The following is a 72,089-nucleotide window of genomic DNA, read 5'->3' as shown; positions in this document are numbered from 1 at the left end:
ACGACACAGTCTGTGCCCGGAATGCAAGACACTAATCTGGGAGTTGTAAGTGGTGAACACTTGAGAACGTATTAACGGCCATCGAATTCGCTTCACACAGTCCGCGAGTCACTCTTCCAGTCGCACTGATCGGATTTAGGTTTCAAGTACTGCGTCCGCTAAGAAATGGGATATAGAACTGTAGCCTGCGCCTTCTCTTTTTTTTTTCTTTATTGTGATTTCATGCCCCTGCCCCATATGGGCAGGGGAGGGCTGTCAGCAGCACAATCCGCCGCTCTTCAGCCGAGTGACATGGTAACTAAAACAAGAATAAGTTAATACATACACAAGGAGATAAAAAAGGGGAACATAAAACAGAGTAAGGGGAGAAAATGGAGGTAAAAATACACTGTCATGTAGAAGTTCATTGGGAACAGTTAAAAAAGTCACCAGAAAGTTAAAAAACACAGTTGGCGATTCTTAAAACACAGAGAAGACACTGGATGCGCATGCACAGGTTAAAAGTTGGCCACAGTATTAAAAACACTCCGAAACAACACACTTAAAACCCACTTGGAGCACACACGACGAGGAATAAAACTACCAGGCGGGACCTGCCGAGGGAAAGGTCAGAGAGGATGGAAAAGGAGGGGAGAGCACGGGGCAGCTGGGGAAGCGGCGGGATGAAGAGAGGAGGGGCAACTGTGGGTTCACGAAGAGGCAGGAGACACATGGGGCGGGAGAGGAAAAGGGAAGACAGGGCAGGAAGGAGCGCAGAGACACTGAAAGAAGGCACAAGAGATGGACAGGGAGTAGGAGGGGAAATCCCCTCAGAAGGAGGGAGGGGGAGGAGAGGGAGCCCTGAGGAGGAGGCAGGAAGAGGGGGTTAGAGTTGGTAGGAAGGGTAGATGTCAGGGCGAAGCTCATTTATTTATTTATTTATTTATTTATTGTTCCGTGGGACCACATTTAGGAGAAGTCTCCATGGTCATGGAACGAGTCAATACATGAAATTATAACACGATTGTAGAAACAGATAAAAATAAATATAAGAAACAAATTCAGGCGACAAGTCGTTAGTTTAAATAAAGAAAATCAAGAATGTAACACTGGAATTTGCTTAATTTTTTAGCTCTTCCAGGAGCTCCCCGACAGAATAGAAGGAGTGAGCCATGAGGAAACTCTTCAGTTTAGACTTAAAAGTGTTTGGGCTACTGCTAAGATTTTTGAGTTCTTGTGGTAGCTTATTGAAAATGGATGCAGCAGAATACTGCACTCCTTTCCGCACAAGAGTCAAGGGAGTGCATTCCACATGCAGATTTGATTTCTGCCTAGTATTAACTGAGTGAAAGCTGCTAACCCTTGGGAATAAACTAATATTGCTAACAACAAACGACATTAAAGAAAATACATACTGTGAGGGCAATGTCAAAATTCCCAGACTATTGAATAGGGGTCGACAAGAGGTTTTCGAACTTACACCATACATAGCTCGAACAGCCCGTTTTTGAGCCAAAAATACCCTTTTTGAATCAGAAGAATTACCCCAGAAAATAATACCATATGACATAAGCGTATGAAAATATGCGAAGTATATTACTTTTCGTGTTGAAATGTCACTTATTTCAGATACTGTTCTAATGGTAAATAAAGCGGCATTTAGTTTCTGAACAAGATCCTGAACATGGGCTTTCCACAACAGCTTACTATCTATCCATACGCCTAGGAACTTGAACTGTTCCGTCTCGCTTATAACATGCCCATTCTGTCTGATTAAAATGTCAGTTCTTGTTGAATTGTGGGTTAGAAACTGCAAAAACTGAGTCTTACTGTGATTTAGCATCAAATTATTTTCCACAAGCCACGAACTTATATCATGAACTACATTATTTGATAATGTTTCAATATTACACACAAGATCCTTCACTACCAAGGTGGTGTCATCAGCAAACAGAAATATTTTTGAATCACCTGTAATACTAGAAGGCATATCATTTACATAAATAAGAAACAGCAGTGGCCCCAGCACCGACCCTTGGGGAACGCCCCATTTAACAGTGCCCCATTGAGACTGAACATCATTACCACTCTCAATATTGCGGAGGATTACCTTCTGCTTTCTGTTCTTAAAGTAGGAGGCGAACCAATTGTAAGCTACTCCCCTTACTCCATAATGTTCCAACTTCTGCAGTAATATTTTGTGGTCAACACAGTCAAAAGCCTTCGTTAAATCAAAGAAAACACCTAACGTTCGCAACCTTTTATTTAATCCGTCCAAAACCTCACAGAGAAAAGAGACTATAGCATTTTCAGTTGTTAAGCCATTTCTAAAACCAAACTGTACATTTGACAGCAAATTATGTGAATTTAAATGCTGCAGTAACCTTGTATATACAACCCTCTCGATAACTTTAGCAAACACCGATGGCATAGAAATAGGTCTGTAACTGTCAACATTATCCCTGTCTCCCTTTTTATAAAGTGGTTTCACTACCGAGTACTTTAATCGGTCAGGAAACCGACCACTCCTAAAGGAAAAGTTACAGATATGGCTAAGTACTGAGCTAACATACGTGGAACAATACTTCAGTATTCTACTAGATACCCCGTCATATCCATGAGAGTTCTTGGTCTTTAGAGATTTAATTATTAACTCAATCTCCCTCTTGTCAGTATCATGGAGGAGCATTTCAGGTAACAGTCTCGGAACACTTTTTTCTAAGAGCGCTATATGATTCCCTGTTGGGACTAGGTTTCTATTTAGTTCACCTGCTATATTCAGAAAGTGATTATTAAGTACTGTACATATATGCGACTTATCAGTAACACGGACATCCCCACTACGCACTGATTCTATATTCTCGACCTGTCTCTGCAGACCAGCCACTTCCTTTACGACTGACCATATGGTTTTAATTTTATCCTGAGACTTAGCTATTCTATCTGCATACCACATACTTTTTGCCTTCCTAATAACTTTTTTAAGCACCTTACAATACTGTTTGTAATGGGCTGCTGCATTTAGATTTTGACTGTTTCTAACGTTTTGATATAATTGCCACTTTGTTCTACAAGATATTCTTATCCCTTTAGTCAGCCACCCAGGCTGCCTGTTTGTGCTAGTACCCTGTTTTGAACGTTCTAACGGAAAGCAACTTTCAAAGAGCACGAGAAAAGTCTTGAGGAAAGCATTATATTTATCGTCTACTGTATCAGCACTATAAACATCTTGCCACTCTTGTTCCTTGATAAGGTTTACAAAAGTCTGTACAGCAACTGGATCAGCTTTCCTAAAAAGTTGGTAACTATATTTAACATGTGTTGCAGCACAAAAATCTTTTAGACTTAAAATTTGTGCATCATGATCTGAAAGGCCATTCACTTTTTTGATAACAGAATGCCCTTCTAATAATGACGAATGAACAAAAATATTGTCTATGGTTGTTCTACTGTTCCCTTGCACTCTCGTTGGAAAGAATACGGTTTGCACAAGATTATATGAATTAAGGAGGTCTACCAGCATCCTTTTCCTTGCACAATCACTTATACAATTAATATTGAAGTCACCACATAGAACTAACTTTTTGTATTTCCTATAAAGTGAACCAAGAACCTCCTCTAGCTTTAGCAAAAATGTTGTGAAATCGGAGTCTGGGGATCTATAAATAACAACAGTAAGAAGTTTAGCTCCACTAAATTTAACCACACCTGCACAACATTCAAACACCTTTTCAGTGCAGTACTTTGAAACATCAATTGACTCAAATGGGATACCGTTTTTCACATACATGGCTACTCCCCCACACCGCAAAGAGCTCCTAGAAAAGCTACCAGCCAACCTGTATCCTGGTAAAGGAAGCCTCTGAATTATCTCCTTATTTAAGAAGTGTTCAGATATACCAATAATTTCAGAGTCAACATCTATAAGCAGTTCACTAACTTTATCTCTAATACCTTGTATATTTTGATGAAATATACTAATTGCCTCATTAATCGGATACCCAAGCTTTGTAGAAAGTGGTTTCTTTGTTAGAGAGACTTCCCTTAAGCAGGAATACCTATCAGCTGACTTCAATCTAAAAAAGGTACAGCTCTAACACCCACAACTACCGGAATTTTCCCATGAGTGGTCCCACCACCCCCACCTATGCTGTCACCTATAAGTTTTGCCAACCTCCCCTTCCCATACCTGTTGAGGTGCAGGCCACCTCATCATCCGGGAGTGGTAGACGGTGGAAGTTGTGTTGGGAAAGGAGATGGAGGGTGTGGAGATGGAGAGAGGGAGTGACACAGCGGTAAAGGCGCAGCAACTGGTTGGGAGTGGAGAGGAAGGGAGACACCAGGGGGTGAGGGGGATCAAGGCGGCGGTCAATATATAGTGTGCGGATGTGTTCAAGGAAAAGGAGAAGGTGGGGGAAGGGGATGAGGTCATAGAGGATGCGCATGGGGGACGGAAGGCGGATGCGGAAGGCGAGGCGGAGTGCATGGCGTTCGAGGATTTGGAGGGCTTTATAGAACCGGGGAGGGGCGGAAATCCAAGCGATGCTGGCATAACGAAGGATGGGGCGGATCATGGATTTGTAGGTGTGAAGGATGGTGGAAGGATGCAGACCCCACGTCCGGCCAGACAGGAGTTTCAGGAGGCAGAGGCGATTGTGAGCGTTGTTTTGGATGGTAAGGAGATGGGGAGTCCAGGTGAGGTGGCGGTCGAGTGTGAGGCCAAGGTATTTGAGGGTAGGAGTGAGGTGGATAGGACGGCCGTAAATGGTGAGGTAGAAATCATGGAGGCAGAAGGAGCGGGTGGTGCGGCCTATGATGATTGCCTGGGTCTTGGAGGGATTAACATGGAGGAACCACTGGTTGCACCAAGCGGTGAAGTGGTCAAGGTGGGTTTGGAGGGTACGTTGGGACCGTTGAAGGGTAGGATAAAGGGCTAGGAAGGCGGTGTCATCAGCGAACTGGAGAAGATGAACAGGAGGGGGAGGTTTGGGCATATCAGCAGTGTACAGGAGATAGAGGAGAGGGGAAAGGACAGAACCTTGGGGCACGCCGGCAGAGGGGTAGAAAGTACGGGAGTTGGAATGGTGGATAGTCACATAGGAGGGACGACGGGAGAGGAAGGAAGCAACGAGACGGACGAAGTTGATGGGGAGAGCATAGGTCTGGAGTTTGAAAAGGAGCCCGGGATGCCAGACACGGTCATAGGCGTTCTGGAGATCAAGGGAAACAAAGATAGCAGAGCGACGGGAGTTAAGTTGGAGGGAAAGAAGATGGGTAAGGTTAAGGAGATGGTCGTCAGCAGAGAAGGAAGGCCGGAAGCCACATTGGGTAAGAGGAAGGAGGCGGTGCTGGTTAAGGTGGCGGTGGATACGGCGAGAGAGGATGGCCTCAAAGACCTTACTGAACACGGAGGTGAGGCAGATGGGACGATAGGAAGAGGTAGCAGAGGGGGGTTTGTTAGGCTTAGGGAACAGCAGGACACGGGAAGTTTTCCACAGGTCAGGGTAAAATCCAGTGGAGAGGAGGACATTGTACAGGGTAGCAAGGACAGACAGGGAGGATGGGGGGGATTCCTTGAGGTGACGGTAGGTGATGCCATCATGACCAGGGGCGGTGTTTCGTTTGGAGCGGAGGACGAGTGTGATGTCTTGCATGGTGATGGGAGTGTTGATGTCGGAGGGGGGTAGCCGATCCAAGTACTGGAAGCTAGGGGCGAGTGGGGGGACAGAGGTGTCAGTGCAGTCAAGGACAGTGGGGAAGAGGGAGTAATCAAAATGGGGATCGTCAGGAATGGAGAAGACCTCAGACAGGTGGGAAGCAAAATGGTTAGCCTTACTGAGGTTGTCAGGAAAGGGTCGATCGTCATGGAGGATGGGGTAATGCGGGGTGGGATGGCTACCAGTAAGGCGGTGGAAGGCTGACCAGTACTTGGAGGAGTTGACAGGGAGGGTGGAGTTGAGGCGTGTGCATGTCTGACGCCAGTCCCAGCGTTTCTTTGCTGTAAGGAGGTTCCGGATATGTCGCTGTAATTGCCGGTGGCGAGTGAGAGTATCCCGGTCACGAGTGCGGAGGAAGGAGCGGTAGAGCCGGCGGGATTCACGCAGAAGAAGGACGGCCTGTGGAGGAAGCGTAGGGCGGTGAGGGTGGATGAGTTTGGTAGGGACATGAGCCTCCACAGCATCAGTGATGGTCTTCTGAAGGAAGGAAGAGGCATGGGTGATGTCATCAGGGTGGTGGAAAGTGAGGGGGTGGCTTTCGACCTGTAAGGCAGTGGATTCCCGGTATGCATCCCAATTGGCACGGTGGTAGTCATGGACAGATTTTGGAGGGGCAGGTGGGCGGGTGGCTGCAGTGGCAGGACAGGTAGAGGAGATGGTGAGAAGGACAGGGAGATGGTCACTACCGACGGCATCGAGGACATCAACGGCAATGCGACCACGAAGGTTGGGGGAAGCGAGGATAACATCGGGGGTGGAGTTACTTTCAGGACGGTTGTGCCGTGGGAGAGGAACAAGGTCACCATGGAGGGTGGTTGCGCCTTCTCAGTCCATTCGGCTTATGTATGTACCGTCACCCTTCGTTGACAACGAGTATGAAGAAGGGATAGTCTGTTGAAGTTGAACGTCGCTCACCTAGCTTACTCAGAATGTCGCCAAGCCACTGGGGTACCTGACGTTCATGTGACATCCACCGGCAAGCATATCCTACGACGACTGGACTACTCCCAACCACCCTTGCGACGAACGTTGATAAACTATGGTCGAGACCACGCAGCTTGGCGCAGACATGCACTTCATTTCTACTACAAGGTATTGTGGGACTGTGGCGCCATCTCCGAAACGACAGACGGCCACTCACCGTGCTAAGGCTCAGATCATCGCTCACACGTGACGCCACCTATAGGCACTGGTAGTCCGATCGAGGACGCAGGACTGGATAGCAAGTGAACGCCTATCTATGTCCTATGTACTTCCGAACATACATGACGGCGAAAAGCGCTGATACACGCAATCGACATGGAGGACGGTCGTCACCTTTCTTCACAGCACGACGTAGGAACATCGTTCCACAATCATAAAGCCCAGTTTTATTCAGTTGAGACTCCTGATCCGACGGAGATGGCCGATGTTTCTCACCATTATCCCTGGTAATGCAGGCGGCTTTGGTGGAAGAAAGTTCGGACGACGAAGTGATTGGCGCCATTGGTAAAGTGGCGGCAAATAAATCTTCAGGCTCTGATGGCCTACCTTTAGAACTGTACCGGGCTTTTCAATATTTATTAACCACCCAATGGAAGGACATCTGTCGCGAACTACAATCTACAGACGCGGCGCTCCCCGCGACCTTTGTGGAATGGATTATTATATAATTCACACACCAGCAGCGAGCCAGCGGGTGTGTTGGACCTTCCATCGAACTACAGACGCCGGCCGCGGTGGTCTAGCGGTTCTGGGCGAGCAGTCCGGAACCGCGCGACTGCTACGGTCGCAGGTTCGAATCCTGCCTCGGGCATGGATGTGTGTGATGTCCTTAGGTTAGTTAGGTTTAAGTAGTTCTAAGTTCTAGGGGACTGATGACCACAGATGTTAAGTCCCATAGTGCTCAGAGCCATTTGAACCATTTTTGAACTACAGACCCCCTTGAGATGTCTCCCGCAGACGGAGACGAAGCGTTGGGAATTGAGACAAAATTCATCAACCGACCACGGCATAACAGCCCGGATAAACATAATGGGCATTTCATTAGTGTACATATCGGTTCCAATTCCTTGAATTAATATTGTGAGAGACAGAATCCTTTACTTAACCTGCGAGGAACTGGAGTTGACATATCGCTGTTGCAATATTTGTGTCTACCTTTTCTCTTGCTTTTTTTTGTTGCATATTATGTGTGTTTTAGAAGCTGCTAATCAGACTCTCTCGGACGGGCTATTGTGAGGCGTCCTGCTTCGCTGTGACGTCAGAGCCTATGTTGTTTCGACACGTCCACTTCCTGAATTGCTCTGGGAACTTAATGCCCGATTTTACGACATTTACTGTTCTCAGAATTAAATACCTCATTCACTGTATTCATTCCTACTTGACGTGTTTCTCTTCTTCCCGAGACTGACGAAGTTATTCATTCAGCCTTTGCTGCTCTTGACATCTACTGTTGACTTTAAATGTAGCTGGCTGTTTCTATAATCTTATTGAGTCTTAATCAAGGTAGTTCTCTTCAGCCAAAAAAAAAAAAAAAATTAAATCATTATCTTGAATCCTATATGTTTCTGTGCTCTAAGTGAATCTGTATTTTGAAATAAATGCCATTTAATATTGTGAAACTTCCCCTTAGTACAATTTATACATATGAAACGTCCACTTAGAACAATTGTACAAGACTGTGCTTAACCTGACACACAATATTTTGTTAGCGCAACGCAATCTGACTTTCAAAATTCCCTACAAAAGAATGGCCCTGACAAACATTAAACTATACCTTTCGCAAATCACTTACCTCACAAAAATCTCCGCTGCTCAAGCTACTGCAATACAGCGAGCGCCACTACTGCCAGCTAAATAAAAGATTCAAACTATGGAAGGCACTAACTACTGATAGGGATAGTTAGCAAATGAAAGATATTAATAGAGAACAAACAATGTATTTACCTTGATATCATCACAAGTCATAATATATATATCAGTTCATGACAAATTACAAATCTCCGCCATCTCTCTCCCCACATCCACCACTGCTGGCGGCTCACCTCCAACTGCGCAACGCTACGCGCTGTTCACAGCCAGCTGCCGCTGCCCAACACTACAATGGCGAGTATTACAACAATGCAAAGCAGACACAGACTGCCCACAGCACAGCCAGTGATTTTCATACAGAGGTGGCGTTACCAATAAAAAAACCTAAACAGCCTACTTACAATTGTTCTTGTAAAGAGTGATGGTCGATCCCCACTCGCCCAGTGCTTCCTCGTCCGAACTCAATAAGCGTGTACTGATAATCAACAAATATTTCTTCAATTATTAATGGAGTGCGCTTCACAACCCTCCATGCAGCTGGATCATCACGGGTAGAAAGAACTAGAATTAAAAGACAATGTTAGAACAATGAACAATTGAACGTAGGATATGCCTTAATCAGTACGAGAAGTCATACCTGGATGATCAAGCTATTTGAGAGTTTCGTCATGACCCTTTGCACTGTGCTGCGATATGTGCTCTCCTTTTTATTTTTCGTCGTAACTGAGGATCGTTCGTCGGATGTTTTTGTTTCGAATCCAGCGCACAATGCAGTACCGGTTGCTGGTGGTATGGATTTCACCATTCGATATTCTTTCATTGTCTCCTTGCCCACACACATCACTCTTTTTTTTACCTTTTGCTGTAACTGTAGCTACATTTTCTATTCTGCCAGTCCCCTCCATAAACTGGGCCTCCAGAGTGACGCAACAAGTGTACTACTCAGTTTCAGTGCTTTTTGATACAAAACGTAAAAGTCAGGAGAACTGCAGGAGAAGAGGTACATTTTTAATAAGGAAAAAGAAAAGAAAGAAAGAAATAGGGGCACCGTTAGCACGTCGCTTCCGGGATTCGGGAAGGCGTGCCGACTCCGGATCGAACAACGGCCGATGCGTCCACCACCTTGGATGTGCTTTTTAGGCGGCTTCACACACGTGACTAGCTAAATAACCGGCTGTTAACCACGTCCCGCCGCAGTTACGAAATTCGTCAAAAAAAAACGGTTTCTCATTTCCACATAACACTAGACACAGGCAGATGGGGTACACAAGTTAGATCTCAAGAGAATTAGAGAGCCGCGTAAGGTAGCCGCGTGGTCTCAGGTGCCTTACCACGGTTCGCGCGTCTCTCCCCGCCGGAGGTTCGAGTCCTCCCTCTGGCATGTCTGTGTGTGTGTTGTCTTAGCGTAAGTTAGTTTAAGTTAGATTAAGTAGTGTGTAAGATTAGGGTCCGATGAGCTCAGCAGTTTGGTCCCGTAGGAACTTACCACAAATTTCCAAATCAGGATGAGAGAGAGGGGGATGATGGTGTAAGGGGGGTGGCGGTAGGGAGGGCATTTGGCCTCCCTATGCTACAGAAGTTGCCAAGTGCAATAAATAACATTCCAAGCCCTTGAAGACAAGGGGTAAGATCACGAAGAAGATGAACAATAAGAAGCAGAAAGAAGAATCTAGTAACTGACCAACCGCAAATTCAGTTCATCTTGTTACTGCAGTTCACTAATATCTTTGTATTTCACTACAACATGTCCATTTCTATTTTCAAGTTCGTTAACCTATCTACCTAAGCGATAAATTTGCCATTCCACACTCAGAACCGCGGATCGCCACACTTTTATTTTCATTTCTTTCTTTATTTCTAATGGGAGCAGTCTGCTGAGTACTGCTACCTAAGATCCAAATAGGGGACTGTTTTTACTCCGGAGCATTTCATCCAGAAGGATGCCGTGGTCATTAAACCACTGTTCTACAGGAGCATCTCCTCAGAAAACGTACCCAGAGGTGACAAAAGTCATGAGATACCGATATGCATATATAAAGATGGCGGCAGTATCGCGTACGCGAGGTAAAGAAAGGCAGTGCATTGACGGAGTTGTCATTTATACTCAGCTGATTAGAGTGAAAAGGTTTCTAACGTCATTATGGCCACACGATTGGAATTAACAGACTTTGAACGTGAAATGGTAGTTGGAGCTAGACGCGTGGGACGTTATATTTCGGAAATCGGTAGGGAATTCAATATTCCGCGATCCACAGAGTCAAGAGTGTACCGAGAATATGAAATTTCAAGCATTATCTGTCACCACATACAACGCAGTGGCCAACGGCGACCTTCACTTAAGGACCGAGTTGAATGACAATGCGTAGAGTTGTCAATGTTAACAGACCAGCAATACTGCGTGAAATAGCCGCAGAATTAAATGTGGGACGTACGACGAACGTATCGGTTGCAACAGTGCGGCGAAATTTGTCGATAATGGGCTATGGCAGCAGACGACCGACGCAAAAGACTTTACTGACAGCATAACATCGCCTGCAGCACCTTTCCTGCGCTCGTGACCATATCGGTTGGATGCTAGACGAATGTAAAAACCTTATTTGATAAGAGCTGATGGTACGGTTAGTCTCTCGCAGACCCTACGAATCCAGGGGCCATGTTGTCAAAAAGGTGCTGTGCAAGTTTATGGTGGCTCCATAATGGTGTGGGCTGTCTTTCCAAGAAATGGACTGGGTTGTGTTGGCCAGCTGAACCGATCATTGATTGAAAATGATTATGTTCGGCGACTTGGAGACCATCCACGGACTTCGTGTTTCAAGCAAAGATGAATTTTCTTATGGATGGCCATGTCACTGCGCCACAGTTGCTCATGGTTGGTTTCAACACCTTTCTGGACGATTCGAGCGAATGATTTAGCCATCCAGATCGCTCGACATGAATCCCATCGAACATTTATGGGACAGGGGAGTCAGTTCGCGAACAAAATCTTACACCTGCAACACTTTCGCAATTATGGAAAGAACTTCCAACGACCTGTTGAGTCCATGTCACTTTGAGTTGCTGCACTGCACCGGGCAAAAGGAGGTCCGACTCTACAGTAGGAGGTATCCCATGACTTTCGTCACCTCAACGTAATGACCGCAGTGTCCCCTTGCTTTCGATCACTTGTAATAGCAACGAAACTAACTGCAACAATTGGAAAGGCTGCAGCCCCTCTTCAGAGATGATATGCTAGTCTTGCTTTTGCACAGATATCCCTCCGATGTGATGCACGTACCAGCTATGGTTGTCTGCGTTTTTGAGGCCGTGAGACACCGTACAGCAACAAGGCCGTCCAGTGGCACGTGGAGGGGTCTTACTGTTGTGTTCTTCAGTGTTAAGATTGGTTTGATGCAGCTCCCCACGCTTTTATATCCCGTGTAAGCCTGCCCTGCATAACTGCTTTCAAAGACATCCATTTGAACCTATTTAAAGTATTAAGCTTTAATCTCCCTCTACAATTTTAGCCCCCCCCCCCCCTCCTTCATCCTTCCATTCCCAAATTGATGTCTCAGATTGTGTCCTATCAACCGGTCCCTACATTTAGTCAAGTTGTATCACAAATTTCTTTTCTTTCCAGTTCGAATCAGGACCTCCTCATTAACGATTTTATCAACCTATTTAATCTTCCAACTTCTCCTGTAGCACCATGTTTCAGAATCTTGTATTCACGCCTTCTGTCAACTGTTTTTCGTCCATGATACACTTTCGTATAAGGCTAATATTCCCGAAAATACTCCTCACCAATGAAATTTATACTCCAGATTAGCAAGTTTCACCTTTTAGAAATGCTTCTTTTGTTTTTGTCAGTCTATATTTTATTTCTCCCTTAATTCGGATATGGTTTGTAGTTTTACTGTCTAAACAGCAAAACAAAAACTTCATCCATAGCTGTTAGTGTCTCACTTCCCGCTCTAACGACATCTGTACTGTCTGAAGCAATTAGACTACTTTGCGTTACCGTTGCTTTACTTTTCAAAACTTGCATTCAGGTGCTATTTCTAGTCCTTTGCCGTCGATTACCTATTACAATATTATCCACAAACATCAAGATCTTTATTTGTTCCTCCACAACATTAATACATTTTCCAAGTTTTTTCTTGGTTTACTTACCGTTTGCTCAGTGTACAGATTGAATAATGCAATGGATACATCAAAATATAGTTGCATTACCAACTATTGCTACCCTTTCATGTCCTTCGATTCTTGTAAGTGTAGTCTGGTTTCTGTACTGATTATAGATGACATTTCGCTCCCTGTATTTTATTCCTGTATTCTATCACAATCAATATTGTCAGAGGCTTTCTCTAAATGTAACAAATACTATACATGTAGGTTTGCTGTCTTTAGCCTATCTCCAAATATTACTTGTAGAGTCATAACTGCTTCACATGTTCCATATATGTTTTGAACCCAGTTTTTTCATTATTTTGCAAATAATTCATGTTAGCATTTAGAATTCACACATTATTAAAACGATAATATTCACACCTCTCAGCACTTGCTTTCTTTGGAATTGAAATTATTACACTCTTCTTGATGTCTGAGGTTATTTCAGCTGTATCGTGTATTGTGCACGGCAAGTGGAATAGTTTTATAATGGCTGGCTCTCTCAAGTTTATTATGGGACATTGATTCCGATACCCCACGCAGCTGAAGGTCTGATATGTAGGAAAGGACAAAGATAAACGAGCTTGTAAAGTGGGCACGCCCATTGATGTGAGAGTGCTCCTAAATATCGCGGTCTGCACTTGTATGACATTCCTCGCTGTTTTAGATTTGGATCACACCCTGAACTGTTTGTGCACACATACGATGGCTTCAGCTACACTCTAGGCATTGCTTCTGACAAGATGTTCTCTTCGGGAACTGCACTGTCATGAACCACGGAAACCACCTGTTTGTTCTACAGGTCTCTATGTAACCGCCATTGCAAGTTAAACTGGTTCCAAGTACGCCGGGAAGGATAGAAAGCCAAGGCTCTCAATAATTCTGAGGTATTGTCATGTACTTCAGTGACCTTCTTTCCACTCAGGTGTTCCAGTGCTCTCTCAAGTTCTTCTCTTAGTGTTATATCTCCCGCCTCAATTTCATCCACTTCCCCTTCCCATTCTGTTTAATGTATTCAGGTTCATTTCTCCCTTGTATACACCTTCTACATATTCCGTTCAACTTTCAGTTTTCCGTTCTTCCATTGACTGTATTTTAATTCTCTTTATCCTGCTACAAGAAAATGCATGTTTTTGCCACTAAACTTGTTTGTTTCATTGAAATAAAAGGTCATCAGTGGTCTGTAACGAAAGATATTCACAATTTGACAAGATTTCTAGAGCGAAAAACAATTCGTTACAAAATATGTTGATTTTTACTCACAGTATGTCATGCCTCGTGTTTCGCTCACGTTAGGAAACAGTATCTGCTTGCAACTTTTTGGATTATTTCTTCGTTTGCCACTGTTGATTCTGGTCTAATCCGACGCGACACATTTCTTATGTTAAGCATAACACAATGTAGCACCTCTATTGTTTATATCCTTGTTGCTAAAAATGTATAACATGTTCTGAGGTGTTAACAACTTTACCACAAGTATCTCTTTTATCTGAAAACTGTACTTTTTATATGCAAATCGTCATATGCATCTTATTTCGTTTCATTATATTACTATGTGTTTATTTAATGCGTAAGAGAAATGAAGGATTAATGATGGAGATGAACATCTAATTGCTGAGTAGGTGGAGAGAGGCAAAGGTGAGTGAACTGTGTGAGCAAAGTAGTGGCACGCAGATTGAGTTGGAGGAAGAGGGTGAAGAGCCAGAGGTGGAATGAAATGAGAGGGAGGGGTGGAGTGAGTACTGAGGGAAAGTGAAGGAGGATTCCCGATATTTATTTGGTCATTGAGTAACTATTTGTAGCGTGTTAAAGCTTTCTGCACATGAAAGTTTTCTTGCAAAAGGAGGAGCTATTTATGTGCTTATGATGTATGTATCTTTCTCTATAGTCTTGATCTATGATATTCCTGTTTAATCCCTTCAGACCCTCTATCTAAAATTGTGAACATTAAATTTTACTGTGTCTTAGATGCAACAGAAGTATTCTTTCTCAATAGAAACCATAGGAAAAAGTTTATGAATGTTCCAACTTTTCAGCATGCGCAAGTACTGCCAACTGTTGGGCATCACTATGAAAATACCAGCAAGACCATGTAGCAGCGTGCAGCAATGCACAGCAGTGCACAGCAGCTCTTGACCACCAGAATACACGGATTTAGATCTCAAAGGATTAAGATGTTTCGCAAATGTTGAGTGCTTTGTACTATATTTACATACCCATATGTGCTCCTTGTATCTTGCATCAGATGTCCTACCAGTCATCCCAATGAAGATTTTTTCACAGACTCTGTAACTGCACTGGTAGGCACCACATTGTTGGTTCTATCTGGTTTTGACTTACGTGTTTTTGTATTGAGTTATTTGTTTTGTAGGAAATGTTATGCTATTTTATTGTGACAGAGCTTCTTAAATATCCTGATGTGGATTGGTTTGTTTGTCTTATCAATTGTGTATTTACTTTCTCGTTAAGTTTTACTACTAGTGTTCCTTTGTATTCATTTTAATGCTATCTGTTGTATACTGGCTAGCTCTCTTTGGTAACCAGAAGTGTTTAGTAGAACCTTATTCAGTCTCTTTAACATGTATCTGACTCCAGCTTGTTTGTACATCTGTGGGTAGTTTCTGGGCAACAATTTTTATTGACTCTGTTATTGTGAGTTTTCTGTATATGTCAAAGATGTGGTTGTAAATCTCTTCCTACGGTAATAGCTAGACAGTTGAGTGCCTTTTTTGGTTCATCTTCTGTTGTAAACTCTATGTCCTTGTGTATAGCTTTTATGAATTTGTATAAGTGTGGTATTCTGTTTTTTCGGCAACCTGCCATGCATGTCATTTCATCTATGTACCTATACCAGTAGATGGTGTTACAGCTTTTCTCTATAGTTACATCTTCAAATATTGGTTTTTCTACATGATTCATGAAGATGTTGGTTAGTGTTCCTGAAATAGATGAATCCATGGGTAAACTTTCCTGTTGTACATAGTTTTCCTGATAGACATCAATACATCAATATTGTGTTATTAAATATAACGACTTTATTGCTCCTTCTATTTGTTTGAGATAGTTGGTTGTGTGTTTTCAGGTTTTCTTCATTTAGTTTGGTGGTTTCATTAACAGGGAGGCAATTGCGTATGTTTTATAGATGAAAGGACTGCAGTCTTGTTGTGCACAGGGCTTTTAGATTAGATTAGATTAGATTTTTTCGTTCCATAGATCCGTGCTGAGGAGATCCTCGTCGATGTGGAACATTTATTATATCTTCTGTTACCTAACTGGTATTTCTTATTGCCCTATCACATTTAAGTTTGTAGTATTGGGGTGAGCTGCGAATGCATTTGTTTTGTTAGCAGACACCCATGAGACAAATGTTCTCAGTAGTGAATTTCAGAGCAGCTCCACGTACCTTCTAGCCACTTAATGCCCAAATAAATACTGGAAGTAGGATACTATATAAAATAATGAAAAAATTAAATAGAAAAAAATACATACTCTTTAGCATCCTTCACTCTCTCGCGCTCCCACTTCATATCATTTTACCTGTTGCTATTCTCCATTTTCCACCAACTCACTTTCTATCCTAAGACTTTTTTCTCACTATTCAGTCATCTCATGTCCTTCATCTACCCACTCCGCCTCTCCCTCACCTTCCCAGAAGTTATATTTTCATCTCTGTCACTACTCCTTCACTTGTCTTACAAATTAAATAAATAATTGGGAATGAATAAATGAAAAACAACGCAAATAACATTCTTCAGAAAGAAAAGAACAGTTTTAGTCGCAGAGAAACTGGTGTTAAAGTTGGTAACACTATGCACATCACACAATACATATTTAGCTACAAGGATACAAATAAACAGTCGTAATGCTACACAGTAGTGTGTTTAACATCAGAAATGCATAGTTCTACAAAGCAGTATGAGATTAGACCAGAATCAACAGTCAGAAAAAGGTATAACGTGAAAACTTGCAAGGAGATTGGATTTCCTAACGTGAGCGAAAAGCCAAACATGAAATGTCACGAGTAAAAGTCAGCATCTTCTGCAAACAACTGTTTTTCGATCTAGAAATCAAATTGTAAATATCTTTCACTATAGGTCACTGATGATGTTTTGTTTCAGTGTCATGTAATGTGTTTGGTGGCAAAAACATGTATCCCCTAATAGTTACAAAATTTGAATTAAATCACCTTCAATAACTGTAAAGCAACTATGGACAATGTGGACACACAAATGAAGAATTGAATGATGTCTTGTCAGGCATTCACTATCGGCCTAAATTATCAGTTGGCAAAGATTCAGCTTAATCTGTTTAAAATCATTGAATCCATCAGATTTAACAACCATTGCAATCGTAATGGTCTTATGCCAAAGTAGATAAATATAAAGATCAAAACAGCTTGAAAGAAAATAACAGCAGATCACAGAGAAAGGTTTAAAGCACAATGTTGATCCACCAACAAATGAACAACAAATAGAAGATCACATTATAAAATCTGATTATGTTCTCATCACAGTATAAGAAAATGACCACAGTAATGCAAATATAGGACTGACCAGAGAATTAATAAAAAGTAAATTAAAAACGCAGCAGCAAAGTTGAAAAGGATAGCAAATAATTCCAAAACTATTGTGATGGATCAAAAATCTAAAGAAAACCCTGCAATCAGAAAACATTATAATAACAAAATCTAACAAATATGTTACTGCTGTGCTCATGGAAACAAAAGCATACATTGAAAAAAAGAAGAGTTAATCACCAAAAATAATATTAAAAACTCGAAATCAAACCCAATAAACAGACATAAACACATGTAAAAATGCAGTCAGAAACATAGAGCACACTTTTTGAAACAAAAGGAAACAGAGACTTCTTCAAGAAACTCTTCAGGTACATGACATGAGATGTCAGCCCAACAGTAAATTTCAGAACATGCCCCACATACCTGATAGCAAAACAAATGTAATCACAGCTCACCCAATACTACAAACTTGAAAATGGTATAATAATAAGAAGTAACAATTAGCTAACAAAACACATAAGAAATATTAAAACGCCGTGCACAGCAAAAATGCTGTCCTTTTATGTAAAAATCATTTACAGTTGCATGACTATTAACGAAACCATCATACTAATTGATGAAACCCAGGAAGCATGCTACCAGATACCTAATAAGCAAAAAGATGAAACAAAAGTGTTACAGTTAACAATAAAGAAATAATGTTGTAGTTTATCATGAGGACTAAATACAAGATGGAGGTTTACCCACGGGTTCACCTGTTTCAAGAGCACTAGCCAACATCTTCATGAATCATATCGAAAACTGATATCAGAAGATGGAACAATAAAGAAAATCTACAACATCATGTACTGGTACAGATACATGGATCATATAATATGCATGTCTGATAAACCCTAAAACAAAATATAACACTTACATAAAGATATAGTTAGTATATATAAGTACATAAAGTTTACAACAGAAGTTGATCCTGAAAACAAACAAATATTCCAAAATATAATGGTTCAAATGGCTCTGAGCACTATGCGATAACTTCTGAGGTCATCAGTCGTCTAGAACTTAGAACTAAATTAAACCTAACTAACCTAAGGACATCACACACATCCATGCCGAAGGCAGGATTCGAACCTGCGACCGGAGCGCTCGCTCGGCTCCAGACTGAAGCGCCTAGAACCAAAATATAAGTGTAAGAAAATAGAATCACACCATATCTTTGACAAATACAAAGAACCTACACCAGACATAAAAATAAATGCAGGCTTAAACCACCCACAGTATCACAATCAAGCTGCAATCAGATTCTTGTCAAACAGACCCAATAAGATTCCACTAAACACTTGTAATTACCAAAACATGATGTACATGTAAAAGGGTTACACATATCAAAAAGACACCGCCCAAAAACGGATACAGAGAAACTTTAGTGGGTAAACTTAACAGAATAATAAAGACAGAAATGTAACTCATACAAAACTACATTGCATCAGCACATACAAGCAGTACTATCACAATAAAATTGCATACAATAATCTACCACTACAAATTCACAAACAAGACAGACAACATACTAAGACCAGGGCCTAAGAATTCCACACAAACAATTAATTCAGAACAAAAACACATCACTAAACTAAAATCAAAACTAGACAGATACTAAGTATGTGGTATATGCCACTTTAGTTGCAGAATCTGTGGAAAAATTTACATCAGTATAACTGGTAGGTCATTTCACACAAGATATGAAGAGCAAATTAGTGCATATAGAACAAATCGTTCAATATTTGTGGACTCCTCAACTAGGAACACCATAGACAAAGCGCTATAGAAAAAGACATAAATATCACAAATACCTGCAAGGACAGCCAGCTCTTCAAAGAAAACTTCCATATGCACGAAAGGCTAACACACAATAAGAAGTGAGTCAATGACCAAATAAATATTCGAAAATGGACACTGTATTAAGTAACTGGAAAATGAAATAAAAAAAAATACTTTCCCCTTCTCATCCTTCACACTCTCCAAACCTCCTTCACCCCCTCCTCATTTCATTTCACTTCCTCCTCCTCACCCTATTTCTCCAACTCACTCTTCATCCCATTATACCTCTACTTAGCACTTTCTCTTCGCTCATCTTTGCCTCCTCACTCCAACCCTCCCTCTCCCCCCCCCCCGTTCCCCCGCCCCAGGAACATAACACTAGCTAGCATCTAAATTTTCAACACCATCACCACCTTATTACTGTTACACGTTAAATAAATAAATAATAACATAACTTAATGGGACAACAAATAAGTGACAAAAATGAATACTTTAAAGCACAGAGAAACTAGTAGTAAAGTTGGTGACCCTGCACAAAACACACGATACATATTTGGCCAGAAGGATGCAAATAAATATTTATCGCGCTACACTGTGTTCTGTTTAACACAAAAATGCATAGTTTGTTGTACAAAGCCGTGTGGAATTTGAACAGAATCAACAGTGACAAACTAAGGTATAACTCAAGATCTTACAAGCAGACTGCGTTTCCCGATGTGAGCGAAAAACCAGGCATTAAATTCCATAACTAAAAGTCAGCATTTTCTGCAATCAACTGTTTTTCGATCAAGAAAGCAATTCAAACTACAAATGTGTCTCGTTACAGGCCGTTGATGACATTATATTTCAATATGACGTAACACCTGTGGTAACGGAAACACATATCGTCTTGAAGTCGCAAAGACTGAATTAAAATACCCACAATAATTATGAAGCAACTACAGACAATGCGGGCACGCAAATGAAGGATTTAATGACAACTTGATAAGCGTTCCCTGCGGGCCTAAACTATCAGTCGATGAAGATTCATCTTAATCTCTTTAAAACTGTTCAAACCATCAGATTTAATAACCATTGTAAAAGTAAAGATCAAAAACTGATAGAAAGCAAAGAACAGCATATCTTAGAAAAAAGTTTAAAACACAACGTTGATTCACCAGTAAATGAAAAACAAATAGATGATCTGCATACATCCTCACCACAGTAATGCGAACATGGGACTAAATAGTAACATGAATAAAAAACAAAGCAAATGACATTCTGTAGAAAGCAAAGAATGGTTTTAGAACACAAAGAAACTAATGGTAAAGTTGGTAACACTACAAAAATCACACCATACATGTTTAGCAACAAGGATGCAAATGAACATTAGCAGTGCTTCACAGTATTGTGCTTAACATCAGCACTGCCTATTTCTGTAAAGCAGTGTGGGATCAGACAACGCAGAACAGTTAGAAACGAAGGTATAGCCCAAAAACTAGGATGTTGCTTGCGTTTCGTGATGTGAGCGAAGATAGGGGCATGAAATACTGTAAGTATTTGTAACGAACTATTTCTCTATTGCAAATATCTTTCGTTACAGACCACGGATGAAGTTTTATTTAAATAAAACGAATCGCGTTTGTTGACAAAAACAAGCATGTTCTTGTGGTTGCAATGGCCGTGTTAAAATACCCTCAATAACCGTAAAGCAACAAAGACAAATTGAGTTCTGCAATAAATTGCAGATGATAATAGAGAATACTCTGTTCAAAGATCAGAAGAGGAGGTATGCTTGGAAAGAACCGAGACACACAGGAAGGTTCCAGTTGAATTACATCATACTCAGACAGAGATTCCGAAATGAGTTGTTAGTTTGGAAAGCATTCTCAGGTCCAGATATAGACTCAGACCACAATTTAGTAATGATTAAGAGTAGACTGCAGTTTAAGAGAATCGTCCGAAAAAACTAGTGTGGTAGGTAGCGGGATAGTGAGGTACTGAGGAATGACAAGATAGTCTGAAATTCGCCAAGGATGTGAATAATGGGAAAGGGAGCAACAGAGTAGACATCTGATTTGAAGAGGAGTGGTCATCTATAAAAAGGGCAACTGCAGATGTTGGACAGACGAACTTAGGTACAGAGAAGGTACAGCGAGGAAACCTTGGGTGACAGATGAAATACTTCAATTGACTGACGAAAGAAGGAAGTACAGACATGTTCAGGGAAATATAAGAATGACTTGGGGATACAGGAATCGCTTAGGAATGAAATAAATAGCAAATGCTTCACACCCAAGGCGAAATGGCTGCAGGAAAGATGTGCAGAAATCGAAAAAGAAATTATTATCACGAGGACTGATTCAGCATTTAGAGAAAAGTCAAAACAACCTTCAGTGAAATTAAAAGCAAGGGTGATAACATGGAGAGTGGAATGGGAATTCCGCTAAGTACGAGAGTGCGCAGTGGAAGAGCGCATTGAAGGCCTCTATGAATATGTGGTCTTGTCTGAGGTCGTGTTAGAGGAAGAAATTGTAGTCAATATGGATGAGTAGCACATACAGCATGAGGACCAGATTTTAAAAGAGCTCTGGAGAATATGTGGTCAAATTAGGCAGAAGGGATAAGTGACATTCCATCGAAATTTCTAAAATCAGCCGCGAGGATTACGCGGCCCCTCCCGTCGGAGGTCGAGTCCTCCCACGGGCATGTGTGTGTGTTGTTCTTAGCACAACTTAGTTTAAGTACTGCTTAAGCTCTATGGACCGATGACCTCAGCAGTTTGGTCCCTTAGGAATTCACGTACATTTGAACGCATTTTTTTTAAATCAGTAGAGGAAGTGGCAACCAGACAACTATTCAAGTCGTTATGTAAAATCTATGAGACTGGCTATTATGACGGTACAAGCCCCTGTTAGTAGATGGATGTTTCTAGTATGCAAGGATTGCTTTGTGGAGAGCGAACGCGCTACACGGCGCGCGATTTGCAGAAGCGCGTGTTGCGCCCGCGCGAGATTTGCAACAGTCGGTGTCCGAGGCCGGGCGACTACGTGGCCTGCAGCTTAGAGCATTGTTTGGTTTCTGGGGCATTACGCGAAAACTACGTAACTTACGGCGAAGAGCGATGCGGCAGTGGATTGTGGTCAGCAATATGCACGTTAAGAAAGATCGATCTTTATTTCAAGTCACGAGATGCAAAAGTTACAGTAACCTCAAAATCGGTTAACATCACGAATACTGAAAGATTAATAAAAAATAGTAAATACCGACTTACAGGGATGAGCGAGCACTCATTAAAAACATTTCGTCATAGCGGATCGAGTGGCGTAGTCATATGTTAAGATTCATAAACAATTAAGCCCGTGAAGAGCAATAAACAAAGTTTGAGGGAAAATTGTTTATAAAATTCAATAGAAAATTCATGACGTAAAGAACGGCACTATATAATAGTTTGGGTGGCATCGCACGTAATTTAAACTAGTTAAGTTATACTATACACTTGACTTGCAATAGTTTTCATTGTTTGCAAATTATTATTAACATTTATCGACAATAATTAATTAATTATTATAGATATGAATATTTTGAGCAGCGCAATGTGTAGATCGCTATATATTACGTCTAAAAATGGCGCTATATGCAGTTCTGTGTTAAAATTTTGCAGCACAGATGTCAACAAACAAATTTGCGCTAAGTGGCGAAATTTTGCAAAAACTAAAACTTGATTTGCAGGCGATAGAATAACCCTAGAAATTAATGTAATATAGTAAATAAGATTTACTCTTTAGAGCGGTTCCGAGGGTGTGCTTATTTCTTCGAGAGATGTATGTATCAAAATTTGTAACCTTAACTGCTGAGACTGGTACTTGCATAACAAGGGGTTGATGTCCAAGCCTATATAAGCGAGTGGCCATCTTGGCCAGGCGTCAGTCGTTGGTCAGTCGTTTTGGAGGGTGGGTGGCGAGCAAGCCTCACTTGAGGGTGGCCCATGTGATCGTTTGAGAATTCTTTTTCGCGCCGATTTATTTCGACAAAGAGTATTGTTTAATGGTGGAAGTATGCAAGCATATATTTGGTGAACTGGAAGTGCTACGATTATTTGTGCGAGTGCGATTTACGAGATATACATCGTTGTAAGTGAACATGTGGCGAACTGTGATTTCGCGCCAAAACTGTTAGAACAAAGAGGACAGTGGGACTTGTGGTTCTGTTCGAATTCATTGAATAACTTTAGATTATAGCAGCCTACATTACTGCTATTGGGGGCTCGGAGTCAAATTATTATTAAAGTAAAACAGTAAACCGTCTCACCAGTGATAATTTCATTGTGTGAAAGAAAAGACCAACGCCAATAAATAGTGATTGAACTGTGTCGTGAAAAACTGATTTTAATATAATAATCGCCTAATTCTCGTTCCCTAGCATAAACTGTACTTATGACTAAGTGAATAATTAATTCAAAACTATAACAAATGCGCGGGTGTGGAAGTGTACTAATGCACCAAGTGTGGAAATCATCGCCTGAGACTCATGTGAGAGCCAAAATTTGCAATAACATTTTTATTACCAACATTTGTATATGCACATTCGTGTGAAAACGGTGCAAACACGTCTTCTTTATTTTTACCTCCCTGTCGCACTATGTACAATCAGACGTTCGGAAAAATATCATCCACACAATTCCGAAATTAACAAGGTGGGATAAGTGCGAAAACTATCGCACAATCGGCCTAACAGCTGCTGACAAGAATAATATACAGAAGAATGGAAAAAATTAGGAATAGTTAAATGACGATCGGTTTGGATTTAGGATAACGGCACCAGAGAGGCAGTCATGTTGCGTGTAATAATGGAAGCAATATTGAAGAAAAATCAAGACACACTCCTAGCATTCGTCGACCTAGAAAAAGTATTCAGCAGTAAAAAATGGAGTGAGACATAGCGAAAGGCGGGTAATATACAGACAAAGAAAGAAGTGGTCGAATTAAAAAGGCTGTACAACAGAGTTGCTGTCTTTCGAACATATTTTTCAGTCTGCACATTGAAGAAGCAATGACGGAAATGAAAGAAAGGTTCAAGAGTGGAATTAAAATTCAAGGTGAAATGTACATCAGTGATAGGATCCGGTGATGAAACTGCTATCCTCAGTGAGTGTGAAGAAGAATTACAGGATCTGTGGGATTTAATTAACAGTCTGATGAGTACAGAATATGGAATAAACCGGAAGAAAACAAAAGTAATAACGTGTAGCACAAATGAGGCTAGCGAGAAACTCAACTGCAGAACTGGAAATTATGAAGTAGACGATGTTAGGGATTCTGCTTCCTCGAAAGCAAAGTTACATATTACGTTCGTAGCAAGACTGTCATAAAAAGGTGTTCCTTGCCAAGAGAAGTCTATTGGTATCAAACTTTCACTTTAATTTGAGGAAGAAATTTCTGAGAATGAACGTTCGAAGTACAATATCGTATGGTAGTGAATCATGGACTGTGGTAAAACTGTAACAGAAGAGTACCGAAGCGATCAAGATGTGGTGCTACAGAAGAATGGTGAAGATCAGGTGGACTAATAACATAAGGAATTAGGAGGTTCTACGCAAAATTGGTGAAGATAGGGACTTACGGAAAACACTGAGAAGTAGAAGGGATAGGACGACAGTGTATGTGCTAAACCATCAGGGAAAATAACCTCCATGGTCAGAGAGTGAACTGCAGAGAGTAAAAGCTGTATGGGAAGTAAGAGAAGGTAATACATATAACAACCAATGAGGAAGCAGGGTGATTGAGGACGCAGGGTGCTCCTCTCAGATGAAGAGGTTACTGAAGAACAGGAATTCGTGGTGGGCCGTATCTAAAAAGTCACAAGATTGATGATTCAAAAATATCATTTGTGGCTTGACATCCTACGTCGGAGCCTGGGCTCACGATTGGATTTGAAACCAAATCTTTGGCTCGAAAATAATTACTTGTGGACCAACCACGAACTGGGCAAAATAGATCCTTCTTTCAATTAAAGTTTATAAAATTTATTTGGAGTGCAGCATAATATGAATGTAAGTAGGTGGAGTCAACATAATTGATTTACCTAGACGGCACTGTACCTCAGATCCGGCCTCCGTCTGCCAACATGCACGCGCGGGCGATGTGCGGGTTGCGTGCGGGCCGTTACTCGACTTTCCTCGCTCAGTCTCGGAAGTACTCGGTACAGCGCGTCATTTCACGAAGTAATGCGATGCGGCACTGTTTCTTTCGGAGCACGGTGCAGTATTTTTCGCAATGCCAGGACTGTGTATTCCTCGCTATATGATTGTGGTATAAAGGAAGTATGAAGGAAAAGTGGTTGCTGCAATGACACGTACACTCAAAAAGAGGCAGTCTAGCAACGTGTTGTTGCGAGCATTTAAATATGATTGAGAATTACAGTACTTTTTCGAACAGAAGGATGAAAATTCTCAGTGTCTATTATACAGTCACATAATCGCCAGGCACCGCAAATAAGCTAGATAATGACAGTACACCATAATGCACAAGGCATTTAAAGATTTGTGTATCGTGTATTTAAATCAGGGACCTAGAAACGATGGAGAGGCTTCGTCCTACCGTAGCCCTCATTGGTTCACAACCCCACAACAGGCCACAACAGTTCACCCACCCCACCGCCGCCCCACACCGAACCCAGTGTTATTGTGCTGTTCGGTCCCAAGTGCCCCCCTCCCTCCCCCCCCCCCCCCCCCCCCCCCCGCCCACCGCTCAGGAACGTCTCATACCAGGCGAATGTAACCCAAATGTTTGCATGGTAGAGTAATTATGGTGTACGCATACGTGGAGACAGTGTTTGCGCAGCAATTGCCGACATAGTGTAACTGAGGTGGAATAAGGGGAACCAGCCTGCATTCGCCGAGATAGATGGAAAACCGCTGTAAAAACCGTCCACAAACTGGCCAGCATCGAAGCTCATACGCCAGGCAGATTCGTGCCGAGGACTGACACGCCTTCCCGCTCAGGAAGGGCTTTAAAGATTTAGTTGGCCACGAAACAGGAAACAGGTTGGCGCACCTTCAAAGGTGCAGGGCTGCACAGCAAGCCGATCTCAACATAACACACGAAAATCATTGTTTGTGCTGCTTGTATTTGTACCTACTTGCTCGTAGAAATCCAATGTGTTTACAGTCAATTCTAAAGTTTCTTGTTTTTAGCCTGCAACTACCTGTAGCAGCCCATCATTAAAAGCAAGCTATAAGATAGCACTCGAAACTGTCAGATCTAATAAACCTTTTACTCGTGACGAGTTCATTACAGAGTGCACTGTTGAAGCAGTGGAATTCGTGACGCCATTGGAGGACAGAAATTTTCCGAAATTATCCTTTCGTGACAAACAACAACTAGCCATATAGCTGTCGTGGTATCTGATGTCTACAGGCAGTAGATGGTGTCGGAAGTTCCATGCGGCTTTTTGCGGATGATGCTGTAGTATACAGAGAAGTTTCAGCATTAGGAAATTGCAGCGAATTGCAGGAAGATCTGCAGCAGATAGGCACTTGGTGCAGGGAGTGGAAACTGACCCTTAACATAGACAAACGTAATGTATTGCGAATACATAGAAAGAAGGATCCTTTATTGTATGATTATATAATAGCGGAACAAACACTGGTAGTAGTTACTTCTGTAAAATATTTGGGAGTATGCGTGCGGAACGATTTGAAGTTGAATGATCATATAAAATTAACTGTTGGTAAGGCGGGTACCAGGTTGAGATTCATTGGGAGAGTCCTTAGAAAATGTAGTCCAACAGCAAAGGAGGTGGCTTACAAAATACTTGTTCGATCTATACATGAGTATTGCTCATCAGTGTGGGATCCGTACCAGGTCGGTTTGACAGAGGAGATAGAGAAGATCCTAAGACTAGCGGGGCGTTTCGTCACAGGGTTATTTGGTAAGCGTGATAGCGTTACGGAGATGTTTAGCAAACTCAAGTGGCAGACTCTGCAAGTGAGGCGCTCTGCATCTCTATGTAGCTTGCCGTCCAGGTTTCGAGATTGTGAGTTCCTGGACGAGGTATCGAATATATTGCTTCCCCCTACTTATACCTCCCGAGGAGATCACGAATGTAAAATTAGAGAGATTCGAGCGCGCACGGAGGCTTTCCGGCAGTCGTTCTTCCCGCGAACCATACGCGACTGGAACAGGAAAGGGAGGTAATGACAGTGGCACGTAAAGTGCCCTCCGCCATACCTCGTTGGGTGGCTTGAGGAGTATAAATGTAGATGTAGATGAATTGAGAATGCCAACATGTTCATTGCATTCTCTATTGCTCTGGACGAATCGGTCGACAATGCGAACACGAATCAACTCGTGATTTACACTGAGGAGCCAAAACATTATGACCACCTGCCTAATAGCTTGTCAGTACAACACCTATTCCACGCATCACGGATCCGTCAGTTTGTTGGTATGTTTGTAGAGGTTTTGGTACCAGATTTCTACGAATAAGTAACGTAATTTTCGTAAGCAACGGGTTGCTGATTTGTGGGCGCGGCGTTGGCGCCTGATGGCGACCCAGATGGGTTACACTGGATTCACGTCAGGCGAATTTGGTGGCCAAGATATCAACGTGAGTTCACTATCATGTTCGTCAAAACACTGTAGCACTGTTCTGGCTTTGAGACACGGACAATTATCTTGCTCAAAGATGACGTCACCGTCGGGGAAGACATTAAGCGTGAAGTGACGCAGATGGCCAGCAGCTGTCAACTTGTCTTCTTTTATTACCATAGGTCCCATGTGAGCGCAGCAGAATGTGTCCCACAGCATAAAATTGCTCCCACCAACCTGCGTCTTATGGTGGGGTGCACGTTTCAAACGGCAGTTCCCATGGGGGACGGCATTTGTGGAGACGACCATCGACCTGGTGTGTCAAAAACGCGATTCAGCCGATGAGGCGACAGTTTTCCATTGATCCAGGATCCTCCCGACATTCCTGAGGCCACTCCAGTCTTAATTGACGATGTCGTCGAGCCAACACATGAACAAATAGGGCCCCATATTCAACAATGTACGGTGAACGGTGTGCTCTGAAACCATTATGCGTGCACCCGCATTGTGCTCTTTCGGCAGGGATGCCACAAGATCGCCACCTATCCTGCTTTACAGAGCAGGCTAGCTAGCTTCCGAATCCCACGGAAGAGTCGTGGACGTCCATCCATTTATCGCCAGGTGGTAGCTTCACTATCATTCTACCACTTTTTATGGATACTCACTACAGTAACACGTGAACATTCGACCAGCTACGCCGTTTTCGAGATACTCTTTCACGGACTCGGGGTAATAATAATATCATCTTTGTCAAAGTCGCGTATGTCAGTACATTTCCCTATTTGCGGCCCGTATCGTCGCTAAAATGATTTCACATCCATCTTTTATCCACTTACCTACTTTCCATATCGTGTCACATTCCAACAACGCAACCAGGCGACATCCCACCTCAAGTTGTGGGCAGTAGTCATAATGTTTTGGGTTAACAGTGCATGTCCGTGAAGTCACAACAGTTTACACGTGACAGAAGAACTGTTAGATCTGGTGCCAATGAAAGACAAAACGAGAAGTATCGATTAGCTGAAAACGACTGAAGAGGCAGTTGAACTCGTTGGCCTGAATTGGTCTCAAGTCAGTTACCACCGGTGGAATACCTACGATGGGATGGGCACAAAATGGGATTGTAGCATTGCTGCAAAACACAGTATAAAGACCAACAAACGATTCGTACAGAATTCATTGATTCGTACATCAAGGAGAACTTTGTGCTAAATTTTCTGGTATGGAGCACGTCATGAAACTGGTGGCCCGAACAGAAAATTATCTTCAGTCACATAGGTCTTTATATCGGCAGTTGTAACGGTTTTTAAAGGAACTGCGGTAACAAACTGGAGACATTATTTACTACTGCGAAGTACGTTGATTAGGTCGAGGGGCATGCCTGGAACGAGTTTGTTCAATTTATGAAGGGAAAAGAAAGGCAGAAAACAACGTTAGAACATTCGGAGTAGATTGGAGACCTCGCATGTTTAGTTAACTTGATTGCACACTTCAACGACCTCAGTATTGTGAACTCTTTTAAGTTTTCGCTAGAAGCAATTAATATCTGATTTAAAATGACAAATGTGGATGCATTTAAAACCAAAATCACATTGTGGCAGGAACAACTTCTGATAAAGGTGCAAACTCCGACATATTTTAATTTATTATTTTTATTGATGTATGCTCTTTTAACAGCAGAGAGTAACAGTACAATGCCGCTCTTTATGATAGACAGCTTAAGTTTTTCGAATTTCATGATAGTAGCATAACATGAAACCAAGACGCACGACAGCCAGCCACTTATCCGGGCGTAACTGTTCTGCCTTCTAAGCGACGCGCATGCATTTCCGCCACTGTTGCCACTCGGACAACAAAGCAGGATGGTGTGGGTAGCGAGTAGTCAACAAGAGAGAGAGAAACCAACGTGTCAAAGCACCGCCCACGTGCCGAATTCCTGGCCACACCTGAATGTCGCTTAAAATTTCGAATGAAATTATTTTCTTTGACTATTAACTGTGAAACAGCATTGCAAGCTGGCAGGCAATGCACACAGGACTTCACTAATACCCCACTAAATAATGGAAAAGTTCGTTTCCTACTATTATAACTTATCTTAGCACAGACACCTAGCGAAAACGTAAGAGTTCACAATACAAAATTTTCACAAAAACGTCAATGACGTCAATGTCCCACACTGACTTCTCTCGCAAAGTTATCTCGACTATGCGGCTGTATATCGCTCACAAACTACAAATAGTAACAACAACTATTCTGTACTGTCCTTACACAAAGTCTTTGCTAACCCTCCCCTCTCTCCTGGACGGAGTGTCCTCTCTCATCCCCAAACAACAGTCATCTAACCCTTCCAACTAACATGTACTCCTCCTACACAGCTGTCTAGCCTGTTGTTGGCTGCTGCTTTTTATTACTTCCCTTCCAGTCATGTACACAATATAATATACAATTTTCTAGACTATTCTTTGATTTGCATTAATGAAGTCTTTTATGAAGTATGCTAAAATACATGATACTTTGATGTTGTACAACTTATAAATATTCAGTTACTTCTTATATAATGTTAAAACTGTACAACATCACTGGTTAGTCTTTTCATATCCAGTAAATTAAATGACTGTAAAACTATAGACATAACTTACTACTAATATATAATGCATGGTGCAACTGTACTTACTTTTGGTTCATTGAAGACACAACAAAATTGCTATCTTGTACAAACTGTTGGCTCTCTAATAGGCTACAAATTTACGCAATAATTTTGCTCAGGGACGACTACTACGTAGTGGATATGGGATAGAGGTAATGAGATTCCCAAATTTGCGTGCCGTGGAATAAAACCGTATGTTATTCACTGCAGCTGAGCAGAATTTCGATCTTGCTGTGGGTAATTTGGAATCTTAAGCCTTCACTACACACCACCAATATGTCCTTGTGTGCGTTTCCCTTCACACGTTGTCCGCACTCGAGGTCGGTAGAAATAAAAGACCGTGGCAGCATATCTTCACTGTTTGCCGCTAAAGCACTCCTCATTCCAGCTTAGCACCTCAGACAGTACCCGCCCAGCTAGCCTTGCAGTCTAACACGCTGCTTCCTGAAAGGCAAGGCGTGCCGGTCCCCGGCACGAATCTGCCCGGCGGATGTGTCGAGGTCCGGTGTGCCGGCCAGCCTGTGGATGGTTTTTAAGGCGGTTTTCCATGTGCCTCGGCGAAGGCGGGCTGGTTCTCTTTACTCCACATCAGTTACACTGTGTCGGGGATTGCTGCGCAAACACTGTCTTCACGTACATGTACATCATAACTACTCTACCATGCAAACATAAAAGTGGTGAGGTGGGTGGACTGCTGTGGCCTGTTGTGGGGTTGTGAACCACTGAGGGCTACAGCGGGATGAAGCCTCTCCGTCGTTTCTAGGTCCCCAGTTCAATTCGCAATACACCTGAGACAGCACCAAGCCATTCCTGTTTCCATTCATATACTTGCAGAAAAGTTAACATAAGTGCCTTCTAGTTGGACTGAGCTCTCAGAGCTAAGTGAGCCTGAGATAACGTCTGTGCACAACTCCCTTTGCTGGAATTTTACAGAGCACACACAGCAGGTGTCCAAACTGGTAAATCCTCTCAAAGGTCGAACTTTCAGACAGGGGCTCCAACGTTGCCCAGCACTCGTATATTTCAAACTTGGGGAAACTTCTCCCTTGCTTAAAACAATTCCAGGTGCAAGGGTTTCATCTTACACAGACCAGGTTTCATGCCAAAGACTGTACGTAATTAATCTTTGAGTGCTATTTCATAAGTTTTACTGATAATTTACAATATTTTAGGAAGCCTTTGTACTTGTTCTTTCAGTTTAGAATGTTTACACTTTGAAGTTGTGAACAAGAATACTGTATCATACGTTGTGCCTAAATGACCACATAATCTGTACTGGCAAGCTATATCCGCCACTGACAAGAAAATATAACAATCGGTTAAAGATATGAACGCTACACTGCTGTTTGTGATGATTGCCCCACAGCGTCACACTAGTAACTGGATAATTATGTGTTCACAGTTTAGTGTTGCATTCAGTGAGAAGACGCTGAAAATAACTACATAAGTAACTAAGGCGCTTATAAGCAGCAAAAACCAGAAGTTTTCAGCTGCAAATTAAGATCAATTTTTAAAAGCCTTTCATATATAGAACAGAAAAGCACTTAAATCGCAATTAATTAAATATGTATCAATATCAAATGTTACCACTAAGACAAATCAACGTTTTCTCTTATCAGAGGGTGACTGTAGTGTGCTGAGATTGGTCTTTCAACTGTTTTGTTCACTGCGGATCTGATGATTCAGAAGTAAATATTCATAATGTAGAGTCATAAATCACCATTTTCGTTCGAGTTACAAAAATTATATGAAAAGCGATTTGCATTCCCATACCTGCTAATAAGCAACAAAACCGTTTTTTTAAAGAGGTTCCTGTTCGTAACGATGCTTCTGATGTCCATGCGTGGAGTCCTCTGCTCAGACAGGTAAGCAAGCCTCATCCACGTGTCACAAGGCAGGGGCTTTCCATTTGTTGCTGCTACACTCTCCAGAACCTTGAGAGCTTCCTCTGGTCGCCCTTTACCGAGCAGCCATCTGGGAGATTCTGGCAAATACCTACGGAACATAAAAAGATATCAGGCTGCACAGCCCACCTCTTCCATAAAATTGCAACAACGCTTATGCATACCCTTACGATGTCAGTAATCTCCAACCCTATTTCATGAGTGAGAAATAAGTGAGGAATCTAGCTTGAATAAAGCTCCTAAGACAAACATGCACTTTAATAACTTGAATGAATCATTCAGTTTTTATCTCAGCACTTCTCACTAGCCTAATGGAAGAAAATGATTATACTGGTACCATTATTCTTACTAATATTATGTAGGAGTACAGCAGAGGAATTAATAGAAATTTTGTCATGAGTATCAAAAGGAAGGAAGGAAGATTAGCGTTAAAAGTCCCCTCGACAGCGAAGTTGTCAGAGCTGGAGAACGACTCGGGTCACGAAAGGACGGTGAAGGGAAACAGCTGTGCCGTTTTTAATGCAACGAGCCCGACATTTGCCTGGAGCGATTTAGGGAAATCACGAGAAACCTAAATCTGGATGGCCGGGTGCGAATTCGAACCGACGTCCTGCCGAGTTTTGTGTGCGAAACACAGCGCCACCTCGCTCAGTACGAGTATTAAAACCCAAGAATCAGAACTAGAAAAATAATGAGCTAATTAGCATAACCTATGAAAAGACAACGGAAGTGACTGACAACAGCGAGTCGTTCAAGATGTAAGCTCAAGGTTACACTCGAGTGGGGGGAGGGGGGGGGGGCGGCTAGAATGAAAGAAAAATAACAGCAGAAGAGCAAAAGTAAAGTAGAGGTGGGGAAGAAACAACATTAGCAATAAAAACACGAAGGAAAAGTAAAATGTGATGTAATAAAGGGAGGAGCTATATTAAATAATTACAGATGACTGCATGAGACATGTAGTGAGAAAACAAAAAGCGTGGGATACATCCCAATATCGTGACGGACCTCCTTTTGCCTTGCGTATTACGGCGGCTCGACGTCGCATGGACTCAAGAAGTCGTTAGAAGTCCCCTGCAGAAATATTGACCCATGCGCCCTCTATATCCATCCATAACTGCAAAAGTGATGATGATGTTTGGTTTGTGGGGCGCTCGACTGCGCGCTTATCGGCGCCCGTACAAATTCCCAACCTTTCTCAGGCCAACCTCGCCACTTTTCAAGAATGACGATAAAATGATGAGGGCAACACGAACACCCAGTCATCTCGAGCCGGGTGAAAATCTCTGACCCCGCCGGGAATCGAACCCGGGACCCCGTGCTCGGGAAGCGAGAACGCCACCCGAGACCACGAGCTGCGGACAACTGCGAAAGTGTTGCCGATGGACGATTTTGTGCACGAACTGATCTCTCGATTACGTCCCCCAGATATTCGATGGAACTCATGTCGACCCATCTGAATGGCCAAATCGTTCGCTCAAATTTTCCAGAATAGTCTTCCAATCAATCACAAATGGTTCTGGCCCGTTGACATGGTGCATTGTCATCCATAAAAATGCCATCATTGTTTGGGAATATGAGGTTAATGAGTAGCTGAAAATGGTCTCCAAGTAGCCAGACATAATCAGCCCACATCATTGTGGAGCCACCACCAGCTTTCACAGTGCCTTGTTGAGAAATAGGTCCATGGCTTCGTGGGGTCTCCGCCACACTCAACCCATACCACCACATCTTACCAATTGAAATCAGGACTCATCTGACCAGGCCATGGTTTTCCAGTCATCTGTGGTCCAACCAACGCCATTAACGCCAAATGCCGCCACACTGTCCTAGCGGATACGTTCGTCGTATGTCCCACATTGATTTATACCATTATTTCATGACGTGTTTGTCTGTTAGCACTCACAGCTCAACGTAAACACCGCTGATCTCGGTTATTAAGTGAAGACCGTCAGCCATAGCGTTGTCCATAGTAAGAGGTGCTGCCTGAAATTTGGTATTCTCGTCACACTCTTGATACTGTGGATCTTGGAATATTGCTTTCTCTAAAGATTTTCGAAATGGAATGGCTCTTGCGTCTAGCTCCAATTGATATTCCGCGTTCAAAGCCTGTTGATTCCCGTAGTGCGGCTATAGGCACGTCGGAAACCTTTTCACGTGAAACGCCTAAGTGCAAATGGTTCAAATGGCTCTGAGCACTATGGGACTTAACATCTGAGGTCATCAGTCCCCTAGAACTTAGAACTGCTGAAACCTAACTAACCTAAGGACATCACACACATCCATGCCCGAGGCAGGATTCTAACCCGCGACCGTAGCAGCGATGCGGTTCCGGACTGGAGCGCGTAGAACCGCTAGGCTACAACGGCCGGCTGAGTGCAAATGACAGGTCCTCCAATGCACTGCTCGTTTATATCTTGTGCACGCGATACTACCGCAATCTGTATACGTGTATATCGCTGTATAATTAATTTTGTCACCTACGTCTCTGCACTAACGAGAATGAAAGAAATATTTTCAAAAGTTTCTGAACCTCTTAGACGATCCATTTCAACATTTACGAATTCTGAAAGCAGACCCATGGCTGTGTAATGCAGTAGTATCGAAGACAAGTAAATAATAAAAATAAAACGTAATACATTACAAATTCGCCAATCTTTGTCTCTATTTGCCTTGCTGTTTTTTTTTTCTGCAGCAACGTAGTGTTGTCTTGACTGTGTCATCTTTTGCTTCCCTTCAATACCTGTTTACCTTTTGTGTTACGTTACATTTTCCAACGGCAAATATATTTACCTTTGATTAATTGTCAGCAGTATCCTATTCTACCTAACGATCGAGTGGTTTGTACTCCACAGATTTCAAGGCAATATGGCTGCTTCAAAATTATTGTTTATTGTTTTATTGCTGCCAAATACTCAGTACAAATGCAGCCGCTTGCACGCTGTCAGATTAAGACCTATGAAACATTTCACGTGAATGGTAGCATCAAATGCACACACAATTCAGAAACATGAAATGCATCTGTCTCTGTTTGTGTGTGTCTGTTGAGTGTAAAATAGGGTGCTCAGACAAGGACGAGATTGAAAGAAAAAGTTTAGGTGTTAATATAAAGGAAAAACATTTGTTACATAATAGTATGAATATGATTTGCCTGTAATTGTAAAACAGACTCGTTAGATATATATAGAAAATCGCTGATTGTCTCCTATGATATTCGTGAATTCTGTTTGCAAAAATAAATTGTTTCATCATAATTAATAATGAATTACTAATAATAATTACATTTACATCTACAGCTGGATGCAGTTAAGTGTTTTAAAGCACTTCCCACAGCCATACCATCAGATGAAAAGTTTGAATCAAAGACGTAAATGGTACATGATTGACTACGTGAAACGAATGGTTCCCGTCAACATTATCACGTTGATGAGTGGTAGTTATCACTAAAATGTGTCCGAGAAAATTAATGAAGGATAATGGCACTTCCAAATTGGATTTAATAATTTGATGTGGAACATCTTAATTGTGCCAGAAACGTAGTGTATTTATGATTTCATTTGTGAAAGACTAATCCGTACAGTATACTGAATGATATTCAAATAAGCAAGGTTAATGAACATTATTGTCAGTTTTTTGTTTTGCTTATGCTAAATGAATAAAAAGTATAGTTTTTAAAAGTCTGTGGTGTTTCTAGAATTAGTATTGTAGTGATTTTCATTTAACCTACGTCCTTTCTATAATATTTCAATGACTTTTTCGTAGGAATTTCCTCTTTCTTTCATGTCTGTGGCGGTGCTGTGCAGATCAAAATTTTTAATGAATGAAATCAAATACTGCAAACCGTCATGCTGCTGAAACAGTGAAGAATTATTCTTGCTGGACCAAAGATGCATTTGACACCTCGCAAGCTAAACTGAATCGCCAATAAAACTGTTACAGACATGCGTATTCAAATACAGAGACATGTAAACAGGCAGAATATGGCGCCGCGGTCGGCACCGCCTGTATAAGACAACAGAAGTCTGGCGCTGATGTTACATCGGTTACTGCTGCTACAATGGCAGTTTATCAAGATTTAAGTGAGTCTGAACGTGATGTTGTAGACTTCGCACGAACGATGGGACACAACATCTACGACGTAGCGATAAAGCGGAATTTTCCCGTAAGACCATTTCACGAGTGCACATCGCTGCGACCGGAGAAAGATCCTGCAAGAACGGGACCAACGACGACTAAAGAAAATCGTTCAACGTGATGGAAGGTGCAACCCTTCCGCAGATTGCTACAGATTTCAATGCTGGGCCTACAAGTGTCAGCGTGCGAACCATTCAACGAAACGTCATCGATATGGGCTTTCGGAGCCGAAGGCCCACTCGTGTACCCTTGATGACTGCACGACACAAAGCTTTACACCTCGCCTGGGCCCGTGAACTCCGACAATGGGCTGTTGAAGACTGGAAACATGTTGCCTGGTCCGACGAGTCTCGTTTCCAATTGAATCGAGCGGATGGACGTGTACGGGTATGGAGACAACCTCATGAACCCATGAACGCTGCATACCAGCAGGGGACTGGTGGAGGCTCTGTAATGGTGTGAGAAGTGTGCTTTGAGTGATATGGCACATCTGATTCGTCTAGATAAGACACTGATAGGTTGCACGTACATATGTATCCCATCTGATCACTTGCATCCACCCATGTCCACTGTACAGTCCGACGGACTTGGGAAATTCCAGCAGGACAGTGCGACGCCTCACACGTCCATAATTGCTATAGAGTCTCCAGGAACACTTTTCTGAGTTTAAACACTTCCGCTAGCCGCCAAACTCGCCAGACATGCACATTATTGAGCATATGTGGGATGCCTTGCAACGTGCTGCTCAGAAGAGATCTCCACCCCCCGTACTCTTACGAATTTATGGACAGCCCTGCAGGGTTCGTAGTGTGAGTTCCCTCCAGCGCAACTTCAGACCTTAGTCGAGTCCATGCCACGTCGTACTACGGCATTTCTGCGTGCTCGCGAGGACCATATACAATATTAGACAGGTGTACAAATTTCTTTGGCTCTTCAGGCTATTCACGTTTGCAGAGGCAGGTGAGGCTACGATTATTTTTTCCTAAGTCGTCTGAGCCAATAAATACCAATAGCACAATGAACACATCGAGCAAGTCATCGACTCTGTTGTGCAAGCTAATAAATGATTACATTTACATTCACACGTCTTCATCATCATCATCTTCTTCTTCTTCATCTGTATTACGAAAGTTTTCAAGTGGAAGCTCCCAAACGTGTCCTGTTCTAAACATCTTCCTTCATCTGTTTGCATGCTCATGGTGTAATTTCCTCCACGTCATCCATTATCTTCCTTATCCTTTCCATCATTCCTTCTGGTTTTCCCTCTATAATTCTTTCTTGCCGACAATTGCTATGCGGTATACCTCCCAGCGACAATTTTTTCCTCTTTCTGATCACTTCCAATAATCTTCCATCGTCAGCTATTTCCATCATTATGTCAACTCACTTCATCTTAAACATTCTTCCCCTTAGCTTTCTAATGATCATTCTTCGTTCTTTTTGACTAGGCTTACATATTTTTTATCTGAGACGTGAGAAATAGTTCTCATGTCTTTGTTCTGACGGAGGGTGTAACGCAAATGATGGAAGTGGAAATCCCCTAGCCGGCCGCGGTGGTCTAGCGGTTCTAGGTGCGCAGTCCGGAACCGCGCGACTGCTACGGTCGCAGGTTCGAATCCTGCCTCGGGCATGGATGTGTGTGATGTCCTTAGGTTAGTTAGGTTTAAGTAGTTCTAAGTTCTAGGGGACTGATGACCACAGTAGTTAAGTCCCATAGTGCTCAGAGCCATTTGAACCATTTTTTTGAAATCCCCTACCAAATATTTCCAGCTGGAACTTTCTATAACCTATGATAGTTCCTTTTATTATATGAAGACTTGAGTGTCGTTGAAAGCACTTCAACCTTCAGTGCCCGAGCTTATCGTAAAAATGTAAACGAGTCTATTTCGGATGACCCAGCTATATCAGCACGACGACCGTACTCTCTCGTTTGCCCTCTACCCATCTTTCTCAGCTTTACAACATCGCTTCATCTCTACATTCATAATTGTATGTCTTCTTTAAGTGCCTACAACCCGTTAATATAGTCGTAGGCTAACCAACCATTGATTTTTCTTCCTCAACATCCACCTCAGTCTCCACTATCATCGCGCAAGTCTTACCAAGTCTTACTAAAGCGATAAAACAGCTGAGCTGATTTTCTTCTGCGGATTTATATGAAAGCCTGCCTTAGAAACTGTCTAAAAGGAAGTTCGAAATGGCTTAAACCATACTAATACATGAATTACATCCAGTCACCATCTTCCGGAAATTCTGCCCCCTATTTTAATCAGACTGTATTAACCCTTGACGAAGATCTCTAAATCTCGCTTTTTGCATCCATCATCCACTGGCGTCCTTCTAATTAAGCTCACAGCATTCCGCAAACTTGCAAACGTGAGCTACCAAATCCCGTTATGTCTTCTCTACTCGTTGCTACTGGCACACTGTCGCACCTCACATTGTACTACATGACGAAAAAATGCCGCACTGCGAGGTCGCCATGCGATTCCTCATACAGATTCAAGGCAAGTTTATCTAGCAAAATCAAAGCGGGGGAATTTTGAAAACACATGTATGAAACCGACAGTAAGAAATAATTACACAGGGAAACGTATAAGGAATGAGAAGAAGTGGTAGGAAAACAATGGATACTATTAGACGACGAGCGTGTAAACAGACGAAGGAGGAAGATGCTAGATTAGAACACGATGGAGAGCCTCCACATCAAACTTGTCGTAAGACAGACAAAGATGAAGAAGAAGAAGAAGAAGAAGAAGAAGAATACGATGACGATGATGATGATGATGTAAATGTAATTAAAAACTGCAGTGTCACATCGTGCAGCGCATCGCAGTGTACAGAGAAACGTGTATCACTCCGCACCACCATACCGGCTGTTTTAGCTCTCTGTGTGGACTGATAGGGCATCAAACCCATATCCATTATGGAGCTATGGTTCCTACAAAAAAAGAAAAAGTGCTGTTCAGATTCCTTTTTTACATTTTAGATGTCCTTCCCCATTTCTCGTCGTTTATAAGCAGGACATTACTTTGTCACATGACAACAGCCCATCACACGAGAGTGGGATACATTAAACTGGATATGTGTGTCTAATAACTGCACATTGCGCAACCATAATTGGTCCCCTCAAGTTCATGTAGGGCGGCTTCCCGATGCAGTACACAAACGATGAATATGTCGATATGCTTTTGGTGCTGGGTGCATCTGCCAATCAAGCTGCTGCTGCTGCTGCTCGTATGTGTGCTTCGTGGTACCCTCAAAGCCACCATCCCAATAAGAATGTTTTTCATCGCTTCGGTAAACCAGTCATCTTCGTCCACAAGTAACGGACAGAGGTCGTCCAAGTGTAAGCGCATTGTTATATCGCTGGCTTGGTTGCGTGGTATCTTTGCGAGCGGCTGTTTCGCAGAGTCGAGCACGGAACACGGAGCTGCTGTGTTGTGTTGTGGGTAGCTCTGCATGGGAAAGGCATTATTATGGAAGTTCAAGTGTGGATGCAAGTACTATCATCGTGAAGTAATGAGATATGGAAATGGATTAAGTGAAAAGTGCGTAAGCCAGCAACTGTGGCCGAGCAGTACTAGGAGCTTCACAGCTTTAGTCTGGAACCACGCTGCTGCTACGGTCGCAGGTTCGAATCCTGCCTAGGGCATGGATATGTGTGATGTCCTTAGGTTAGTTAGGTTTAAGTAGTTCTACGTCTTGGGGAGGTATGACCTCAGAAGTTAAGTCCCATAGTGCTTAGAGCCATCTGAACCAATTTTTGAGAAGTGCGTAAACAAGTAATTAAGTATGAGCAGAGTCACCGATAACGTATTAGAGTAGCTGCCCGTTTGCGTGTCGTACCGTACATCACTCATCCGCGTCGTGTTCGGCCTCCCAGAATGAAACTAATGCAAATAAGTAAAATAGTTTACCACAAAGGAGAGCAATCAAGTGCCAGTGTCTTGAAGCGAGCGTGAGAACAAGTGCTCGGTCATCACGTTTCCCCATCATCAATAATCAGCCACGTCGCGACGGTTACGCGTACGCTCGTCCAAGTGCTAATTGTGGACAGATAATCATCATCATTTCCTGTGTATCTATCACCGTCGGTTCGACCAGAGTAAGACTGTGAAATACGTGTGACGGCGCGAAGTACAACAGTCACAGACATTAACGTCGTCAAGAATACTGTACAATAATAAGGGAATAATTGTGACTTCTCATCAAATTAGCAAGAATGTTTATTGGCATCAACACTTACGACTTAGTATGTAAACAGTTCAACCTGCGATTTTCTTATCGTCTCAGAATATAACTCTTCATACCAGACGTAGGACAGTGTTGTGTTTAGTTCAAATGGTTCAAATGACACTAAGCACTATGGGACTTAACATTTGAGGTCATCAGTCTCCTAGAACATAAAACTACTTAAACCTAATAAACCTAAGGACATCAAACACATCCATGCCCGAGGCAGGATTCGAACCTCCGACGGTAGCGGTCGCGTGGTTCCAGACTGAAGCGCCTAGAACCGCTCCGCAACAGCGGCCGGCTTGTATTTAGTGTTGAGTGGTTCCCCTAAACACGCATGCATTTTTACATACATAATTTCAGGCAAGCCAGCAGCAGTGTGGAGCAGAAATAATACGACTGCACGGGACTACGAGGTACGTGGGGTAAACAGGGGGCGTGGTCAAAGGGAGAACAGTTTAAGGGTCCCCCACCAGTTGTTCCCCGGCCGTGTTACACAAGGACTAAGACATATTCTACTAACAGAGGAAACGTTCCTTGAAACTTTTCACCTTGGTGAAGTACACGTGATATCGCAAGGCAGTCTCAGATGTCTCAAAGACTGCTTATTGAATTGTTTGCACGATGAAGAACTGCATCCATATCATTCCATGTTAACTCAGCACCAGTGACCAGAAGACCAAAGTCGACGACTACAATTTTGTGAATTGCTTTGGCACCAAGTGGAAGATAACGAATATTTCACAAATAATGTGATACAGGCTGATGAATCTACCTTACCCGTGAACGTATGTTCAACTCCCCACCCCCACCCGAACAGCCATTTATTTTTGGTCGGAACATCACCGACATATCGCCCATGAAGTTGGCATTCAGGCACGCTTGGCATAAGCCTATTTGATAGAATCGAGGGGCCGCGCGTTCTAAGGCGCCACAGTCGTGGACTATATGGCTGGTCTCGGAGGAGGTTCGAGTCCTCCCTCGGGCGTGGGTGTGTGTGTTTGTCCCTAGGATAATTTAGGTTAAGTAGCGTGTAAGCTTAGGGACTGATGACTTTAAGATTTCAAAAAAATTTGAACATTTTTTTATTTTTTTTTAATCAATGGAGGAGTTCTTTTTGGCCCTTACCTATTGTCAGACAAGTTGAATGTGCCTCTGTATCATAAGTTTCTTTGCAATACTTTGCATGACCCATAAGAAAACGTTCCACTTCCTGTTCGGCGACAGCTATGGTTTCAGCATTATAGTTCACCACCGCACTTTGGGATTAATGTGTGTAACTATTTAAATGAAGCATTTCCAAGGAAATATATCGGTCGTGGAGGTCCAGTGTTCTAGCCTCCACGTTGCCGGGACCTTAATTCACTAGATTTTTATTTCTAGGGACCTTTAGGAACCAGTTACTCCACCCGTTGATATATGAGATCTAATAGCTCTCCTGCATGCCACTTCAGCAGTGGTGACTGCAGGTGTGTTGCGTTGGGTCCAGCAAAGTGTGATCCAGCGACTAGCGAAGTGATTGCAAATGCAAGGCGGTCGGTCGGCTTGGGCACCTTCTCCAAAGTGAACGTTGCTCGTAACTGTACGTTCCACCTCTGTGAACATAAGCCTGGACGTCAAACGTATGGAATGGCAGTATTGTGCATAGCATAATGTGCAGTCTAGTGCAGCTTACCTATTGTGTTTCTATGCCTCGTTGGATGTAGATGATGTTACTGTCTCTACTATTACAATCTATTGGCTATATTTGTGTCATGGACAAAACAAACGGTCGTTTAGATCTGTAAGAAGTTCATGTTATGTCTCAGTGTTTAAAAACAGGCAACAGTAACAGAAAGAAATTCACAAGACACTGCATTGTGGAGATGTAAACTCGATGTAGTTTGACGACTCAAATATCAGCAAGTTTACATATCCATTCTTCACGGCACTGCTTCGTCTCACTCAGGTAATGGGACTGGAGCAGCGTCAGGGCGCTGAGTTCATGATACATGTTTTTGGCTACACTTCACGCAGTTACAGCGTTGCCGCAGCCCCGTTTCTTAAATCACATTTCTCTGAAACCTATAGGCGGGACTCCGTTTGTTAGAAACACTTTTGTCTTGCATTTGAAACGTACCCTTTGAACAATTTATACACGAGACTTCCCCTTAGAACAATTATACACGACTGTGCTTAACCTGACACACAATACTTTGTTAGCGCAACGCAATCTGACTTTCAAAATTCCCTACAAAAGAATGGCCCTGACTAACATTAACCTATACCTTTCACAAATCACTTACCTCACAAAAATCTTCGCTACTCAAGCTACTGCAATACAGCGAGCGCCACTACTGCCAGCTAAATAAAAGATTCAAACTACTGAAGGCACTAACTACTGATAGGGATAGTTAGCAAATGAAAGATATTAATAGAGAAGAAACAATGTATTTACCTTGATATCATCATATACAAATATAGCAGTTCATGACAAATTTCTAAACTCCGCTATCTCTCTCCCCACATCCACCACTGCTGGCGGCTCACCTCCAACTGCGCAACGCTACGCGCTGTTCACAGCCAGCTGCCGCTGCCCAACACTACAATGGCAGACAACAATGCAAACTAGCCACGGACTGCACACAGCACAGCCAGTGATTTTCATACAGAGGTGGCGTTACCAATGAAAAAACCTAAACAGCCTACTTACATAGAGAAAACATAAACAGCCTACTTACATTTTTACTAATATGTTATTTTCTTTGTAAAGTTGTTTACAATTCTGTTCTGTTTCAATGTTCATGTGTGAAATTAATGTTTCGAAAACTATTCTCATTATTTTATGTATGTACTTATGTCACTATTTTTGTAACACTGATGTATATGTTTATTTCTATTCTTTTGTAACGCCTGTTTTACTACAAATGTTATCTGTATTGTTATGTTTTTAATGATGTATTTTGTACCTTTGTAATTGTATTCTTATGTTATAAAATTGTAATTGTCACCAGTTCATGACATTATTAACTTGTTAGTTACATTTCACTGCACACGTTTCTGTTGGTCATAGTATGTGGACAATATGTGAGAAGTAGGGACTGTTAGTGTTTGCACGTGTGTTAATAACTCAGCAAGGGACTGGATAACAGCATTGCTGGTTCTAAGGACAATTTCAAAAACTTTGTGAGTGCACAAGTGGTGGTTTATGGACTTGCTATATTATCCGCAAGACTCTTCAATGGTGATTGTGCACCTGCACAGTCACAACAGATGGCTGCTGGCCATCTCTTCAAGGACTACAGTGGGTCTACATCTTTGATGATCCACCAATACCATACTCTCTACCAGGACTACAGTGGGTCCGCTCTGTGATGACTTACCTACCAATACTCTTCAAAACTTCGAATGACTCTGCTGTGGGTTTGCTCCATGGTGGCCCATTACCTGTCAGCATGTCAAGAGCCAGCACTGTCTTTCCGTTGGAAGGACAACACTACTTCTTCAAGACTGCATGGAAATCCACTACTTCTGTGTGCATTTTCTTTTACTGCTCAGACTTTGAGAAAAACACTGCAATTTTACTGTGATGAATCAGGACTGTCTTTATGGACTGTGAGAAATTTTTAGCTTTTGACCAACATTGTATCAATAAGTGTGTGCATTTGATTTCTTTGTTATTGTAATTATGAAAAAAAATTTTTCAAATCTGTATTGGCCACTGCCCAATCCCATTTGTAAAAATTTTTTGTGGGGAGCATGGGGGCTATGTAAGTAGGCTGTTTATGTTTTCTCTATGTAAGTAGGCTGTTTAGGTTTTTTCATTGGTAACGCCACCTCTGTATGAAAATCACTGGCTGTGCTGTGTGCAGTCCGTGGCTAGTTTGCATTGTTGTCTGCCATTGTAGTGTTGGGCAGCGGCAGCTGGCTGTGAACAGCGCGTAGCGTTGCGCAGTTGGAGGTGAGCCGCCAGCAGTGGTGGATGTGGGGAGAGAGATAGCGGAGTTTAGAAATTTGTCATGAACTGCTATATTTGTATATGATGATATCAAGGTAAATACATTGTTTCTTCTCTATTAATATCTTTCATTTGCTAACTATCCCTATCAGTAGTTAGTGCCTTCAGTAGTTTGAATCTTTTATTTAGCTGGCAGTAGTGGCGCTCGCTGTATTGCAGTAGCTTGAGTAGCGAAGATTTTTGTGAGGTAAGTGATTTGTGAAAGGTATAGGTTAATGTTAGTCAGGGCCATTCTTTTGTAGGGAATTTTGAAAGTCAGATTGCGTTGCGCTAACAAAGTATTGTGTGTCAGGTTAAGCACAGTCGTGTATAATTGTTCTAAGGGGAAGTCTCGTGTATAAATTGTTCAAAGGGTACGTTTCACATTGGGATGAGAAATCGCATGCTCACCGCTAAGTACATCTCCTTCTCCTCAGTGTCATGCATTGTAAATTTTACCATAGGCAACTGCCTCTTCTTCGTCCATAAATTCTTGCTGAAATTTATCCTTAGTTCCATGTACAGCGTATTCCTTCTCTAACTGTTCTACAAAGTAAGACTCGGTTAGAAATTCCATCACCAAACTTTCACAATGCTCAAATCAAGTTCTTGATACCTCCACAACCATATAACATTCCAACCAACACATTCATCGACCTAACTAACGACTTCCGTCACGAAACATTCACCTTTCAGCAGATTTACTTCTTTAAGTCAGTGTAAACTACACACATATCTATTTCTTCTCAGTTCTTATATTTTAATCTTTTATACAAAGATAACTTTTAAGATTTCTTATATGATAAAAATATAAACTGGAGACGTCGATACGGCTTACGACAGTGTGTCCACATTGAAAGAGAACCAATAGACCAATAACGAGCAGAATGCTAATTCATTACTGAAGTACTTACCTATGTAGCAACAATGGAATGAAGCAGGGGACAGATGAAACCAACAGAAACTGAATCCAATTTCGTAACAACCATGCTGCTAGCGCTATAGAAATTGTTCCCAAACAGTAAAAGGCAAATGCCAAAAAGTTGACGAGCGAGCGATGTTTGATGCCAGTCAGTTCGATTCCTGAAACAGATGTATCGATAATGGATTACAATTCCTGTCATAAAATACTCTGGTGCTGCAGCCGAAACCACATACCTCAAAATTGAACAAAAAATAATGCTAATATCCATTTCGACAGCACATATGGAATAACTAATTTTTATTATTTCTGTCCAAGACTTATGGGGACGTTGTATGTCCCATGCTGCCAACGTTAAATTATCGAATGTTGTGACACATTATCTTGGAAACTTTTAAAGACACCAACTTACAATTTTCCATAATTATTGAATGCACCTTTCTAGATGCACTGAACTATAATTATTAGTGATATTGTACTGTGGGGCATGTTATGTTTTCTTTCAAACACCTAATTTTTTGACAGAATTTTATAAATAAATGAACATAAAAACAAAACAACTCAGGATATCTTAATTATTCTAGTTCCATGTGTTGAATCTCACACTTGGCAAGCTGTGAAAATTTCATGTCTCTACCATCAGTACTTTTTTTAGAAAACGGGTCATTTGTTGCAAAAAATGTAGTTCAGAGATATTGAGGTTTAGAACATTTTTATTACAAATTCTTATACAGACTTACATTTCTGCGTCTTTCATGCACTAGAATTGCCCTGGCTCATAGCCTGTGTCTTCTTCAGTGTCACAACAGCCCAGTGCTTGCCTCCTTCTTTTCTTTCTTGCTTCTTTTGTCATTTGCTGAGCAGCTAGCTCTGCTTCACGTACAAGAAGCTCATCCAGTTCCCGCAGTCCTTTACCTGTGTTCCGTCCAAATCTTACCCCTAACCTCTCCAGAACATTAAGTCTTTCATAATTACTAATTACCATCATTAAAAGTTATTCCCCCCTCCATGAACCATGGACCTTGCCGGGGATGGGGAGGCTTGTGTGCCTCAGGGATACAGATAGCCGTACCGTAGGTGCAACCACAAAGGAGGGGTATCTGTTGAGAGGCCAGACAAACGTGTGGTTCCTGAAGAGGGGCAGCAGCCTTTTCAGTAGTTGCAGGGGCAACAGTCTGGATGATTGACTGATCTGGCCTCGTAACACTAACCAAAACGGCCTTGCTGTGCCGGTACTGCGAACGGCTGAAAGCAAGGGGAAACTATAGCCTAATTTTTCCCGAGGGCATGCAGCTTTACTGTATGATTAAATGATTTTGGCGTCCTCTTGGGTAAAACATTCCGGAGGTAAAATAGTCCCCCATTCGTATCTCCGGGTGGGGCTACTCAAGGGGACGTCGTTGCCAGAAGAAAGAAAACTGGCTTCTACAGATCGGAGGGGGGAATGTCAGATCCCTTAATCGGGCAGTCAGGTTAGAAAATTTAAAAAGGGAAATGGATAGGTTAAAGTTAGATATAGTGAAAATTAGTGAAGTTCGGTGGAAGGAGGGACAAAACTTCTGGTCAGGTGAATACAGGGTTATAAATACAAAATCAAATAGGGGTAATGCAGGAGTAGGTTTAATAATGACCAAAAAATAGGAGTGCAGGTAAGCTACTACTAAGAGCATAGTGAACGCATTATTGTGGCCAAGATAGATACGAATCCCACGTCTACTACAGTAGTACAAGTTTATCTGCCAACTAGCTCTGCAGATGACGAAGAAATTGATGAAATGCATGATGAGATAAAAGAAATTATTCAGATGGTGAAAGGAGACGAAAATTTAATAGCCATGGGTGACTAGAACTCGATAGTAGGAAAAGGGAGAGAAGGAAACGTAGTAGGTGAATATGGATTGGGGGTAAGAAATGACAGAGGACGCCGCCTGGTAGAATTTAGCACAGAGCATAACTTAATCACAGCTAAGACCTGGTTCAAGAATCATGAAAGAAGGTTGTAAACTTGGAAGAAGCCTGGAGATATTAGAAGGTATCAGATAGATTATATAGTGGTAAGACAGAGATTTAGAGAGCAGGTTTTAAATTGTAAGATATTTCCAGAGGCAGATGTGGACTCTGAACACAATCTATTGGTTATGAACTGCAGATTAAAACTGAAGAAACTGCAAAAAAGTGGAAATTTAAGTAGATGGGACCTGGATAAACCGAATGAAACAGAGGTTGTACAGAGTTTCAGGGAGAGCACAAGGGAACAATTGACAGGAATGGGGAAAAGAAATACAGTAGAATGGGTAGCTTTGAGGGATGAAGTAGTGAAGGCAGCAGAGGATCAAGTAGATAAAAAGACGAGGGCTAGTAGAAATCATTGGGTAACAGAAGAAATATTGAATTTAATTGATGAAAGGAGAAAATATAAAAATGCAGTAAATGAAGCAGGCAAAAAGGAATACAAGCGTCTCAAAAATAAGGTCGACAGGAAGTGCAAAATATCTAAGCAGGGATGGCTAGAGGACAAATGTAAGTATGTAGAGGCATATATCACTAGGGGTAAGATAGATACTACCTGCAGGAAAATTAAAGAGATCTTTGGAGAAAAGAGAACCACTTGTATGAATATGAAGAGCTCAGATGGAAACCCAATTCTAAGCAAAGAAGGGAAAGCAGAAAGTTGGAAGTAGTATACAGAGGGTCTGTACAAGGGCGATGTTCTAGAGGACAATATTATGGAAATGGAAGAGGCTGTAGATGAAGATGAAATGGGAGATATGATAGGCCCTACTGCGTGAAGAGTTTGACAGAGCACTGAAAGACCTGAGTCGAAACAATAATTCCAATCCCAAAGAAATCAGGTGTTGACAGATGTGAAAATTACCGAACTATCAGTTTAATAAGACACAGCTGCAAAATACTAACGCGAATTCTTTACAGACGAGTGGAAAAACTGGTAGAAGCCGACCTCGGGGAAGATCAGTTTGGATTCCGTAGAAATATTGGAACACGTGACGCAATACTGACCCTACGACTTATCTTAGAAGAAAGATTAAGGAAAGGCAAACCTACGTTCCTAGCATTTGTAGACTTAGAGAAGGCTTTTGACAATGTTGACTGGAATAATCTCTTTCAAATTCTAAAGGTGGCAGGGGTAAAATACAGGAAGCGAAAGGCTGTTTACAATTTGTACAGAAACCAGATGGCAGTTATAAGAGTCGAGGGACAGGAAAGGAAATTAGTGGTTGGGAATGGAGTGAGACTGGGTTGTAGCCTCTCCCCGATGTTATTCAGTTTATGTATTAATCAAGCAGTAAAGGAAACAAAAGAAAAATTTGGGGCAGGTATTAAAATCCATGAAAAAGAAATAAAAAATTTGATGTTCGCCGATGACATTGTAATTCTGTCAGAGGCAGCAAAGGACTTGGAAGAGCAGTTGAACGGAATGGACAGTGTCTTGAAAGGAGGATATAAGATGAGCATCAACGAAAGCAAAACGTTTCTGAAGAAGAGAAATTTGTTAACATCGAGTATAGATTTTAATGTCAGGAAGTCGTTTCTGAAAGTATTTGTATGGGATGTAGCCACGTATGGAAGTGAAACATGGACGATAAATAGTTCGGACAAGAAGAGAATAGAAGCTTTCGAAATGTGGTGCTACAGAAGAATGCTAAAGATTAGATGGGTAGGTCACATAACGAATGAGGAGGTATTGAATAGAATTGGGGACAAGAGAAATTTGTGGCACATCTTGACTAAAAGAAGGGATCGGTTGGTAGGACATGTTCTGAGGCATCAAGGGATCACCAATTTAGTATTGGAGGGCAGCGTGGAGGGTAAAAATCGTAGATTTGGCAGAGATGACGACACTAAGCAGATTCAGAATGATGTAGGTTGCCGTAGGTACTGGGAGATGATGAAGCTTGCACAGGATAGAGTAGCATGGAGAGCTGCATCAAACCATTCTCACGACTGAAGATCACAACAACAACAAAAGTTATTACAGCATCAGACACCGCTAACTTTAGAGTCATAAAGCCAACAAATATATTTTTAGGCACACGGCACCACACAGCATGATTGAAGTACTCATTCACGTTTTGGGTCTCCCATGTAAACACTTCTTTAGTGGCTCACGTGCAATGTCCTCTTAAAGCATGTATCATATTTGTTAGAAGGTCACTTCACGCATTTTAAGAATCTAACTTGTAACCAGATTTATAAAATACGTTCACATCAAAAATACGAGACAAAATGATTATATTGCAACACAACGTAATACAAAATAAACATATTAGTATCAATACACAGTGTAAGATAAAGTAGACATGGTTGCATACATGTTTCAGAAAGGGAAAAAAGTTGTAATTCTACAGAAACTCCTGAATCAGCAGTCCACTTCTATGAAACTAATGAGAAGAAATTAACGTGTTCTTAAATGTTTCAGTAAATATAAACGAAACTACAAATCTTTTGAAGATGTATGTCCCACACTTTTTAGTTTTAATTCTTTTGATCTAATCCCTACTTTCGAGTGAATAGTAGTATGCAACTACGTTTTCATTTCATTGTTTCGAAGTCAGAGAAGCTTACCGATGGCTATAGCTGATTCTGAGCTAGGCATGCCTGGACTCTCTGCCACCGCTGAGAGAGCGATGTACAGTGGGAAGAATGACGCTGAAACAGTTAGCAGTGATCGGGATACTGCCATCATGCCCATGCTCATAAAAAACTGTATCCTCCGGCCAAATCTGAAACGTATAAACAGTTTAACGTTTTTACTTCGAATGGATTATGCGTCGGCACAGTGTCAAGTGAAACAGAAGAGCTCAATGGATAGAATTAGGGAAACATAAGAGACATTGTTCGAAAGAAGACTAATTTTTCTGTTGAAATAGAAGCTCTACAGTTTCAAAATTATTCTGCTTCCATCTCTAGCAGATTGTCACTATTGTCTTTAAGTAACTAGTAAAAGTCAATGCACAGACATGTGATGGAAATTACTTAGTTACATATAAACCTGCATCAGTGAGAGAGGAGGGGGTAGCTTTTGGGACAAAGGTTACATTCTTCTTCTGTAAGCAAAATGGCCACTTGCACCAGCTCTCCTTATGTAAACAAATTACTGCCTTGGGCTCTTACCCTTGTTTATATAGATTCTAATTAATGTCTCATAAGTGTCGTTTTAATTACGATAGTTTACGATCCACGATTGAAACCATATGGTGAACCTATGATCTTGTTTAGACACGTCTCTAAATGCTTTTAGCTTAATCTTAATTATCAAATTTATGAGCCAAATTGTTTAATATTAATTACCAAAATTTATTATCCAAAACTTTTAGTCCCCCCTCCCTCATTTGCGCAGTGCACTCCTATTGGTACCCCACGACCAGCATCATGAGATGGACCTATCATTGGTGCTATGTATCTAGTCGATCAAAAGCATCAGATTCAGGTGATTTATACTGTTACAATACCCATGTAAATACTGAACGACCATTGCCACTGTGCAACAAACAGTGTAAAATTACTACATTGTAACAAATACATGGTTACCACTTGGTCTGCTAAAATACTACTGGCTACCCTAACAGTATATCTTATACGACATTACAACAGCATGCAGATATACACCGAAGTGCCAAAGAAACTGGTACATGCGTGCGTATTCATACACAGAGATATGTAAACAAGCAGAATACGGCGCTGCGGTCGGCAACGCCTACATAAGACAACAAGTGTCTGGAGCAGCTGTTGGATCGGTTACTGTTGCTAGAATGGCAGGTTATCACGATTTAAGTGAGTCTGACGTCGTGTTATAGATGGCAAACGAGCGATAGGACACAGCATCTCCGAGGTAGCGATGAAGAGAGGTATTTCCCGTACGACCATTTCGCAAGTGTACCGTGAATGTAAGAAATTCGGTAAAACAATTAATCTCTGACATCGCTGCTGCCGGAAAAAGATCCTGCAAAAATGGGACCAACGACGACTGAAGTGAGAGAAGTGGAACCCTTCCTCTGGTTGCTGTACATTTCAATACTGGGCCATCAACAAGTGTCAGCGTGCGAACCATTCAACGAAACATCATCGATATGGGCTTTCGGTGTCGAAGATCCAGTCGTCTACCCTTGGTAACTGCACTATAATGTTTTACGCCTCACCTGGGCCCGTCAACACCGGCATTCGACTGTTGATGACTGGAAACATATTGCCTGGTTGGACGAGTCTCGTTTCAAATTGTATCGAGCGGATGAATGTGTACGGGTGTGGAGACAACCTCATGAATCAATGGGCCCTGAATGTTAGCAGGGGACTGTTCAAGCTGGTGGAGGCTCTATAATGGTGTTAGGCGTGTGCGGTTGGAGTGATATGGGATCCCTGATACGTCTAGATACGACTCTGACAGTTGACACGTACGTAAGCATCCTGTCTGGTCACCTGCATCCATTCATGTCCATTGTGCATTCCGACGGACTTGGGCAAGAGTAATAGGAAGCAGATTTCAGTCTACCTAACAGATCAAAACGAAAATTTCTTTTCCGACACTGACAATGTTGAGTGTTTATCGAAAAAGTTCAAGGCAATCGTAAAATGCGTATTAGACAGGTACGTGCCGAGTAAAACTGTGAGGGACGGGAAAAACTCACAGTGGTTCAACAACAAAGTTAGGAAACTACTGCGAAATCAAAAAGAGCTTCACTGCAAGTTTAAACGCAGCCAAAACCTCTCAGACAAACAGAAGCTAAACGATGTCAAAGTTAGCGTAAGGAGGGCTTTGCGTGGAGCGTTCAGTGAATTCGAAAGTAAAATTCTATGTACCGACTTGACAGAAAATTCTAGGAAGTTCTGGTCTTACGTAAGTGGATCGAAACAGCATATACAGACACTCTGGGATGATGATGGCATTGAAACAGAGGATGACACGCGTAAAGCTGAAATATTAAACACCTTTTTCCAAAGCTGTTTCACAGAGGATGACCGCACTGCAGTTCCTTCTCTAAATCCTCGCACAAACGAAAAAATGGCTGACATCGAAATAAGTGTCCAAGGAACACTCGTTCGACCTATACTTGAGTATTGCTCATCAGTCTGGGATCCGTACCAGGTCGGGTTGACAGAGGAGATAGAGAAGAACCAAAGAAGAGTGGCGCGTTTCGTCACAGGGTTATTTGGTAAGCGTGATAGCGTTACGGAAATGTTTAGCAAACTCAAGTAGCAGACTCTACAAGAGAGGCGCACTGCATCGCGGTGTAGCTTGCTGTCCAGGTTTCGAGAGGGTGCGTTTCTGGATGAGGTATCGAATATATTGCTTCCCCCTTCTTATACCTCCCGAGGAGATCACGAATGTAAAATTAGAGAGATTCGAGCGCGCACGGAGGCTTTCCGGCAGTCGTTCTTCCCGCGAACCATACGCGACTGTAACAGGAAATGTAGGTAATGACAGTGTCACCTAAAGTGCCCTCCGCCACACACCGTTTGGGCGGCTTGCTGAGTGTAAATGTAGATGTAGAAGGGTCATCCAAACTTCGGACAAGTGACTTAGTTCTCCCGTAACATTATCTATACAGTTTGCAACAACATACTGAGTGTACCAGTAATGTGTATTTAAACTTATGGCATCTAATGACACCTGAGTTTGGGAAAGCCCAGGGCGCTTTTTGAATTTCTCTCCTTTTTCAGCTTTTTACAAGAGGGCTCAAGCGTTCCAAACTTGAGTCTTGGTGCGCGTGGTCTGTGGAATCGATAGAAGTGTGTTGGGGCAGGGGGAATGTCTGTATGGAGGAGGCTCGCACAAGAAGGCTATCTCACCTTTTTAAACTGGAATTATCCACCCAGGCAGGATTATAAACTTATCCTCCATCTTGGCTTTTATTATTCTTTTAATTCGGGTTTAGTTCCACCATCTTGGATTTTTTTTTTAATTTATCACCGATGGGACAATTGCTCATCGTGGAATTTTTGAATTTCCCACCATTTAATACTTAGGACATTTGGACTCTCAGCACAAATGACCTATGATGTCAGAGGGGTTTAGGAAATCCCGTTTTGAGCTTACGACAGTTGTACTTAATGAATATCGCATATTTTTTTTAATTTCCTGGAAGTTTAAACAGTACTACTCTGCTACGTCCACCACCTTGGAATATGACACCACCGGTGTGGGGGAGGACTGGTAGAATGAAATCCGGCACTGTCGCTTGACGTCATTCGGTTTTGTCACTGCCTATAGCATGCTCTATCAAGAGGAGACCTACAATTCTCCACACCGTAACCCAGGTAGTAATCAATGAGAACTTCAGTCGCAAACTATCAGTCAGCAGAACAGACTCAGAACTATGGGTGCAGTTACATTTGTTATTGTAATAAACATCTACAATTCCAGTAACAAAAATATGAATGTAAAAATGATGTTATCTTTGCTTGCTATTTTTGCATTGAAGAGATGATTAATATACTGAAGTCGATGAAGTTTTTAAAAACTAATCAGTCACACTTTGCACGAAACTCATCAAACATCATCGACTTTTAAATACAAAACTAAGTATTCTTAATACTGCACGGAATTCATTGACTCATCTGATAGCAATTTACCCTGCTCCTGTGGTTTCGCGATGGACAGGAACTTCGGTTGAGGTAAATCCACCGCCACAGTATTGACACGTAGTCCCGATTTTAGGAACTCAGAGTGTGCTAGATTGTTGTTGTTGTTGTGGTCTTCAGTCCTGAGACTGGTTTGATGCAGCTCTCCATGCTACTCTATCCTGTGCAAGCTTCTTCGTCTCCCAGTACCTACTGCAACCTACATCCTTCTGAATCTGCTTAGTGTATTCATCTCTTGGTCTCCCTCTACGATTTTTACCCTCCACGCTGCCCTCCAATGCTAAATTTGTGATCCCTTGATGCCTCAGAACATGTCCTACCAACCGATCCCTTCTTCTAGTCAAGTTGTGCCACAAACTTCTCCCCAATACTATTCAATACCTCCTCATTAGTTACGTGATCTACCCACTTTATCTTCAGCATTCTTCTGTAGCACCACATTTCGAAAGCTTCTATTCTCTTCTTGTCCAAACTAGTTATCGTCCATGTTTCACTTCCACACATGGCTACACTCCATACAAATACTTTCAGAAACGACTTCCTGACACTTAAATCTATACTCGATGTTAACAAATTTCTCTTCTTCAGAAACGATTTCCTTGCCATTGCCAGTCTACATTTTATATCCTCTCTACTTCGACCGTCATCAGTTATCTTACTCCCTAAATAGCAAAACTCCTTTACTACTTTAAGTGTCTCATTTCCTAATCTAATTCCCTCAGCATCACCCGATTTAATTTGACTACATTCCATTATCCTCGTTTTGCTTTTGTTGATGTTCATCTTATATCCTCCTTTCAAGACACTGTCCATTCCGTTCAACTGCTCTTCCAAGTCCTTTGCTGTCTCTGACAGAATTACAATGTCATCGGCGAACCTCAAAGTTTTTATTTCTTCTCCATGAATTTTAATATACAGATTGAATAACATCGGGGAGAGGCTACAACCCTGTCTCACTCCCTTCCCAACCACTGCTTCCCTTTCATGCCCCTCGACTCTTATAACTGCCATCTGGTTTCTGTACAAATTGTAAATAGCCTTTCGCTTCCTGTATTTTACCCCTGCCACCTTTAGAATGTGAAAGAGAGTATTCCAGTCAACATTGTCAAAAGCTTTCTCTAAGTCTACAAATGCTAGAAACGTAGGTTTGCCTTTTCTTAATCTTTCTTCTAAGATAAGTCGTGAGGTTAGTATTGCCTCACGTGTTCCAACATTTCTACGGAATCCAAACTGATCTTCCCCGAGGTCCGCTTCTGCCAGTTTTTCCATTCGTCAGTAGAGAATTCGCGTTAGTATTTTGCAGCTGTGACTTCTTAAACTGATAGTTCGGTAATTTTCACATCTGTCAACACCTGCTTTCTTTGGGATTGGAATTATTATATTCTTCTTGAAGTCTGAGAGTATTTCACCTGTCTCATACATCTTGCTCACCAGATGGTAGAGTTTTGTCAGGACTGGCTCTCCCAAGGCCGTTAGTAGTTCTAATGGAATTTTGTCTACTCCCGGGGTTTTGTTTCGACTCAGGTCTTTCAGCGCTCTGTCAAACTCTTCACGCAGTATCGTATCTCCCATTTCGTCTTCATCTACATCCTCTTCCATTTTCATAATATTGACCTCAAGTACATCGCCCTTGTATAAACCCTTTACATACTCCTTCCACCTTTCTGCCTTCCCTTCTTTGCTTAGAACTGGGTTGTCATCTAAACTCTTGATGTTCATACAAGTGGTTCTCTTCTCTCCAAAGGTCTCTTTAGTTTTCCTGTAGGTAGTATCTATCTTACCCTTAGTGAGACAAGCCTCTACATCCTTACATTTGTCCTCTAGCCATCCCTGCTTAGCCATTTTGCACTTCCTGTCGATCTCATTTTTGAGACGTTTGTATTCCTTTTTGCCTGCTTCATTTACTGCATTTTTATATTTTCTCCTTTCATCAATTAAATTCAATATTTCTTCTGTTACCCAAGGATTTCTATTAGCCCTCGTCTTTTTACCCACTTGATCGTCTGCTGCTTTCACTACTTCATCCCTCAGAGCTACCCATTCTTCTTCTACTGTATTTCTTTCCCTCATTCCTGTCAATTGTTCCCTTATGCTCTCCCTAAAACTCTCTACAACCTCTCGTTCTTTCGGTTTATCCAGGTGCCATCTCCTTAAATTCCCACCTTTTTGCAGTTTCTTCAGTTTCAATCTGCAGTTCATAACCAAGAGATTGTGGTCAGAATCCATATCTGCCCCTGGAAATGTCTTACAATTTAAAACCTGGTTCCTAAATCTCTGTCTTACCATTATATAATCTATCTGATACCTTTTAGTATCTCCAGGATTCTTCCAGGTATACAACCTTCTTTTATGATTCTTGAACCAAGTGTTAGCTATGATTAAGTTATGCTCTGTGCAAAATTCTACCAGGCGGCTTCCTCTTTCATTTCTTCCCCCCCAATCCATATTCACCTACTATGTTTCCTTCTCTCCCTTTTCCTACTGACTAATTCCAGTCACCCATGACTATTAAATTTTCGTCTCCCTTCACTACCTGAATAATTTCTTTTATCTCGTCATACATTTCATCAATTTCTTCATCATCTGCAGAGCTAGTTGGCATATAAACTTGTACTACTGTAGTAGGCATGGGCTTTGTGTCTATCTTGGCTACAATAATGCGTTTACTGTGCTGTTTGTAGTAGCTAACCCGCACTCCTATTTTTTTATTCATTATTAAACCTACTCCTGCATTACCTCTATTTGATTTTGTATTTATAACCCTGTAATCACCTGACCAAAAGTCTTGTTCCTCCTTCCACCGAACTTCACTAATTCCTACTATATCTAACTTTAACCTATCCATTTCCCTTTTTAAATTTTCTATCCTACCTGCCCGATTAAGGGATCTGACATTCCACGCTCCGATCCGTAGAACGCCAGTTTTCTTTCTCCTGATAACGACGTCCTCTTGAGTAGTCCCCGCCCGGAGATCCGAATGGGGGACTATTTTACCTCCGGAATATTTTACCCAAGAGGACGCCATCATCTTTTAATCATACAGTAAAGCTGCATGTCCTCGGGAAAAATTACGGCTGTAGTTTCCCCTTGCTTACAGCCGTTCGCCGTACCAGCACAGCAAGGCCGTTTTGGTTAATGTTACAAGGCCAGATCAGTCAATCATCCATACTGTTGCCCCTGCAACTACTGAAAAGGCTGCTGCCCCTCTTCAGGAACCACATGTTTGTCTGGCCTCTCAACAGATACCCCTCCGTTGTGGTTGCACCTAAGGTACGGCAATCTGTATCGCTGAGGCACGCAAGCCTCCCCACCAACGGCAAGGTCCATGGTTCATGGGGGTGTGTTAGATTAGCATTGCTTAATATGACGGCAGAATAGTGTTCTGTGTGCTCTCAGTGGGCAAGCATTCTACATATAGTGCAAATGAACAGAACGGGTGAATTACGAAGAGTTTTAGAGCCGTTATGAAAATACTGTGCTATTACTTGCATAGAAGTCATAGAGGAGGAGAAAACTAATTTCAACATACTAAGTTTGTGTTTGATATATTGTCTCAAATAGACTTTTTTTTTTGAAAATTATACATTAAGTGCAGTTCATTCTTTCTCATCGAACCCATGTCTTTTTTAATGGCTGAGATAAATTTCTATAGTGTCCTTAAGAGAAAAGTACCCACTATTACATATGAGTATTACCTGTCACCAACGTAGAAAAGCAGAACAGCAAAACCGATGGAGATAAAGTGACTGACAGAATATATGGTGTTAGGATACATTTCTCTTTCGCATATCCAGTCTTCCTGGGAAGCAGCAGTTGCAGAAAACCAAGTGTCGTCATATTCCCATCCGCACATACACGGTGCTGTTTCATTCGTTCGGTTTGGTACCTTTACCTCGCAACTGCTGTACACTTCTTCTTCCCTAAAATACAAAAATTACTGCAATAATTGATTTTAAACCTAAATAGGTGCTGCAAAGTAATGTACTGAATTTATATTGCAGGAATCCCGTTTTTTACCTCACTACGCGAAAGCATAGAATAACAGAAGCCATTGTATGGTAAATTTAGAGGTATTTTGCTAGGATGCTGGAGTATCGACAGTTTTTGTTCGATAAATACTGTTAAATGAAATAATACAGGGTAATAGCAGTCTTTGTACAATTACAAAAACAGAACATGGCACTAAACGGAATTTAACGTCTCTAGAAATAAGATGATGACTTCCCTCTAGCTCAGCATGGACTCAGCAAGGAAATCGCCGAAGCCAGGAATAGTAAAACAAACGTTTGGAATGGCGTAACTACGCATAAATTTTAGCCAATAACACTAGGTCTTGTGGTAAGTGGTATAAGCGAGAGATGGACATCCAGTTGAATTCAGTTTCTCATAGAGCTCGTCTCTAAATGATTACTGGGTGCGTACTGTTGGAGAAGCTCTGTTCAACGATTGCAGTTAAGCCACTTTCCTTAAACCACGTAAAAAGAGGAGGCTTAGTTTGAAACAAAAATTAAAACAAAAATCATTGTGGGATATGCTTACACTTCATGGTCGTTCTCTAAGCAATTGACCATAAAACTCACTCAACTTTAATATTTATTAATTTTGTAAACCAAGTAAGTAAACAGCTTGCTGAAGCAGTAGTCTATTTATCTGTGTTCACAACAGTGAAAGCAATCTCATTAGGGGACACTGTCTTAATTTTTAGGACCTGGTGTTTTACTTAAAGGTAAAGCTATATAGACACGTCCTCCATTACATTGGACACTCTTATTTTGGTAGAACCATATATCTGCACTATTCTCTTCGATGAAAGAAAGAAAGTCTAGTGCTCCTCATTTTATGGAGTTTCAGTATTGTCGTAGAACGTTAATACAGCCACAAGTCTAATTTATCTTCGAAAAATCTTTATTGAGGTACTAAAGTAAGAAAACTGAGATTAAATTCATGTCATGTTACTTACCTTGGTATTGTCACTTTCTTCCCCATTTCTATGGTTGAATTGGTACCTTCTCTTCCTGGAACGTGGCACCAGTGTTCAGGTACTGCAAGGGCAATGAGCGTGCCGTAGAAAGACATTGAGGAAAAAAATTGTGTCAGGCAACAGAAGACAATGCTCAAGAGTATTTGGAACTTCCCGTAGCTGCCGATTTGCTCTAATATCTCCTCAAATGAAGTATTCTCAATGTGGGATTTCTCAAACTCTACCTCTTCGACGACTTTATCCTGAAAACATATCAATTCGTTAAGGGGAGTTGGAACGCCATAATCCGACAATGTTAAATTTAGTGAATTGGCTTCCCTGTATTTCAGGAACCACTGTAGCCATTGACATGAAACTCTTACAGGACATTAAACTGTATGTTCTGAGTCTACTGAACTACACTAATTGCATTTCAGCCACTGCTTTCGGAAATACAAATTTTTAGTTATACTTTTAAAATTTTGTGTACTTTTTTGTACGTTATCCTAAATAATTTTAATTATACATAACATTATGTTCTTCTTTTAGATCAGTGGACTCAGAATATGTATGTTATTACTCCCTGAAAATTTGAATACTCTACTCGAAATGGTTTCTGAGTTTTATGGAATAATGCAGCAGAAAATGTAAATTTCCCAGGAACGGTTTCTATAGTTTCAAAAGACTGTTACTAACTTAATATATGTTTAATTTTTTATTTTTAGTCACTCAAAAGCACCCTGCACCATACTGTATATCATCCTCTTGATCTTTTTCCAAGATTTTTCCTTTTCTTCTTTCTGGACTCTTTAGTGGCCAACTGGTCTACATACACTGCTTTATCAAAGCGAACCTTGTCCATCCGTTCAATTTTTCTGATGCAGTTTGCTCCAGCATTAATTCCCATACGCTGTAGCACTTTCACCCTACCAATGTTGCTATCATTAAAAACAATAACAGCATCACTGCCCCCCCCCCCTCTGCTTTAGTGACTTCATTCCAACAAAAACATTTTTTGTTAAGCGAGTCCATACAAGACTATTGGATGACTCATTGGGATTTTGAGTCTGACCACGCAGACACTTCTTCAGTAATTCAGGATTTGCCAGCTCTCTGTAAATAGGTTTTATGATATCCTTGACTGATGCTAGGATGGAATATTTATGGCTATATGAACTGTTTGAGTACTGGGCATTGCGGTGATTGCACCATAAATCGGGTCCACTAGGGGTGGTGTGCTGGTTTTTCATCAGTTGACAGTCTGTGGAAGAAGGTAACCCATACTGCCTGCTTCATTTTCAAGAAATTCTCAGTATTATTTCTAATGACCATCCCATGATGCTGCTGTAGTTCATCAATCATTTTGTCTGTCAGCCTGTGTTTTATGGTTTTACCATCAGAAAGTTTCTTGTCTCTCAAACTTTGTTTCAACTTCCTCAACCTGGTGCCCATCCTCTTCTGGACATGACCTTTATAACACAGCAGTCCACAGCCTTCTGTATAAAAAATTACCGATTTTATTAGATCTTGGAGTAATCTACGTAAAAATTTTAACATTTTCAACCAATGTAGTTTATATTTAAAAAATAAAATAAAATACTTCCCAGGTGAGTCTATAAATTCGGAAAATTGCAAATTTTATAATGAGATAAAAGTCCGAAAATGTCAAAAAAATTTATATTTCAACGCCCCTTAAGTTATAAAATATGAGCGTATTTCTCTCATATGCATGACTCTTATATTATTACAGACTTTTCACAATCCTCGCAATTTATGATTCACGTTGATTGTGGTACCTAAAATAAACATTCCACCACAACTGAGGTCCGAAATTAATGCTTCTAAGGATGATCTAGAACTATGGGTAGCCACTGAAGTCCAGATGGCTTAAGAGTTTTTTATCAGCAGTGTGTGGCCACCAAGGGGAAGAACAGACAGCACTGAGACATTCACATTCAGCATACTATGCATCAGTTCTGTTTCTGAGACTCCACACCTCATCTTGCTGGTTGATGAGGAGTGAAACTCATATTTTATGACACATTTGTCGTTCTGCCTGCCCTCTGGTGGTGTCACAGCATTTAGTTTCACCAGCAGATGTGGTGGCGATTTTGGAGAAGCAGCACCATGCAGAGATTTCCTGTGGTGGCGTGATACAGTTGTTGGCAGCTGGAACTACGGAGCTGGAGTGGCAACATCGACTTGAATCAGCACCAGAGGCCACTGTGAGCGGCAGCTGACAAGTCGTGGGCTGTCGCTAGGGACTTGTACGGAGTAGTTCCACACTTGCTTTGCTTTGGCATTGCTGCCCCGAGGAGCAGCTGCAGAATACGATTTGCTGAACAGTGTGGTAAGTTCGTTGATAACCACCAACAGACCCCAGGGAAGCGGAATGCCGTGGAAGTAAGACCACCATGGCAGCAACCCCAGTGGACTGCAATGATCAGTGTGGAGTGTAGCTGGTTATAAGACAGATAGTGTCAAGCTGTGTAATAAATGGCGTCTTCCTTCCAAAGTCAACAAGAACATGGCATCTCATAGACAGAGAGGAAGAACAGTGGGGAGTTTGGATAACAGTAATACAGTGCAGAGAATAAAGTGACATGAGTTTTTATGTGTGCCATAATTGCAGTTTCAAAGTGTTGGTGGTTATCGGAGATTCGATCTACCAAAATACAGTGTTGCAGCATACGTAGCACACGCCCGTTGGGCACTTTGATCACAATAGCCATACATCAGCACGATATCGACCTTTTCCACAATTGGTAAACGGTCCATTTTAACACGGGTAATGTATCACGAAGCAAATACCGTCCTCACTCACGGAATGTTAGTGATACCACGGACTGATACGTTTGTGGCTATTACAGCGCCATCTATCACAAAGCGAAAAAAGTGGTCCAACTAAAACCTTCATATTTCTTTACGTACTATACGAGTACGTAATAAAAAATGGGGGTTCCTATTTAAAAAAAAACGCAGTTGACATCCATTTGACCTATGCCAGCGCCATCTAGCGGGCCGACCATAGCGCCATCTAGTTTCCCCCTTCAAGTTAGACGAGTTTCGTTCTTTGTAGATTTTTCGTTTGATGCTTCTTTCGTGAGATATTTGGCCCGGTCACTATCAATGGACCACCCTGTACAACAGCGATATGTCACTCTACCTTCTCCTCGTTTATGCATTTTTTCCTGTAGATTCTATAGTAGATTACATATCCTGGTAGCCTGTGTTGTTGCATCTGTTGTCTGCCTGGGATGAGGTACAGGTGTTGGTAGTAGTCGCCTGTAGTTCATCGTAGTGAGCAGTGTGCTTGTTGTTAATGTGTTTAGTTGTCCGTTTGTAAAGCCGTTTGCAGACAGAAGCAATACTGTTTTATCTATTTCCTGTTTTAAGGGGCAAATAATTGTTTTGTTTTTTAATATGTCGTTTGTTATCTGAAGTTAATTATTGCACGTGATGGAAGCGAGAGTTTTTTTTTTGTATGCGCTCTGGTATTGTAAATGGCTGTTTTATGAAATCAAAATTGATTAAAAGCACACGCTTGCATAACCCCAAGCTAGACTCCACTCCCATCCAAACTCTCCGCCACAGCGTTGGTAGCGGAGCAGGTTCAAAATGGTTCAAATGACTCTGAGCGCTATGCGACTTAACTGGTGAGGTCATCAGTCGCCTAGAACTTAGAACTAATTAAACCTAAACAACCTAAGGACATCACACACATCCATGCCCGAGGTAGGATTCGAACCTGCGACCGTAGCGGTCGCTCGGTTCCATACTGTATCGCCCAGAACCGCACGGCCACTCCGGCCGGCAGCGGAGCAGGAGTGTGCGTTATGCTGACATGGTGTCTGAGATAGCCAGGTATATTTTCTGGAATCTGTGTCTAGTGCTCCTACGCCATTAGGGATGTGCTGGGCGCCTCTTGGTTGTGCATAGATGATTTGGCCTACAAAGTGGCCATTTGAGGGAAGGTACTTGGAAGCACTGTGGCGCAGTTAACCCAACAGTTTCGCCAGGGGGTCGGAGAGCCATTGCAGTTGACTTTAGAAGAGCAGCTAGATGTGAGTAAAGAAATAAATAGTGTTCAGTTAGTGTTGACATTTTTCGAGTGGTCGGGGCGCTCGTGCGTGCGATTACACGGATTACAGGATAGGGCCACGCACGCATATGTAAATAGGGTAAGTATTTCGTACTTTAACGAAAGAGAGAGCAAGCAAGGGGATCTTAGATGAATTGCAAGGTAGGTCAGTGTGAGTAGATATTATTATAAATAATATGCATTCAGCAACATCCTTGCAGGGAAGTTGGTACCCTTAAGCGAATAAAAACAGATGTCCAGGTTGTGTGGTGTGAAAATATTGCAAATGTTATACCCATGTGCCATGGAGAGTTTAGTAAAAAGAGTATCAAGTGCTGTCCTTGGGAAGGAAATGGTAGCAAGCTTCCATGAACAGATGTGGAAGAAGGTAATTCCATCTAGATTAATGAGAAAATTAATTGACTCATGGGCATGGCACAGGCTATTTGGCTGGCCACTATCCTGTACAAAAGTAGGAGTGCTAGATCAGATCTTCTCTTAGCTCCTGATTATACTGTTTGTTTAATTGGAGCCTCTGAGGGAGGCACAGGTCTAATTCTTATTGTCCTTTTTTTTTTTTTTTTTTTTTTTTTTTTTACTTGTAGTACCTATCCAGTGGTTGTCATTCCCTCTCGTGCAGTGGAAGTGGCGACCACTTGTGTAGAAGGGATGAGAAATAGTACCACGTTTGAAATTTCGTGACACGTGCGGCGGAGAGTTGGTAGAGGCAACACATGCCGTGCCTTCCTGTGGTGTCACAATTCAGTGGTTAGCGGTTGGAGCTACAGAGCTGAAGCAGATACACTGACCTGAGCCCTGACAGGAGGTGTTGTGGGCAGTAGCTGACAAGTCATGGAGTGGCGCTCGCACGGAAAGCTTTAGGTATTCATTTCTCCCACCTGTTGTTAGAGTGGGTAATAGTCGAGAAATAATCTGAAAGTGATTTTGTGAATCCTCAAGCAAGCACTTAAGTGTGAATGGCAGAGCAGTCATGTGGATGTAAATGTACATCCGATCCAACCCCTCCTGTTACCAGGACCCAACAAGTGGCTATAGAACCAAAAGCTGGAGTAAGATCTATCAAAAAGGAAGTTAAAAAACCGAACTGTACATAATGAGTGTGGGGAGTTATCAATCTTACATTACACACAAGGGGCAACTACCAGGAGGCCTCATTTGTAATAATACAGACCATTCAAGCAGGACAGCCCTAGGCCTGAATTTCATCTTAGTATGAATTTAACTAAACTAAAACTTTTACTTTCCGACCTTGTAGCAGGAATAAGTGGAAAAGCGGCATCAACCAGTACCACATCAGTTGAAAGTAATTCAGTTGCTGTTAATGACACCAAGATTGTAAACAATGAGCCTGAACATAGCAGTGATGTTCCAAATGTCTTAAACGAAGGTGCGTTTCCGTCTTTAGGCGTACGTGGGAGGACCACGATTTAGGAACGGTAACCACTGATCCATTACCTCACAGTGTAGCCCAGGCTAGTAAAATGGAAATGAGTGGCTGGGTGGCCCCCTCCGGGGAAGTTCGGCCGCCAAGTGCAAATCTTATTTCAGTCGACGCCACACTGGGCGACTTGCGCGCCGGTGATTAGGATGAAATGATGATGAGGACAACACAAAACCCAGTCCCCGAGCGGTGAAAATCTCCAACCCGGCTGGGAATCGAACCCAGGCTCGCTTGCATGGCAGAAGAGCACGTTACCACCCAGCTAAGCAGGCGGCCGACCAGGATAGTAGTAAAGTAAGTTATATCACAGCTGATACTCGCAACGTCGAGGCAACAAACTGTAAAAGCTCAACCGCCAAAACAGCATCGTAGTCGTAAGCTGACGGTTTACAACAACCTACTCAGAACTGTCGTTCGGGACGACGTGTTGGACAGTGCTCTGGAATCAAGTCTTGAAACGCAATCAATGGCACATCCAGTGGAAGCATCTGAAACAATAGAACAATTATTAACGGGTTCGACTAAGATTGTTGGTACAAAAAACCAGAACCAGATTTTGACTGAAAATGCTAAGAGGAAAATTTCTGCGAACAGAAACGAAGAGGGACAGAAAGATATAAACGAAGAGACCTCAACAACTTCCAATAGTGACCTAGGTGAAAGCGAGGTAGCAGAAATAGCAATGTCCAACTGGGAAGCGATCTCCGATTTTGAACACCGATGGTCTGTAGACAACTGTAAGGGAGGAAAGAGAATGCACAAACAGGAGACGGAAATTTAGGGAAAGAGAGGCGAAGCCTATTCTCAGTCCAAAATTCACCCCTATTACAAGATTAAGAAGAACAAGTATAGACACCGGAACTGAGAACAAGTACTTCACAACCAAAAAAGACATAAATGACCTACTAAAATTTAAAAAACTGACATAAAATATCAACTGAATATTAACTAAGCTAAAGCTGACGTTTCTCTACGCGGCTACCCCGCGCAGTCTAGGGCGTCTTGCCACGGTTCGAGTCCTCCCTCGGGTATGGGTGTGTGTTGTCCTTAGCGTAAGTTAGTTTGAGTTAGATTAAGTACTGTGTAAGCCTAAGGATCGATGACCTCAGCAGTTTGGTTCCACAAGAACTTACCACAATTTTCCAAAATTTTCTCCAACAGTCTTTATAGGCGGCCAAAATCGATGGAGCGTTATAGCAGGAAGCTGAGACTAGCAATCCACTTTCCTTTCTCTGTACATTTACTCTTCCCCCTACACCTTACCCATCTACTCCTCTTTATCTGATCACTAATCCTCCCCCCTCTTTAGCCATCTCCTTCTCCCAATCTCTCTATCCCCCGTACCCCTTTCCTCAAGCCCATCTCTTCTTCTGCCCTTTTGCTCGCCATCTCCTCCCTCCCCTTCCTCCTTTCCCCTTTCTCTTTCCATTCTCCTTCCCCCTCTATCCACCTCCTCTTCCCCCTATCTGGGTCCATCTTCTCCTTCCTCCCTGTCTGCCCATCTCCTCCAGGTCCTTCTCTCACCACGTTACCACCCCCACCCCAGCAGGAGGTTGCTGCTGCTGGTTCTTCCACTGTGTTTCTTTCCAGATAGTAACTAATGTGAGTACCAAGATCCAGGGGTTTAAGATGAGCTTTCTCCCATGGCTTTGCCCACATATCCACATGACACACATATTTCACCTATATTTAACGTATTTCATACGTATTTGTACACGTATTTCACCTTTATCTCTAGTGAATTTACCCCTGAGATCTCATTTTCACAGAGCTCATTGTGTATGTCGCCTTACCTCCTGAACTATATGCGGTACAATGAGATAGCTTTACAGATACATTCAATGATATATGTGGCTACTATCTCCGAAATGTATTGTGTGAATAGAACTGGTAGCAAATAAGTAATAAATTAAAACTTAATACATCTAGTGTTTATGATATCGTATCTCCTGAACTATGTGTCATACAAAGACATATTTTTCTAGATACGTTCAGTGGTATATGTGGATATTGTGTGCGAATAAAGTTAGTACCAACGAAGAAATAAAATTAAATATCATGCCCCATACGGCAGTTTTTCACGTGACTCAGTGTTTATGACGTCATATCTCCTGAACTCTGTGTCTTATAATGACAAGTATGTGAATACTGTCTGGAAAAGTGTTTTGAGTACAATTAGTAGTAAATGAAAACATCTTTGTTTCATGCAGCAGTTTTACAGCAAGAACAGCGAAAAATGTAACAAGTGAGAAAATTTTTCTCACTTTCATCATTTTGTGGAGTTCGTCTGTGAGAAAGGTTTTGTACAGGTTTGAAATTATTTGTAAAGATTGTTGCAAGTCTGTAAGTGCTCCCGTTCTCAAATACTGGATGCTTAAAGTGTGGGTATTCGCTTTTTCACTTGCACCCCCACTCCTCTTATAGGTAGCTTGTTCTTACCCTCACAGCGACAATTTCCAGACAGTAACTGATATCTGTACAAATTCTGGCTGAAAACAGTAGTGGCTTAGTACCAGATCTGGAACATACATATATATTTACATACATACAAAAATATGTACTTATATACGCTTGCATCCATTTTTATAAAATAGATGGATTAGGGCAACCATTTTCCTGATCACTGCAGTTTATTATTCTTACCACAGATGTCTATTACCCAGTTAGTATACTTAATGACACAAGATGGCGCCCAGTGTTAGTAACAAGCTCATTATCACACACAAGATACAGCCAGTGCTGTGCTAACAAGTAAGTATAAAAGTACATGAAGTTCCATAAATGCATGATATTTCGCTAGTTACAACAATTACTAACATGTTTAGCGCGTTATTTAAGCTTTATAATTTTGAGCATTGTAAAATATGAAGCAGAAATTTCATATTTACATGAAGAAATTAAGTGCTGTAAGGAACTCATCAACCGCTTGTGCTTCCAGTAGATAACATTATCAGCACTAACTGAGGTGTAGGGCTGCTTTATCAACGTTTTAAAACATTAAGCAAGCGTTTGCACATATCACATACTTCAGTATAGTGCACACAGACTGCTCATGCTCCCCTACCAAAAGACACATGCCACCAGCTACAGATGCCATCCAGCTGCTGTAGCACACTTCCACACATTGCCACCTCACAGCAGCCTGAAAGTAGACACAACTGCACTGTCTCAGTCAGTACCTCTTCTTGCGTGACCCAGTGTGACCTGTGTATCCTTATGTGGCACACCCACTGCCTCAGCTGACAGGTACGGCCTTTACCTTATCTCCATCAGACATCTCATGCTTCCATATGTTTTCGCTTCAATGCGTTAAGGCACCCTTCCACAAGCACAGGCAGAGAGGCTTTGAATAGTACATACCAGACCTGTAGGCATAATACTGCCTAGACACTATATCTCGATGTCTGGACGTCATTCAGCGCCAGCATATGCTCTCCAGACACTTTGTCGTAGTGTCTTGACACCGAAGGCCAGCTGGATAGCCTCCAGATGACTGAAGCTTATCAGAGATGCTTTGGGAACTCAAATGAGAATGACTGGAGGAAAGGCGACGTTCCTTTCAGGGAGAAAATTTAGAGAAACGACATTTGAGGCGAGACTGCAGAACGACTCTGCTGAAACCAATATAAATTTCGCCCAAGGACCACGAAGATAAGATTAAAGGGATTAGAGCCCCTATGGAGATGTATAGACAGTCGATTTTGACTTGCTCTGCTTGTGAGTGGAACGGGAAAGGAAATGACTAGTATTGGTACAGGGTACACTATAGCATACACCATACATACAGTGGCTTGCAGAGTATGTATGTAGATGTAGATGTAAACAAGCCGTTCAACAATCTCTGCCTATTGGACGGTTTCAGTGGTTGTCCAACGATATCGTCAGATTACATGATTAATCAGATGTGGCGGCGGCTTTTGATGTAGGATATGTCATGGAGGCAGACATAGCATATCCTTCTAGTTTGGATGCAATGCACAGCTGTTTGCTGCTATGCCCAGACTGCCTAGTTTCGTAAAACAGTTACCTTCCCAAGTTGATGACGATACTGGAAGATAAAAATGATCTATATATCATAATAGAAACCCCCAGCAGTGTTGCAGTTTGGTTGGAACTGATTAGTCGTCCACACTATTAAATTTGTTCCATCATCCTGATTGAATAAATACATTGATGTTAACTTTGCTAAGAGAACTTTTGCAACATTTGGTTTTGGGAAAGATTTTTACAATATAATTTTCGGGAAACCATGACGAAATTCACTCAACAGCTAAATGGATTGGCTGTTATGGCGCAAAAACTTAAATAGCTAGGCAAAATTTAAAACAGGCCACAATCTTCTACAAAGAATTCGTCACACTATAGATGGCTAAGGTTTTAGCAGAGTTCGCGAAACCTGTTTACGTCAATATGTGTGTGCCACACTTATCCAGACTCCACATGTACCTGTTTCACTATAAGTTTCAAAAACTCGTTTTGCCCACCCGAAGTTACTTTATATATTTATGGACAGCTAAGTCTGTTGGGTGGATGGTTGTACATTGTAAGGGGTCCATAGGCCCTTACTATAAGTTTGCACTCGGCACAGGTCGATAGGGCAAACAATCGATAGTGTCGGGTTGCGAGAGCGAGTGTGAGTTGAGTCAGTTCCCAGGTTGCGGGCCGAGCGGTGTGGAGGCCTGTTGCTGTAATGCAAGGTTTACCAACAAAGGGAGTGGCCATCGCCGCGGTTTAACCCCTTTGTGTTAGAATAATACGGGAAAGTGAAAAAATCTAATTACGAGAGTGATCAGTGATATTTCTGTGCCGATATTTCTGGTTTCGCATCTACTGCGCCGGCTTCATTTGGATTGCAGTGTTGGATTGCAGTGTTGGATTACAGTGATTGAATTTACGTGTGACGATAATGAATAACGAAGAGGCCTGTGCTGAGATTAGCCGTTATTAAATCTGTATGATGAAGGCAGTGGCTGTCTCCTTTTTTTTGTATTTTTGAGACGAATATAGGTGCTTGATTAGTGAAGCTGTGTTGGCGTTTCTTCTTGTCACCGGACATTTCATTATTACAGCATTTGAGAAGGACAAAATGTAATGTAACAACTCCGTAGCAGTCAAATCCGATTGCCAGCCCCATTAGGTACATGGTCACACTAATTAATATTTATTTGGGCTGCTATTCAGATCCCGATCGAGCGGGATACATAAATTGGACTTGTTACACGCTTGGCTTACCGTGAAAGGACAAGTGCAATTTTCGGACGAATCATAAAGAACAATAGGTAATTTTACCTTGCTTAACGCAAGAAAATATTTTTTCAATGTTGGATCGAGACAGAGCATAAACTTTAAAATCGCGACAAGAACAGTGCATTTTTGAACAAAATGAAGTAATAGCATCTTACGATTGTGACTAAACTGTTTCTTCTCGCCATATTTGATAAGAATAATAGTGTCAATAAACTGTGTTATAATGTGCAAACGTGTAAATCCGCACGAAAAACTGTGAAAAGTGAACACCAAAGAAAGACACGTGTGAACATTACTATAGCAAAACGAACTAAGATTTTGTCACGAAAGCTTTTACAGAAGTGTTTAATAGTAATATTATGACTGAAATTGCTCTTTGAATAGTGAAAATCGGACAGCTTTATGTGGACCCATAAACTGTTATGCGGACGACAATTTATGTGGCGACGCAATTGTTGAGTCACGTCACGCAGACCTGTGTAGCAGCTGCGCCAAAGAGTTTCGATCTGCGAGGTGATTTCACACGTCATCCCAACTACCTGTGCAAGGAGTAGGTCAAGCACAGACGCACTACACCGACGGTCTTCAGCGTGACTTCGAGACACCGAGCGCTGACCCGGCATCTAGCGGCCGAACTACAAACTACGCCCGCCTGCAGCGCCACGGAGCGGCCGGCTGAGAACTACGACATCCCGCCACAGCGAGCAGCGTGACTTCGAGACACTGAGCGCCGACCCAGCATCTAGCAGCCTAACTACTAACTAAGCCCGCCTGCAGCGCCACGGAGTGGCCGACGGAGAACTACGACGACTCGCCACAGATCTTCAGCGCGACTTCACGCGGCTCCGGCGGCAGTACAGTGCCACGCCCACTTCAAACGTCAAAACATCGCGACTTGTGGTAACGTCAGTTGGTGAGCTAAGACGACTGGTTGGCATAACATTAAATTGTAGTGTGCAGTCTTCGCCGTAAATAAACATTTGTAAACTGAGTTTCATGTTAGGAAAAGTGCCCAATTACAGTAATTTCCGAAAAGTTCGCGAAACATACTCTGAAATATAGCATACTTATTGATGCATGCTGCGCTGTCTAAATGGTGATTATACAGATATGCTGATTGTTTTTGGGGATTTTACATTTATAGATTTTATGAGTGGTGTGATTTATCTTATTTAAAACATTTTACATAAACTGTGTATGTGAGAATTGATATTTGAAGTGATTAGGTTTTGAGAGTTGCTATGTTCGGTATTCATAGGTATTGTATCAATTTTGGGATTAACTGAAAATACTGCAGGTACTGTTTGATTAGTTTCATGATAATTAGGAGTGTTTTGAGTTGCTAGAGGTTATTTTATATTACTTGCCTGTACATTAAAAATAAACCAAACATGTCTACTGAAGATAAGCAGGTTTGTGAGGCAGTAGTTGAAAGAAAAAGGATAGGACAGGAAGACAGAGATGATTCAGGAATCAGTGATTATGGATTGTCATTAGATAGCCCATTAGCACACTCAACTAGTTATCCCGAGACACCGGGACAAACGACGAGAGATAAGCCAGTTTCAGAGGGTGCAGATATACGGTCGATGTTGGCAGCCTTGCTAAAAGAAACTAATGCATCATTAGAGAAAGGTCTCAGAGAATCATTAAAGGAAGATTTACAAAAAAATGAGCGCATCATTAGAGAAGGGTTTACAAGAAACTAGAGAAGGCTTAGAAAAGTCGTTTAAAGAAACTCTAACACAAGAGCTTAAAACATTGGAAAGGAAGATAGAATACAATCTGAAGAAGGAAATACACGAATTAGAAGAACGACTGAAGATGGACATCAACGAGAGAGAGAGTAAGCTACAGAAGAACACAGATCAAGTCCAGGGAGACGTGGAGAAGATGGAAGGAAAGTTAATAAAAAAGATAGAAGACGATATTGAAGAAACAAAAGCCGAATTGGAAGAAAGAATCAATGAAGTAGAAACAAATTGCAATCATCGAATCGCCAAGGTGACGCAGATGCAGAAACAATGCAATGATGCGGTTAAGGGGATAGGAGATAGGCAAAACCAACTGGCTGTCAATCTGAGAAATGCTATAGCCGTGCAACAAGAAGAGGATAACAAGAGGGTTGCAATGGAGGTCAGGCAATTACAACATGGAGTGCAGCAATTAGAGAGCAAGACAGAAGAAATTGATAAACGAATTAGCAATGCCACTTTAACTGCTGGGGAAGGTAGAGTCGTTACCTTGATGAGCAGTGATAATCGGTACATCAAAAATAATACAGGGCAGAAATTTAGACCGAAAGGATGGTTGCACCCAATGATATTTATGAAATGGTTTAAAGGAATTTTCCCAGCACATCTTAAAGACTCAGAGAAGA

General features: G+C 41.8%; 1 protein-coding gene across 1 annotated transcript; it reads right to left on the bottom strand.

Annotated features, from left to right (window-relative positions):
• Positions 1-31,675: 31,675 nt before the first annotated feature.
• LOC124788681 (solute carrier family 22 member 7-like) lies at positions 31,676-59,035 on the bottom strand. The gene is made up of 6 exons (XM_047255963.1): positions 58,920-59,035; positions 57,655-57,879; positions 49,946-50,103; positions 45,354-45,522; positions 31,963-32,184; positions 31,676-31,679 (listed from the first exon to the last, which is right to left on the bottom strand). The coding sequence occupies exons 1-6, from the start codon at positions 59,033-59,035 to the stop codon at positions 31,676-31,678; spliced, it is 894 nt and encodes a 297-aa protein (XP_047111919.1).
• Positions 59,036-72,089: the final 13,054 nt, after the last annotated feature.

This window comes from Schistocerca piceifrons, chromosome 3 (assembly GCF_021461385.2).
Source record: "Schistocerca piceifrons isolate TAMUIC-IGC-003096 chromosome 3, iqSchPice1.1, whole genome shotgun sequence".
Classification (NCBI taxonomy): Eukaryota; Metazoa; Arthropoda; class Insecta; order Orthoptera; family Acrididae; genus Schistocerca; species Schistocerca piceifrons.
This window is presented reverse-complemented; position numbering and strand designations above follow the sequence as displayed.

Excerpts from the sequence above, each read along its gene's own strand:
- LOC124788681 (XM_047255963.1), bottom strand. The coding sequence starts at position 59,035 with ATGTCTTTCTACGGCACGCTCATTGCCCTTGCAGTACCTGAACACTGG. Across the intron at positions 57,880-58,919 it reads AAGAAAGTGACAATACCAAG|GGAAGAAGAAGTGTACAGCA; the intron begins GTAAGTAACATG and ends TTTGTATTTTAG. Across the intron at positions 45,523-49,945 it reads AGAATCAGCTATAGCCATCG|GAATCGAACTGACTGGCATC; the intron begins GTAAGCTTCTCT and ends CATCTGTTTCAG.